This window comes from Hibiscus syriacus, unplaced genomic scaffold (genome assembly GCF_006381635.1).
Source record: "Hibiscus syriacus cultivar Baekdansim isolate YM2019G1 unplaced genomic scaffold, ASM638163v2 tig00020138_pilon, whole genome shotgun sequence".
Lineage (NCBI taxonomy): Eukaryota > Viridiplantae > Streptophyta > Magnoliopsida > Malvales > Malvaceae > Hibiscus > Hibiscus syriacus.
This window is the reverse complement of record NW_024062483.1, coordinates 758,205-830,293: the sequence shown is the minus strand read 5'-3', so window position 1 is coordinate 830,293 and position 72,089 is coordinate 758,205. Positions and strand designations below refer to the sequence as shown.

The following is a 72,089-nucleotide window of genomic DNA, read 5'->3' as shown; positions in this document are numbered from 1 at the left end:
TTTACGGCCTCGCGATGACCCATCCTAAGGTGTGAAATGCGTTATTATGGTCTAGGTAAAATTATTAAAATTAACCCTCTAAGTATTTAACTTTAATTTCTATTATTTACATTTCTACCCTTAAATTTTCTATTTTTTTAATTTATGCTATTTAATTTCTAGCATTTTTAATTTTAATCAATTAAATTTACAATATTTAATTTTTACTTGTTTTTATTTTATAACTCATGCTCTATTTTCTTTCATTTTAGTTCATTTACTTGATGTGTTTAATTTCAGTTATATGTTTTAATTTATTTCAATTCAGTCATTTTTAAGTTTTAAGTCATTTCAATAATCTGTATTTTGGTAATTTTAGATCTAGTCATAGTTTAATTGCTTAGATTTTAGATTTGACCCTTAAATTTAGTTTCCTAAAAAAATTCATCCTTAAACCTTTTAATTTAGTTGAATTTTTTATTTGGTCCTCGCATTATGCCCTAGGTTCTATATTAATTATTCGATCCAATAATTTGTTAAAATCGGTTAGGATTAATAATTACACCCTTCTTTTTATTTTAATTTCACTTTATTCCTTTTATTTAGGAGAATTTTTAATTTGATCGTTGTTTTTATTCTTGAGGTTCCGTTTTAATTATTCATTTCAGTAAATTGCTAAAATTGTTTAGGATTAATATTAAGGCCTTTACCTTAGTTTTAATTTCATCTTAATCCTTTAATTTAGGATAATTTTTATTTGGTCCTTGTTTTTTGTTGTCTGAGGTTCTATTTCGATTATTTGATTTTATAAATTGTAAAATCGATTAGGTTAATATTAGAGCCTTCATTTTAGGGTTAATCCTTTAGGTTCTTTAAAATTCGTAATTTGACACTTTAGTTAGAGGGAACCCTTAATTAACTCACCTAGATAATTAGGTTCGATAATTGGTTAATTAATTGCATAATTCATTTTCAAACAAGGCAATGTTGATTTATTAAGGTTAATAGTGTATTTTTTGTATTATTCCTGGGGTTGACCACTATTGATTCCCGAAGTAAATCAACGTCCTTTCCAAAATATCACATCATGATTTTATAATTATTAAATGTTTATTTATTCAAATTAATATTGAAGCTTCCATTTGTGCTTGGGGTATTTGTTATTAGTCCTAATAAATTATAACTCTTTGTAACACTCTAAACCCGATTGGGCCTAAAGTGCCACACTGAGCTATCGAGGCAACCCCTGATTTTTAAAACCTGTTCATTTTCTTTTTAAACATGTTTAATGGTATCATAAATAAAACATAAATAATTGTTATAAAAACATGTTATAAAACAGAGCTCTGTGACACATAATTTAAAGAAAAATAATAAATCTTGAGGTTTACAACTCAAATACATAAGTAAGGTTCTATGAATACACATACCCACTAAAGCTATAATACATCACTATGAAGGAGATGATGGAAGTCTTACTGCGATGGTACTCCACGAACTGCTCAAGCTATTAACCTGCCAATGAAAAACATCTGAAGGCTGAGCTTACAAAGCCTAACAGTATAATCGTTGTTCTAGAGCAACATAAAAATTTCATAAACACAAGCATGTTTAAGACATGGTACTAAGTAGTAGGTACATGCATGATCCTAATTAGTGATATGATCACGTGTAAATGTATTGTCCTGTGGGATATAATTCTGTGCAAGTATACACAATCGATGTAAGTAATACATTAGTGAGCGAGTATCGTCTCCACATGGATTGGAGTTATTTTGCAAGCAAGCTATAGCAAACAAAAGTTGTAAAAAATTAATTCTAAGTATATATTTACAATGGTATAAACATATGAAAGTATAGCTGTGGTAAATGGTATATATAAATGGTGATGGATTGTTGTGGCAAGAATGGAGTGAAGTAAAGTGAAAATTGATGTGGTGAAAGTTTGTTGAAAATGTAAAAGTATGATGAGGTAAGAATTTAAGTAATATGAAAAAGTATGCTAAAGCAATCAAATAAATTGAACCTTGGAAAATGATATAAGACTGACAACCTCACACAATCAAGATTTTCTATAGCTAAATGGAATGAATTTTCTATGGCAACAGTATTCTGTGCTACTAATGATCTCTCATTCTATGAGTATGCTACCCGAAAAAATTTGCTAAAAATGCTCCTAAACTCTCTCAAGCAAGGAACATGATAAAACTAATGCTATGACAATACCTCTCAGTGTGAACTACAATACTAGCCTATCGACTAAGTTCTATCCCTTTTAGTTAAATGAAACCCTCTCCTTATCTCTAAGGTGGGTTAGAACCTCCCCTTCCCAATTTGGCTCCCTTGCTCACGTAGATATAACCTAGCTCTCTCGATAATAGGTGTATATACTTATAAAACAGTAATCTCTCAAAAGCTCTTACAAGACTAAGAATATTACACTACAACAAACGAAAATCTCTCAAAAACTCTTATAATGTTACAACACATAAAGAATTAAAAAATGAGCAAAACAACATTTGAACATAGAAACATTAAACCATCAATTAACATAAAATAAAATCATTCAGCACAATTCTAACACCAAATAAGGTAATACATGGTGTGGCTAAGTTCATCCATGATCATTCAAGTTTAGTATAAGCCCAATAGATACAAAATAAAGCCAAGGAGAAGAATACTCCTAATGAGCTGCTGTTATGACTCTTAGCTCCACTTTCATGCATCTCCTTAGCAAGCTAGCCTCTCTCTAGGTCTAGCTACTACCTCCTTGAAGCTCGGTTATGGAGAAAACCATGAAAAATAAATGGAAAAAGAAAAATGAAATGGAAAATATACAATTGTCTTTCTCTTAGGTCATCTCCAAAAAGCTCTTTATAGGGCACCTTGGTATTTATAGAGGGAATATTTCTAGGGTTTTGGGCCTAAAATTCCCTTTGTACCTTAGGTGGCATCACCCTCACATGAATGGGTGGTTATCATGGTAGGTGGTCCCAAAATTTGTAGCGAGGGTAGTGAATCACGTGTGGCTGGACAACTTGGCAAATATATTTTTTCTATTATCTTTTTCTGCTCCAAATTCTTTTTGTACCCTATGCGGTATCATCCTCATTGGATTGTTTTTCAATAGCTGGTGGAGCAGTCATCCGTCTGTTCTGGTGGTCGATGGCTCGTGGGTCTTGGTCAATAAATACTACAACAATATTTTTCTCCTCCAGAATATCTTCTGGGAAAGGAGGGAAGTTGTAAGTTTTTAGAGGCATCACCTCATTGAAAAGGAGGACATAATCGCATCCATTTACCTCACATAGTTGAAAAATGTATGCATCTTGGTCTCCAGTTTCTCGATACGCTCCTTAGTTTCTCGATAAGAGGCCACTATAGCTGCCATTCTTGTCGTGACAACAATTTTTACACACCTTTCAAGGGTTTCCTTGGGTCCATCATCATTGAAACCCATCAGCTCGTGAATCAGCTTCATAGTTATGCTAACCTTGTTTGGAATGTTTTCTTCGTATATCTCCTCAACCAGCTTATTCTTTTTGCATATGGCGATGATCAAGTTTGGAAAGATCAATGTCCCCTTTTTCCGCTTGAGGCAGTCATAAACTTGTTGGACAATGACCTCACCGATATTGATCGGATACCAAAAAATAATGGAATGCAAAAGAAGTATATGCTGCAACGAGACAAATGTATGGTACGAGGTAGGCATTAATCGAGTTTTAATGAAGTGATTCCATACCTTTTCATTAGGCTTCAGAAAATGTCTTTCCACACTCTATTTACTAGGGTTTTCACCATTCCATTGTGTCTCTTGAAAGCACAGATCTTCCAAGACTCCCATGTAGGTTTTAGCATCCGCCTCAGCAACAAATTGTGCATGTTGGTTGGGCACGCTCTCCAGTTCAAAGAAACAGTTAATGGCAGTCTACGTGAAGTAAACTTTCTTCCTCAGTTCCCAGATTCCATGCTTTGTAGGTCTGGTGAGGTGAGTGTAAAAGTCCCTTACTATGGCCAGGGCGACATCTCTCGGATGCTGGGTAACATCCTCCTAGTGATGTTTTGATATGACATATATTACTTTGGGGGGAGTGGCTCTTCACCTTCATTCGACAAAACAAAGCCTTGCTTTAAGTACACCGACATACCTTTGATGTGCTGGAATATCTCCTTTTCCGTGTCATCTTTAAATTTCTCGATGAGGGTTTACAGCGATGATTGAGAGGAAGATCCCTCACCGAAAACATTCTTACAATGAGCCATCTCTGCTGTGACAAAAGAAAATAGAAAATAAAACTTTATTGTGGAGGCAATGAAGGTTTCACGAGGGAAAGAAGAAAAAATGAAAAGCTTGGGCAGTGGCTATGGAAGAAATTCGGTGAAAAAGAAGAAGTTGAGAAAAAAAGCTAAATAAAATAAAAATATAAAGTGAAGAAAGTAAGGGTTTTGGATGATTAAATACAAAAGGGGTTGGTGTGATATGGAAGTTTTGGGAAAGTAAAAAGTAATGGGGAGTTAATGAAAAATGTAACGTCCTCAATATCGGGTTAGTGACCAAATTGTAAAGTTTTAAAACTTGGTGACTAAAGTAGAGGAATCGAATAGTTTAATGATTTACCTAGAAATATTTCCTGAAATTTTCTAGTAATTATTAAGGGAATTAAAGGGAAAAATGGTCATTTGACAAGGAAGATTTTTATTTCTCTTTATAAGATAAGGGAACCACGTGGGTAGGAAAGATTTCTCCAGAACTTCTTCTTCTTCCTTCTTCTTCCTCTCCTCCCGTATCTCCAAGCTCAAAGTTAAGTTTTCTATTTAGATAATTTCTGGTTAAATTTAAGGTTGGGTTATGATCATTAGATGATAACTAAGCTTAAGGAAAGCTTAAGTTATCTTAAAATCAAAAGATAAAGGAGTTAGGAAGGATTAAAGAAAGGAAATGAAAAAAATGAGATCTTAGTAGAAAGACATTTATGGGATTTCCAGACCAAATTTGACTTGTCAAGGGTCCAATTAAGAAGTTAGAATCAATAGAATTGAATTTGGAACATGTTGAAAATTTAGTGTAATTCTTGAATTACATATGGAGAATAGGATTTTGATGTTAAAGAGGTGATTAATGAATAGAAAAGAGTTTGAATATGAGCATGTAAGTTAAGAATAAGAAAGGGGATGATAAATGAAGTAATTAAGCTGATAAGAGTGGATTTTCAGGTATAAATTGGAATTCTGGGCTATGTGCATCGATGCACGTTCAATGTGTGCCGATGCATCAAGGGTAAATTTTCAGGAATTGTTCAGTGTGTATCGATGCACAGGAAGTGCATCGATGAACCCCTTAAAAATGGAAACATTGAATGCAATTAGTGTATCGATGCATAAGGAGTGCATCGATGAACATGTTAAGGGATGCATCGATACACAGTAGAATGCATCGATGCACTTCAAGGGGAAATTGAAATAGACATTTCTTTTGGTCTAAGAAATGATAGATTAGAGTATATCAACTAGATACTTATATGTATTAATGTATAAATATGTAGATATCGAGTACGAACAAGTCTCGGGATGACCATCAAGTTAAGATTCGATGGGAAGAAAGGAAATCATAAAAGAGGATTGGAACTTAGTGAGGCCAAGGTGAGTGCATCTTATTACATCAAATTTTATGTAAATTGACTTGTGATAAGTCTATTTCTGATAGTGTAGTACATGAAGTATGTGATTAATATGAAATGTGTGTATGATTATATATGTTAACATGTTTTTGTATGCAATATAAGAAGTATGTGCTATGTGATTTATATATATATGAACATATGTGAAACTGAACTATGTGATTACATGTATATGTGAAAGAAGCTATGAGCTTATATGACATGTGATATGAAAGTGTATATATGAAATGATATAAAGATAAATGCCCATGGTATATGATACGAGAGCGATAAGTATAGTTGGTATGCCAAGAGTCGAGGGTTTACCTATGTTCTACAGAACATATGGACATAATTACCTATGTCTTTCGAGACATATGGACAGTATACCTATGTTCTAAGGAATATATGGACAGTTTACTTAGGTTCTTCAGGACCTATGGACAGTTGTCGAGGTTCTTTATGACCTCTGGATAGGTCCTTCGGGACAAATTTCATAGCCCCTAGTGGGACCCCATACGATTTGTGGTGACAGTATAGTGCAACCCTCAATAGACTCACATATCTATAGTTTTCACAGATGTACATGGGCTAACAAAGAGATAACAATAAATATATATATTACATGTAAAGTATATGCTTTTACATGATTATATGATGATGTGTGTATTGCTTGGTTAAATTAATCATATGTGGCTTAAAAGAATAGACATACGAGTATATGATTATAAGACATAAATGATAAGAATATGGATAGTGGAATAAGGTTAGTAATGGAAATAGTGTGAGATATGTATATGTGTATATTACATTGTATGTAATGTTAAATTGTGTTGGTATGACATCATGAGATGATGTGTTCCTACATGTTTAAATAATTAGAGTTCTTTTATAAATGTAATGTCTCACTAAGTCATAGACTTAGCGTGTGATTGATTCACACGTAGGTTATAGAAGCGAGAAGAGAAGCAAAGAAGAGCAAGATAGGTCAGCATCTCCCTTACAAAATTTCAGATCAGAAAATAGATGATTTAAATGTGTTTGGATATTTCGAATATAGTTGGCATGTACTAAGTGATTGAGTTGAATATGCTCTGATCGATTTTGATTATTTTGATCAATATATGTATATAAACCGCTTTTATTTTAATGAAAGTTTTAAATTTTCTTTGAATTTTATCAAGAGTCAAAGTCTAAAAGTTAATGTGACACCTCAAACTTGTATTTGGGTCAGGTACGGGTTGGGGGTGTTACAAAAAGTGGGAGAGATAAAAGGAAAAAAATAAATAAAAAGATTTAATTGGTGGGTTTGAAAATTAAAAAATAAAAACTTTTGCTCTTTCATTCCTATTACCGCCTAAACAAAAATTTTGTTAGTGTTTATTTTTGTCATCTTTCAAGCTTTACCCCTAAGCTGCCACCTGTCCTTGGATGAACTAGAAATCAAACTAGAGTTAAAATAAAATTTTAAAAAGAAAGAAAATGGTTAAGTGTAAACAGTTATTTATATACAAACTACGAAATAAAATGATGTAGAAAAAAAGTTTAAGGATTATGTGGTGCAAACTCTGAAACGTCATAAATGAGAAGTGCCGACTTATCTCGAAGTATTGGGGCTCCAGTATAAACCTTGAGGAGTTGGCTATTCACATTAAAATTTGATCAATCGTCTATGGTTTTAATGTCCACTGCTCCAAATAGGTGCATATAACGCACTTGGAAATGCCCAAACCATTGGGACTTAAGTTTGCTCGAAAAAAGCTTCAGCCTAGAGTTGTATAGGAGGACTTGTTGGCCTTCATGAAATAGGCTCAGCAAAATATTTTTGTCATACCATCGTTTTGTCTCCTTTTTGTACAAGCGTGCATTTTCATAAGCCTGGACACGAAATCCTCAATTTCATTTAGATCTGACAACCTTTTCTAACCAACTAGCTAGAAGTCCATGTTGAGCTTCTTAATCCACCAATAGGCCTTATGCTCTAGCTCGACATGTAGATGGCATGCCTTTCTATAGACCAACTTGAATGGGGACATGACCAACATAGTCTTAAAGGTTGTTCGATAAGCCCAGAGTGCCTTATAGAGGTTTGGGGACCAGTCTTTCCTCTTGTGGTTCACTATATTTTCAAGAATATTCTTGATATCTCGATTGGACACCTTAGCTTACCATTGGTTTGTGGTTCACTACATTTATTACTTATAATGGCTCTATGTGCTCTAAATCGTGTGAATATGATCTTATGAAGGAATTTGAGCATAATCTTCGAGTCATTTCTTGGTGTTGCTATGGCTTCGACCCATTTGGACACATAGTCCACTGTTAAGAGTATGTAAAGATCACCAAAGGATGATGGGAAGGTCCCATGAAATTTATTCCTCACATGTCAAAGAACTCTATCTCTAGAATGTTTTGCAATGACATTTCATGTCTCTTTGAAATGTTCCTAGTGTACTGGCATTGATCACACGACTGGTAGAACTCGTGTGCATCTCTAACAAGTGTGATCTAGTAAAAGCCTTGTAGGACCTTTGTAGCAGTCCTAACACCTCCAAAGTGGTCTCCACACAGTACGTTGTGGTAATGGAATATAATATCCTTTTTCTCTTCTTCAGGGATACATCTTCGGATCACTTGGGTCATCACATTAGTAAAATAAATAGGGCTCATCCCACTAGTAGTATCACACATTATGTATGAACTTCCTTATGTCCTGGCTATTTAAATGAGGAGACAAAACACCACTAACAAGAAAGTAAGCTATGTCAACATACCATAAGCATGTTGCGGCATATTAAATTTTCTCATCAGGGAATTCCTCCTTTATTTCTAAATTATTATGGGATTCATTTACATTGTTTAGCCTAGATAAATGATCAGCAACCTGATTTTCAGTTCATTTTCTAACCTTAACCTCTAAATCGAATTCTTGTAAAAAAATATCCACCTAATAAGTCTAGGTTTTACATCCTTTTATTCTTTAAGTATTTAATGGCTGAGTGATCGGTGTACACAATGACCTTAGTTCCTATTGAGTATGCCCTAAACTTAGCAAAACAAAATACCACGACAAGTATTTATTTTTCAGTGGTTGTATAGTTTATCGGTGCTTCATTCAATGTGAGACTAGAATAATAAATAACATGAAAGATTTTACCTCGCCTTTAACCTAGCAATGCTCCCATGACGCAGTCATTTGCGTCGCATATCAGTTCAAAGGAAGCCATCCAATCAGGTGGGATAACTATCGGTGCTGTAACATCTTTCCTTCAGCTCCGTAAATGAACTATAACACTCTTTGTCAAACACAAAGGGTTGATTCTGTTGTAGCAGAAGACAAAGAGGCTTTGAAATTTTCGAGAAATCTTTGATGAAGCATCTGTAGAATCTTGCATGCCCCAAGAAACTCATTATACCCTTCACGGTGGTAGATGGAGGCAATTTATCAATCACCTCCACCTTGGATTTATCGACCTCAATTTCCTTTTGTGAAATCTTATGCCCCAACATGATTCTTTCTGTCACCATGAAGTGACATTTTTCCCAGTTGAGTGCCAGATTACCTTTTTCATATCTCTTCAGTACCTTAGGTAAGTTGCCAAGGTATTTGTCAAAGTTATCACTAAAGACGGAGAAGTCTCCCATAAAGATTTCCAAGAACTCTTCCACCATATATGAGAAGATGACTAACATACTTTAAATGAGATGGAAAAAGTTTGTGTTTCAAGGTAAATGTACTTTAAATGTGTTGGCAAAGGTTTGAGTTCTAAGGTAGGTGCATGCTGTAGTGAAGGTTTTGGAGGAAAAATTCATCAAAATCTAAAGGTTTGAATCGCGTACCTAGTCTAGCTAGGAGCAAACTAGACTGCTGCACCTCTAAAGAAAAATCCTCAGGCTCCTCAATGTCGTAATCTTCAGTAAATCTCTTATATTGCTCCAACTATAAAAAGTTATTGGAGTAGAACTTTGCAGCCTCATCATCCACCATCGAGTCCACATATAAAACACATCGGCATTGTTCCAAGTCATGCACATATTTAATTGTGTTAAAAACATTGATAGTCACACTTTGTTCAGCCACTCACATGGTAAACTCTCCTTTCTCACAATCAATGAGAATGCGACTGGTAGCTAGGAAAGAACACCCTATCATGATAGGCGCATTATCGCCATGCTCACAGTCGAGAATAAGAAAATCAGCAAAAATACAAACTTATCCACTTTTACTATGACATCTTCAATTCTGCCCTCGGGATGTATATGAGATCGGTCAGCTAGTTGTAGGATAGGTTAAGCATTACTCATTTCAAGCTTAAAGAACACAAACTTGGCTATCAAATATACACTTGACCTAAGATCACATAGGGCTCTCCCCATATATTTAGCACCGATAGAACAAGGAATAACAAAGCTTCTAGGATATTTTCGCTTCGGCATAAGTTTACTGAGTGCAGAAAAATATTCTTTCACTATGGTGACAGTTTCAAAATTTTCCGCCTTTTTTTTTGACAATCTCCTTAATAAACTTGGCACAAGTAGGCATCTGATCAATGGCCTCCAAGAGTGGAACATTGATATATAGTTGGTTAAGGATGTCAACGAAATTCTTGAATTGGATGCCATCATTTTTCTTCTCCAACCTTTGAGGGAAAGGTGGTGGGGGTATGACTTCTTCTATTGCAATTGGGGGAACAACTTTTACTGTGACATTTGTTAGTTCGCCATTTAGCAGGTTTACTCATGGAACACTCATCATTATCCTTCTCTACAAATGATTCTTCTTGCACTTCAGGTTCTTGTTACGCAATACTAAGGTAAGAATCATGTACCTTCTTTCCCTAAACTTATTTTTTTGATTAAGTTGGGTACCACTCCTCAGTGTGAGCGCACTACATTACACCTTTTCATGACTTAGTAACCTCAGTGTCACTTGGGAGACTTCTTTGTGGCTGAGCATATAATGTTGTAGTAATTTGACCCACTTGGTTCTCCAAAGCTCTCAAAGATGAGATATGACTTTGCAACAATGATGCTTGATTTTGAACTGTGTACCTTGGCTTTTAATAGTTGTTGAGTGCTCATGCAGTAAAGCCTTCGTTGAAGCCATTAAATTATAAAGAGTGGCTTCAAGAGAACTAACATTTAAAGTATCTGTTGAACCTTTGTTAGCATTTTGCCACGATAGATGTTGTTGCTAAAATCTTGAAGGTTCAGAAATATTCTACTCTGACATATTTGTGTTGCTTTCATGGTTTTTGTTTGCCCCTTGATTATCCTACGAGAAGTTAGAATACTGACGCCATCATGGGTTGTAGATGTTAGAATAAGGATTATTATTGCTTCGATTAAAATTCCCCACGTAGTTGATGGACTCTTGATTATCAGGGCATTCACTCTTACGATGATTACCTCGGCATGAAACATGCAGAGCTGGCCATCTTTACTTCCTTCACCTCTCCAGAACGCTGCAAATGTTTTAACATATTTGTTGTATCATAAAGTTAGGCGAACAGTAAATCATTATCATCTAACTTGAATACCCCAGGTGCATTCTTTCTAGTTCTAAGCCTTGAATAGGGAAATTGATAGTCATTTTTGGTTGTCCTGTCAAGTATATCAAAGGTCTCTTCGGGTGATTTGTCGAGCAAAATACCATTTGTTGAAGCATCCAACATCATGCCTGTGGGTGCATTCATTCTGTTGTAGAACATCACGACTTGTGTCCAGTTGTGGAATCCATGATTAGTGCACTTGTGAAGTAAACTTTTGTATTGGTCCCAACACTCGTACATTGATTTGTCATCAGCTTGACAAAAACTTGCTATTTCATTTCAAAGTTGTGTGTTCATGTTGGGTGAATTATACTGTAGCAAAAAGCTTTTACAAAGATCATCCCAAGTTTCCATCGAGACGGATGGAAATCCACTAAGCCAAGCTCTTTCTCGGTCAGAAAATGAGTAGGGAAACAACTTTATCTTTAGCACATCTTCATGCACTCCTTGTTTCCTAAATGAGGTAAACTTCTAAGAAAGCACATATGTGTTTCCTTCCATCTTCGTTATGCATGCCACCAAATTGTCTGATTGAATTTAACATGTTGTACATGACTGATTTGAGCTCGAAGTGGGTAGGTACTACGATCTAAGGGTTGAGATCATCCAAAATAGGAGCTATGTTATCTCGAATAGCTCTCAGTCTAGGTACAAGCCCTTCATTCCTAAATATTAGCATTTGGATTTGTAGGATCTTTAACTTATTGAACACCTTGGTTTTGATCGTTGTTCATGACTATATTAGCACGCTGAGCACGTCATCTCTAACAGAATAAATGCTTGATCTCCAGAACTAGAGGATAAAAAGGTTCCTCAACAGTCAATAAGGTTGTGCAACAACAAAAACCTGGAAACGAAATAAACAAAAATAACAAGTAAAACTTAAAACAAAAACGAACTAAAACTCTTGATATAGTGAAACTTTAAAAATAACAGTTGCCAATCCCCCGCAATGGCGCAGAAAACTTGATCACGTGTAAATGTATTGTGCTGCGACACACAATTCTATGCAAGTATACACAATCAATGCAAGTAAGACAATAATGAGTGAGTATCGTCTCCATAGGAATTGGAGGTATTTTGCAAGCAAGCTATAGCAAACAAAAGTTGTCACGAATTAATTCTAGGTATATATTTATGATGATATAAAAAATATGAAAGTATATATGTGGCAGATAGTATATATAAATGGTGATGGAATGTTGCGGCAAGAATAGAGTGAAGTGGAGTGAAAATTGTTGTGGTGAAAGTTTCTTGAAAATGTAAAAGTATGATGAGGCAAGAATTTAAGTAAGATTCAAAAGTATGCTAAAGAGATAATAAATTGAACCTTGGAAAATGAGTTAAGACTAACAACCTCACATAATCAAGCTTTTCCAGAGGTAAATGGCATGGATTTGTTATAGCAACAATATTCAATGCTACGGATGATCTATGCTTCTATGAGTATGCTGCCCAATAGTATTTTCTAAAAATACTCCTAAACTCTCTGAAACAATGAACTTGATAAAACTAATGCTACGACAATACCTCTCAGTGTGAACTACAACACTAGCCTATCAACTACGTCATATCCCTTTTAATCGAATTAAACCCTTTCCTTATCTCTAAGGTGGGTTAGAACCTCCCCATCCAAGTTTGGCTCCTTTGGTCACGTAGATCTAACCTAACTCTCTTGATACTATGTATCTATACTTAGAAAACGACAATCTCTCAAAAGCTCTTATAAGAATAAGCATATTACGCTACAACAAACGATAATCTCTTAAAAGCTTTTACAATGCTACATTGTATAAAGAATAAAATCATGAGCAAAATAATATTTGAACATAGAAACATCAAACCATCCATTATAAGGTAATACATGGTGTGGCTAAGTTCATCCAAGATCATTCAAGTTTAGTACAAACCCAAATAGATAGAAAAATAAAGTACAAAGAGAAGAATACTCCCAATGAGCTGCTACTGTGATCCTTAGCTCCACCGCTATGTACCGCATTAGTAAGCTAGCCTCTCTCAAGGTCTAGCTGCTACCTCCTTGAAGCTTGTCTATCGAGGACATCGGGAAAAAAGATGAAAAAGAAAGAAGGAAATGGAAAATGTGCATCCGTCTTTCTCTTAGGTCAAATCTCAAAAGCTCTTTTTAAAATGTAGGGCACCTTTGTCTTTATATAGACAATATTTCTAGGGTTTTGGGCCCAAAATTTCCTTTGTACCCTAGGTGGCATCATCCTCATGTGAATGGGCAGTTATCATGGGAGGTGGTCCCAAAATTTACAGCAAGGGAATGATTCATGTGTGGCTAGACAGCTTGGCACATATATTTTTGCTATTTTTTCCTTTTTTGCTGTCCATCTTTCACTGCGGCAAGTCTTTTATTTTCCATCTATAGAATGCTACAGCAGCCACATCTTCTCCTTAAGCTTTCATCGCCTGCACAACACCACAAAATCAAGATATTTCCCTTAGTAAATTCATGTCACATAAAGAATTGACCCCCAAATACAACTACATTACCTAAATGCACTCTAAATGCTATGACAAGGGATTTAAGAAACAATAACCTTAGTAAAAAGGCATGAAATATAGCCTTTCACGGGGTTATCATACTACCTACTTAAGGTTCTCCAGTTCTACCACTTGAGTGTAAGTCTCACGCTTCCCTTAGTCTCTGCTAAGGGTCTCGTCATGAGTAAACATATACTACGTCTCTAACCTTAGTATCATCCTATAATGCATTACCATGCAACACACAATGATAATACTTAATATCACAAAGACGCTTGGTACCATCACACAAACAACAAGTAAGCATTATGGTGTAACTAGAGGGTCACATAACATCACAAGACTTACACCCTTATTTGCTTACTAAAGGTACCTTTGGTAAGATCTAGGTCACATAACATCAGCATCTCACGAGTAGCTTAGGTAAGGCCTGGATCATAAAGTATCGGTGCCTCAATGTTATCTTAGGATAGGCCCAGGTCACATAGCGTCGGTACCATACCAAGATAGTCTACTCCTCTAGAGTACTCGAAATGTGTCTGGGTCACTTAACATCAGTCTAATGTTCAACTAGCTACTATAGAGCTCTCGCACTGACTTGGATATATCCAGATATTCTATACACACAAGACGATCATCATACTGCTAAAATAACTTATGTGTTATTACTGTTTCCCGGGTGACAAACAAAGGTATAAGTCTTATGGAATCATACCTCATAAGGCTCTTATGGTTATTACACAATTAATATTATTATTATCTCATTATTAATATAAGTCTTTTCTCTAGAGTGAATGGCTTAACACACGTTAATTGATTCCATACTAAGGTGAGGTCATTCCCCCTTCACTTGACACTATCCCTCTCGTCCTTTCACCTAGGACGTTATAGAAAGGTTTATTAGTCAGACATTGCTGATAGCAATACTCCTAATGCTCTTATTGTACTTCTCCTAATACCCCTTGAAGTAGTGGAACAACTTATACATTCTCGGTTCACTAAGGTTCTCAAACAACCACCATTTCCATCATTATTGAATTTGACTTACTCATCGTTCCCCTTTTAGATATATCCCATGTAATCATCCTCGTACTTAGCCATTCAGATACATGCTCTATTGAAGATACTTTGACGTATTATGCTAAGTATGGTTACATAGGTTGTAACCCACTCCTACGAGTGTTTGTAGGTATGTTTGGTCATTTATCTCCCCCACAGACTAAGTCTTATTATTATGAATCTTCCTTAGCTCTTACGAGCGTTAAACGGGTTAAATCTAATCATCTGGAGTGAAAAGTATCATAATCTTCTTATAGTATCAATACCCTAGGGTCAAGTATCGATACCCCTATGAGTATCAGTACCAAAAATATATTATGTTGTTAAAAAGGGACTTTTCCTGGTAGTATCGATACTCCCATCCTAAAACCCTAATTTTTGCCCCAATTCAACCAGTATCGATACTTTTCATCCTATATCGGTAATCTAACTTTAAAATAGTTTATTTAGGCTTGCGAAACACCAAAACATAATCCTAAATGACTTGGTTTGGTTTCTAATCTTGTTCTGAAGCTTTAGAGAGTTAATTAGGTTCTTAAAGTGTTGTAAAACATTTTCTTAACACCTAAAACATGATTTGATCATGAATTCAAAGATAAACCCAAAAATGATTAGATAATCAAATCTTAGCAATTTATTTAAATTTATGAAAGATTAACACTCTAAAGGATTAGAAATACAATACCTTGATGTTTGAATCCCAAAATGAAGCTCGTTGCTTAGCCACAGTCCTCTCCTTGGCGATTTGGATGAAAACCCTCACTTTTCTCTTTAACTTTGGTTTTGGTCTTTTGATAGAAAAAGGAAGAAGAATGAAAATGAAGAAAATAGGGAGGAGAATAAGATGAATGAAATAAAAAATGGGCTTTGTCTTTATAAAATAGGAAAAGTGCTCAATGGTCCTTCATTATTTCTTTACAATTTAAAATCCCCTTTTTATGGCTAATTGGGCCTAAACCGACCCAATTAAGCCTAACTCAACCCAACGAATTTACTTATGAAATTCACGGGGCCCACTTACCTATTGGGTAAACTTAAAACTACTAGCCGAGAATTTAGGTTTTACAACTCTCCCTCTCCTTAAAAGAAATTTAGCCCTCGAAATTTACTCGATCTAAACATAGGTCAAACACTTAGAAACCTCGAAGCACCTAATTCATTGGATCTTGCTCCTCAATAAAGAAGACCCTGAAACATGACTTGCAATTAGGGATGTTCATATCTGAGTACCTATATTTTAAGGTACCCGAAATGTCAGGTACCTAAAACTCAGCCCATAATCTGACCCATAATAGTCTGATACTCGTACATCGGGTACCGGGAAAACTTGGGCACCCGAATATAAGGAATAAAGTTCTTGATATCAGGGAAGAAAGAGGCTCGAACTCTAAAGAAAATTTTATGAGCTTTTGGAATAAACTCCTATTACAACATATTAAGATATTGTCTCATTTTTAATGTTGGTAATCAAGCAATGAATAAAGTGTTTCATTATTAGATCCCATATATAGTTAAACATTGAATAGCTTTATACGAATCTACAATTTAAATGTAAAAGAGAAACTTGAAAAATACCTATAAATCCAAAATGTTATAAGCATTCTTGACTCATCAAATTCACACGGTGAGTTTGGAGCATATCTACTTAGACAAAAGAGTGGGAGATTAAGAGAGGTTACTTGTGAGGGAAATTAAATTTTGGGGATATCTAATTAGGAATCGTAATTATGATTTGTTTGTTTCGGTGAAATACAAATAAAGAAAAAAATGAGTAGTCGAGTAGCAGGTACCCGATTAAATAGAATTTATGTCACATACATGACCCTTAAACTCATAAAAAATAACGGGTACTCAACTCGAGAATTCAAGTATTCTTCTTTAAAACACTCGATAATTTTTAATAGAGTCAGCGAGTCGGGTATTTTTTAACACCCCTACTTGTAATTCAGAAACTCACAACTAATCTATGATTCATTTTTCTTATAGGGTGCTATCTGCATCGAACCTTAGGCAAAAACTTTCAAGAAGCGCAAAACCTTCAAGTCTTACTCTCGCTGACCTAAATCTGAATAGTTAAAATGTTTCACAAGGAGAACGTTACTCCACTACACAACTGCTATCACTAACTCATTCTCTGGTTAACCTTACTCAATCGAGATAACTCATTGCATAACCCACATACCCCTTTTACTTATTGAACATAGGTAACTTAACATACTACACCCTGAGATCTTATAAAACTTGCCAACCCTGTCTCAATACCAACTACTAAAATATGATGATAATTCTTGACTAACGTTGATATCCATGCTTCTGCTGCGCAACTCTGATTCAATATTCAACCACAGTACCTGACTGTTTCTTATTTATCTTGCGACATACAAATGCTCTATTCACCTAATCGAGCATCTAAGGTGCTCATAATTGGAAATTGACCACTCACCGAGAGGAACTAATAATATTTGACTATCTTGTGAGCACACATCACAAAGTAGAGATCTTACACGATTGAACTCTGAATTAGGGGTTCTGAGACAACATCTTACACTCGCTAACGCTTACGCTTACTATCATTGAGCTATTGATAATGACTAATGATAGTCATATGACACTTAATGAACTTGATTTCCTTTAATCTGAAGCACCCAAAATCTGTGATATTATGCAACACTACATACTAGGTGTGATATATAACTCATGCTCATATACCACACAAAGACACTACTGAAGAAACTTGGCTCACTTAGCTGATTCACTCACTGTTCGTACACGAATGCATACTGACGTAATCATAGGGATCTCTACACCTCAAGACTCGTAACTCACTACCTGACCTATAGAACCCTTAAAACTTAGGGTAGAATTCCGGAACTACTGTATTGAAACATACACCTTACTAATTTACTCCTCGAGAGTACATGGGGCATCTATGCCCAGTTAGTAACTGAAGTTCCTTGCCACTGACTGAGATATATCCTAATGTTTCTGGAACTCAGGGTGATCGACATACCAGCTAGGGTGACTTGGGTATTCTATACATTCTCATGGAAATCTTATCTCAAATACTGAACAAAGAGATACTAAATCTCTACGGGTAGGTCATATAAATCTTCTTCTGACAATGCAAAATATCCTTAACGTCCCATCTATAATTCTTGACAACTCGAACGAATGTCTCCCCGAGAGAAGACACACAAGGGTGAAAGACTCTATGGCTCAACATTTTCTTAGAGTTGTCCCTCGACTCAACAAGGGACAACCATCCATTCAAAAACCTTGGGACCCTCGACTCTCAAAGAATCTTTAAGGTAAACTTTTCCTATTCTACTAAGGTCCACCAACTCGATATTTGGATTCTCACACTATGATCCTCTACACAGATACTTTTCTTACCTAGATCACTTGACACCTCAAAAGATTACATGCACTCATGTTTACTGAATCAACATAAAAACTTAAGACATTTGAAAACATACATGGTATCTTATTTGCATCATCAACATACTGACATTGTCTCTCTATGATTTGACAAGCGGGATCGTGCATCGTTGAACCGGGGATAGGTTGATCTGCTCCTCTACTATCCTACCCTAGCATAGACTAACACCTCTTTGAGTAGGCTCTCTACCATGCTGAGCTACTGAGATTGTCTCCCTTGATAAAGCTGAAACATCATCATCTAAACTAGGGTAATCACTCACCATATGAGCCAAGGATCCGCATCTATAGCACTTCGTAGAAAGCTTGAAGTATATTCCTCAATTATTTTCCCACAATGCTCACACTCTGGATACTTCAAAACTCTATCAGAGCATCCAAAGCTTGCCACAGACGAGGAAACTGATGGTCTCCTATGAGACCCTATGCCTGAACTCTGACTCAACTAGAGTTATAAAGCTGATGTCACTCTTCTCTACTCTCGCGGACCTCTGGTCCTCCTCTTTGTCACTAACTGAGATAGATTTACTGGCCTACAAATATTCACACTTAGGCTACCTGATTCGCCCAACAAACTCTTCCTCATAATTTGTACCGTTCATGGGCTTATGCACCCTCATACTTGGGATGAGGACCATAAAGTCTTTCAAGAACCTCTTGTACCTCAAGGACCTAATCACAACTAACTCTGGAGCGTAACGACTCAACCAAAGAAAATCTCTCTAGTATTCAAGCACTAAGCAGTCTCCCTGAACTAGCTGAGAGAACTGCATCCTCAAACCATCCATGTATGCCTCGTCGATATAGTTGCCTCTAAACTAATTTAGGAACTGATCCCATACATGCACCTTTGGCTGTAGAGTCATCTCTATAGTCTCTTACCCATCAATAACATTACCCTTGAGTAAAACAGTGATGCATTCTAGCTTACCCTCTAGGGTGAGGTGAAGCTGTCTCAAGGTACTCATGGTCTCTCTCAAACATTGATCGGTTGAAATCGGATTATCATTGCCTGAACCATAGAAGTCGACTATTTTATACCTCCTCAGTTTCTCTACTAGGGCTATATTTTAACTAACATACTTTGGTTGGTTGGCTGCACCATCTGTGCTCTAAAAAAGTCATCCACTATTTCCCTAAGAGTGGAAGTCATATCTCTGAAGAAGGTCACCTCTTTGACTCATGTGCCTAACGAGACCCTATAGTTCTCAGCCTTGGGGAAAAACTCTTTGCTGCCACTATTGGTATGAGAGGCTCGACTCTCTATCCTATCATCGAGACTACACTCGAAACTATCAACTATCGCAAAACTCTACAAAACAAATTATAAAAGGGAGCGCCCTCAGGATTTCAGACTTATACAAGTACATTAAGCACCTAAGGACATGCATTCACTAAAACCTTACTAAAACTAACCATTGAGTCCTAGGACCAACTCAACCTAACACTTTGATACCACTAAATATAACACCCTAAACCCAATTGGGTCTAAAGTACCATACTAGGCTACCAAGGTAAACCTTGATTTTCAAAACCTACTCATTTTCTTTTCAAACATGTTGAATGATATCATAAATAAAACATAATAACTGTTATAAAAACATATTATAAAATAGAGCTCCATGAAACATAATTTAAAACAAAATAATACATCCTAAGATTTACAACTCAAATACATAAGTAAGGTTCTATGAATACACATGCCCACTAAAGATACAATACAATACTCTGAAGGAGATACTGGAAGTCCTATTGCGATGATGCTCCACAAACTGCTCAAACAACTAATATGCCAATGAAAAACATCCAAACGATAAGCTTTCATATCCCAATAGTATAATCGCTAATCTAGAGCAGTATAATAATTTCATAAACACAAGCATGTTGAACACATGGTACTAAGTAGTAGGTACATGCATGATCTTAATCAGTGCTACCTATTTAAGGTTCTCTAGTTCTACCACTTGAGTGTAAGTCACACGTTTCCCTTAGTCCCTGCTAAGGGTCTTGCAACCAGGTCTCTAACCTCAGTATCATCCTAAAATGCATCAATATGCAACACATAATGATAGTACTCAGTAACACAAAGACGCCTGGTACTATCACACAGATAACAAGTAAGCTTTATGGTGTAACTAGAGGGTCATATAGCATCACGAGACTCAAACCCCTATTTACTTACTAATGGTACCTTAGGTAAGATCTGGGTCACATAACATCATCATCATCTCATGAGTACCTTAGGTAAGGTCCAGATCACAAAGTATAGGTGCCTCACTGGTATCTTAGGCTAGGTCTGGGACATATATAGCGTCGGTACTATGGTAAGCTAGTCTACTCCTCTGGAGTACTTGGAGCATGTCTGGGTCACATAGCATCAGTACAACGTTCAACTAGTGACTATAGTGCTCTCATATTGATTTGGATATATCTGGATATTTTATGCACACAAGACGATCGTCCTACTGCTAAAAGTAACTCAGGTGTCCTCACCATTTCCCGGGTGACAAACAAAGGCATACATTTTCTGAAATCTTACCTTATAAGGCTCTTATGGTTATTACACAATTATTATTATTATTATTATCTCGTTGTTATTATATGTATTTTCTCTAGAGTGAATGTCTTAACACACATTAACTGATATCATACTAAGGCAATCGAGGAAGCTCGGTTACTCGCTATCGAACTTGTTGAAGTCAGGCGAGGTTATTCTCCCTTCACCTGACACTATCCCTCTCGTCCTCTCACCTAGGCCGTTATGAAAAGTTTATTAGTTTGACATTTTTTATAACAACACTCCTAACACTCTTATCGTACTTCTCCTAATACCCCTTAAAGTAGTGGAACAACTTATACATTATAGGTTCACTAATGTTCTTGAAGCACCACACTTTCCGTCATTACTGAATCTGACTTACTCATCGTGCCATTTTTGGTACATCCTATACAATGATCCTTATACTTAGCCATTCAGATACGTGCTCTACTAAAGATACTACGACATATTACGCTTAGTATGGTTACATCGGTTATAACCCACTCTTACGAGTGTTTCTAGGTATGTTTGGTCATTTATGTCCCCCATGGACTAAGCCTTATAATTACAAATCATCTTTAGTTCTTACTGGCCTTAAATAAGTTAAATCTAACCATTAAAAGTGAGTAGTATCAATAATCTACTTGCAGTATCAATTCCCTAAGGCCAAGTATTGATACCACTATAAGTATCGATACCGAAAATGTATTCTATTGTTAAAAGGGGGCCTCAGTATCGATAATATCACCCTGAGTATCGATACTTCAGGGGGTAGTATCGATACTCTCCCTGACAACATCGAGACTCCCAGCCTGAAACCTTAATTTCCCCCAATTCAACCAGTATCAATAATGTTCATCCCAATATCAATACTCAAACTCTAAAATAGGGTTTTTAGGCTCAAAAAACACCCAAAAACCATCCTAAATGACTTGGTTTGGTTCCTAATCTTGTTTTTAAAGCTTTAGAGGGTTAATTAGGGTCTTAAGTTATCGTAAAAACACTTCCTTAACACCTAAAACATGATTTGGTCATGAATTCAAAGATAAACCCAAAAATGATTAAATAACTAAATCTTAGCAATTTCTTTAAATTTATGAAAGCATAACACTCCAAAGGATTAGAAATACACTACCTTGATGTTTGAATCCCCAAATAAAGCTCATTGCTTAGCCAAAATCCTTTCCTTGGTGATTTGGATGAAAACCCCCATTCATCTCTTTAACATTGGTTTTGGTCTTTTGAGAGAAAAATGAATAAGAAGGAAAATTAAGAAAATGGGGAGGAGAAGAAGATGAATGAAATAAAAAAGGCCTTATCTTTGTAAAATGGGAAAATTGCATAATTGATCCTTTCTTATTTTCTATAATTTAAAGCCCCTTTTATATGACTAATTGGGCCAAAACCAGCCTAATTATGCCCAGCTCAGACTAACAACTTTACTTATGAATTTTTGGAGGTCCACTTACCTCTCAGGTAAACTTGAAACTACTAGCTCAAAATTTGAGGTGTTACATCTTTTTTAAATTTTCACACATAATGAATTTTAAATTAAATAAAACTTTTAGCTCAAAATTTCTGATTTTAAAACATAGGGTGATCGACTGGGTACCAATTTTTGGACGTTGTCGTGGTTCTATTCCATTACCACGCGTAACTAACTTCCGAATCTGATTTCTGATTTCGCATACCAAAACATTTTTTGTTGGAAAAATGGTGAATTTCATTGATGGGTTTAATATTTATATTAAATTCATATTCATTGACTATTAAAAATTAAAATATATTTTTAATTTGAATATTAGTATGATAATTACTCTTTGAATATGTCAAATTAAAAGATATATATTATATATTTAACTTTGAGTATTAAAGATAATTATATACTTTTGAGTATTTCAAATTAAAACAATATCTTTTAAGTTTGAATAGTAAAATGTGTCAATATCTTTTGAATATTTCAAATTAAAAGATATTATTATATGCTTAAATTTGAATATTAAAAAATATCTTATTTGAGTAAACCTTTATTGGAAATTCCCTATAAATATTAAGTTAACCTGTTAGGTTAAACACAAGTTTTCAGATTTCAGAATTTATAATATTGAAAAAGTTCTCTTCCACGAGTTTTTCAGTGATAGACAAGGGTAATGATAGTTTTGATCTATGCAGTTGTGTTACTGTAGCAGATCATCTAGTTGTTGTATCATGAGAGATAAATGACCAATGAATTTGAGCACCAAAGGAGTGACCGAATATCTATCTTAGTGAAACTATGTAGCGACATACATCAACTATTTCCGAATGATAGATTAATGAAAAAGAGTATTTTTATTTCAATTTATTTTTTATTTGGTTTTAAGAAGTTTAACTTCTTTGTTTTGTTTTCTCAGGTTCGATTTCATCCCAGATTGTTATTTTGTGTAACAATCTCAAGACAAAGTAAACTCTTTCATTCTTTTTAATTTTAAAATGATATTATTATCATTATTAATTTTTCTATATTATTATCAGATTAACGTGTTTTCTAACAATCTTAAGACATAATTTTTCTTACTTTTCGAAATGATATATAATTTGTTTGAGTTTAATCCTTGTTGTGTATAAGAAAAGCTTAAAAATTGGAAAAATAAATATTTTGCAAAAATCGAGAAGAATTTACGCTAACTATAAGTTTTATTCAATTTTGAATTTATGAATTTCAATTTTTTTGTGGAATAATTTTGAGTTTAATTTTTAATGTGAGTCACGATTCCACTGATTTATATGTAGGGATTCAAATAATTAGATTCTAAAATCTTTGCAAGATCTTTGTGGTTGCATTTTGTAAGGGAACACCTTAAATCTTGATGGTTTAAGTTTTTGATTAACAAAGGCGAAGTTAATAATGATGATCAAGAATTCAAGTTTTGATTGACAACAATTAAGTCAATCATGTAGGTGAAATTTGAATATTTCTCTTTCATTTGAAATGATTCAAAACTCTTTCTTCTATTTATCTTTAATCTGAAACAATTCAAATATTGTGGAAAAAACGATATAACAAATATTTTTTTTCCAAGATTTATCCTACTGTTTTAACGAGTTTGCTAAAATCTTAGAGTGGACAAATTTGTTTAACAGAAATTCCCGTGAAAGTAACTTTGGTTACTGATTTTGTTACAAAACATTAATTTTGTCCGATAACAAAATCGAGAATAAACGAGAATTAATTTTCTATTTATTGAAAATTTTGATTCTTTATTTGAAATCAATTGGGATTTTAATTATGTCGCTTAACAAAATTATTTGATTACTAAATATAATAGAAATCGGTTGAAAGTAACGACTTTGTTACTGATTTAGTTTATAAATAAATTTTTAGTAAAATAAACTAGGATTTACTTTTGGTTTATTGTTGGAATTATTATAAATTCTAATTTCACGTATTAAAGGAAATCATGACTGTTGGTGGTCATGAGTCACAATAAGAAGCTTGTAAAATTCTATTAATAGAATTCAAGATATGACAAAAAAAGATGTTGTTCTATTTGGTTATTTTGAATTTGACCAAATATCGGATGATCCTCTTATTATTAGAGAGGATGAGGTAAACATTGTTACCACATTCACAACTGCTAAAAATTTTGGAAGTATTATGACTTTCTATATTGGAAATACATTCTTAATGTATTATTGGATACACTATATAAGGTTTATAGTATCCGTAACATGGATAAAAGAATTATGAATAGCATTGGACCATAAATACAAAACGAAAGATACTAGTACTAATGAATTGTTAGCGACCAAGTTCTTAAAATTCATAATAATGGAACATACGAGGGGAATACTATTTTATTACCTCCATTGATAATATCAAAAGTATTGCAATGTGGTATAGAGAAATTTATTCTCTATAAACAAGAAGTTGAATACCAACTTATAAAAAAAGATTAAGATAATAAGAACTAATTGTGCTTGTGAATATGTTGTACCATTTGATGAATACTATTCACAACATGATATTACTCACAAAGTAACACCATCGTACTCTCCTCAATCAAATAGAGTAGCCGAAAGGAAAATCAGACTCTAAAAAATGTTGAACGCAACACTATGAAGTTTTGAGTTGTTACAGAACATGTGGGTGGAGGAAAGTTATTTTGTCAACTAATTATCTTTTAAACCTATAAAAAAGGATAAGACATCATATGGGTTATGAAAAAGTCAAAAACCTATTTCATACAAACACTAGAAAATGTGGGGGTGTCTTGAGAAGGTAATGGTCATATTACCAAAGCAAATTAAAATAGGTCATAAACGACGGATTGTATTTTCCTTTGACTATCCTACTACCGTAGGATGATAGACCAATGCTAGTTTGAATTTGATATTTAAGATATCAATGACACAAGTAAATATGTTTCACATTAGGAGGAGAAGTCGTGTCTAGAAAATCCTTAAGAAAACGATTATATCCAGATTCATAATGGAATATGAGTTATATCTTCAAATAATGTCTTTGGAATTTCTTGAAGGATATTCTAGAATGGATGAAACATGTTCCCACATTATGTATATACCGTGACTAGCATAGAATTTCAAGTATAATGGTAAGTTGAGACATATACATCATCGACATTATACCATAAACAACTGATCTCAAATCGAGTTATCTCTATTGATTTTGTAAAATCAAAGGATACTATTATGGATTCGCTACCCAAAAGGTTAAACCGAGATCAAGTTAAGAAAACTTCTATAAGAATGAGACTAAAACCTATGAAATTTAAAGGCTTTATGTGAAGGAGAACCCTACTTTGTTGATTAGAGATCCCAAAATCTAGGTTCAAAGGGAAAGGGACAACCTAATTGCATAAACCATGTACAGTCACTTTGGAGGTTTCTTATCCCAAGTTGGTTCCTATGATGTAAACAATGATCAAAGTGGTATAGGCTAAGCAAAGCTTTTAATGAGCATTGTGTGATGTGGTGAGCCAAGCAACATAAGTCACCTATGTGAAAGTGAAATGAGGCTGCTTCAAAGAGACTATTAGGCATAGTTCTTTCAAACTCTTGCAAAACTAGGCGATATATATGGCTTTAAGGACATACCCATGAGAACTAAATTATTGTCATAGGGGTAGTTGTGAGAAGTATGTCATCGTTTACACAAACAACATAATAGTTCAAGGACATCATATAAATTTATTTAGCTAGTAAAGTAAATGTACTATCACAAGGGAAGGTTCAAAGGAGCACACCTGCCTATCCTATGCAACTATCGATCGTATAGACTATTACCACACCATGTCAAAATGTTTTGATAAAATCATCAATTTCATTCATGTAGGGGATTGTTGGGAAAAATGATGAATTTAATTGATGGATTTAATGTTTATATTAAATTCATGTTCATTTTAACTATTGCAAATTAAAAGATATTTTTAATTTGAATATTAGTAGGACAATTACTCTTTGAATATGTCAAATTAAAAGGTATATATTATTTATTTAACTTTGAATATTAAAGATAATTATATACTTTTGAATCTTTCAAATTAAAATAATATATTTTTATGTTTGAATAGTAAAAGGTTTATATATCTGTTGAATATTTCAAATTAAAAGATATTATTATCTGTTTAGATTTGAATATTAAAAGATTGAGTAAATCTCTCTTGGAAATTCCCAATAAATACTGAGTTAATATGCTAGGTTAAACACAAAATTTTAGATTTCAGAATTCAAAATCTTGAAAATGTTTTCTTTTCCATTAATTTTCTGGTGATAGACGAATGCAAGGATAGTTCATGACCTCTGCAGCTGTGCTACTGTAGCTGATGATCTAGTTGATGTATCCTAGAAGAAAGACGACCAACAAACTCAAGCACCAAAAGAGTGACCAAAAATATGTCTTAAGGAAACTGTGTAGCGACAGACCTCAGCCGTTTCTGATCAATGGATCAATAAAAATGAGTATTTTATTTCCATATATTTTTTATTTGGTTTTAAGAAGTTTAATTTCTTTGTTTTATTTTCTTAGGCTCGATTTCATTTCAGGTTGTTACTTTGTGTAAAAATCTCAAGATAGAGTAAACTCGTTCATTCTCTTTAATTTTATAATGATATTATCATCATTATTAATTTTCTATACTATTCTCGAATTAATGCGTTTTCTAACAGTATTTTAGTAAAATATTTTTTTTATTAAAATTACTTGAGTTTAGGTATTCCAATATTACCTTAAAAATGATTGGTGGCGACTCTCATTTTTTCACCAAATCATTTAAAAAAAACATCGTCAAGCACTGGCACACAAAAGTCGTCTCGACAACTTGACGACTCTACTGGAAACTTTTGTTTTGTTTAAACAAAAAGACAGTCAAGCCACAAGTCGATAATCTATGTTTTAAATTTAGAAATTTTGAGTTCAGATTTATTTATTTTACTTTTCATTATGTTCTTTTTAAAACCGATTTTTTTTCTCTCTCTTGTTACAAGTTTTTCTTATTTGAATATAAATAGAATTGTTGCATATCATAAGTTAAACACAAGCTTTGTCCTATATCGAAGAATACTATTTTTTTGTGTAGGTCTGGTAGAGTACTTCCGGAAAACATTCTTCATGTCTTCAAGGATACTATTTTCCTTTGATAAATTTTTAGTGATGTGATCCTCTTAACTGAATTCGATCCGCAAAGTCTGTAGTGGGTCAGGATCGAAGTTCTTATTTAGCTTAGTAGGTTATAGGGACAGTTTAGGTGCATTTTTTTGGAACCTTACCGTCTTATAGAGAATTTAGTAGTCCACCCCACTAGAGGCATGTGAAAACCTTAAGAGAACTAGAATGCATGAAGTTAAGACTTTAAATTTCTATTTATATATGTTTCCTTCACATTGTTTATTTATTTACGAATTGTATATGGTTATTTTAATTTTATTAATTTACGTTTCTTGTGCTTATTATTTTAATCTTATTACCTCATTTTCCTCTCTTTTGTTTACTTGTGTTTCTTTTATTCATGCATAAACATAACATTAATTATCAACATTAGAAGGTTTTCAATACGACAACGTCACAAAAAAGATAAATAGAGTTAATTTCTATCTGCCTTGATGTATTGAGACATTATTTGTTTTTTGAAAGTTGTTTTATGATAATTACCTTGGAATTAATGCATTTCGCATATACATGACTTATCAGGGAAGCTATTGATTCTCAAATTAATAGGTTGCATTATAAAGCTTGCAATACGACAATTTCGCTTGATGAGGTAGATAAAAATGCGAAAGCGCAATAACGGTCCAAAAAGGTGCCCTCAGAAGCAACTAATGAAATCACATGAAGTTAGAATACGATCAGGGATAAACTCAGATTGAAGTAATGAAACTTAAAAGATACAGTAGAACAAGTTTTTCAATGACGCTACAACAATACTGATGATAATTCTAGAAGAAATGCTGGAAGAGAATGTCTAAGAAGGTGAAGCATTAAATCCGTACATCAAGCTAGAGAAAAAAAGGACATTGTAACTTAACGCAGGTGGGATCAGAAATCTCAATCAAGCCTAAAAACGTAACAAAACAGGACCATTATGATCCCAAAGTATTCCTCCAATTCCAGCTTCATTGTAACTACCTTGAACAACATCATCTACATTGAATTTTAACCATCCTAATCGTGGGAGCTGATCGGGAATCGGGCAGTGGCATACGGACGACCTTTGAGGGAATGACTACCATAGAGGGTATCTCAAAAAATCGTTAATTCAGACAAAAGATTCAGGCCATTTGCTCTTACACCTTTATCTAAAATTATATTTATTTGTGGATTATTTGTTTACTATTTTGGAATGATAATATAAATATCGATATCTATGTTTAATTATTTCATATCTAAAATTATATTTATTTATAGTTTGTTAGTTTATTACTTTATATTTTAATATTAATTGAATTATAAATGTATTTAAATTTAACATTAAAAGAATAAATCATATTATTTATGAAATAACAAAGGGTAAAGTATACAAATGGTCTCCGACTATAGGACGTTGTTTTGTTGAGTTCATCGACTATTAAATGTTATAAAACAATTTCTGATTATAATACATTATTTTGTTGAGTCATCCGACTATTAAAAGCTATAAATGGTTAACAAACTCTTAATATGTTTCAAATTTTCTCTTTTCTATTAAAAAATTGACTCTCCGTTTATATTATTTTGTCGAGTCCCAAAATTGTTTGAATCATATTTTTTGAACCGACTCTCCGTTTACATTATGATGTCGAATCAGTGCTTGAAACATTATGCCGTTAAGTCAGTGCTTGAAAGCAACACCAATACCAATATATATCAATAAAATATGATTTTATTGTATCATAATCAACATATTAACTTCTAACTAAGAAAAACGTAATTTTTTTAACAGAAAAGGACAAACTTGGAACATATGAATAGTTATATGACTATTTGATAACTTTTAATAGTCGAAAGACTCAACAAAACTTTGTCGTATATTTGAAGGACTATTTTATAATTTTTATAGTCGAAGGACTCAACAAAATAACATCTTATAGTTTGGGGACTATTTTTATACTTTACACAATAATAAAAGGCATAATAACAAAATTAACCCTCAATATTTACACAAATGATCACTTTATTCTCTATTTTTGTTAGAGCATTTTACGCCCAAATATTTTATTTAGAGCAAAATATCATCTGGTTGGATTAAAATCGTTAGTTGACTAACGATCGATGCTTCTTACTGACGTGACATGTTTACATTTAATGCCACATCATTAAAAATAATTATTTTAAACTATTTTAAATATATTTTTATAAATGTATAGGTAATTAATTATAATTTATTTTAAAAATATTTTTTATGACATCACATGGACCTACCACTATTTATTAATTAATTAACTATTTTTATCTTATCAAATGATCGTTTTTGCAAACGTAATAAATAGTTTTATTATTATGCCATAATAAAAAAGACTATTTAGATCGGAATCATGCCCGAATGGACTTAGAAATTTTGAGATCTTCCGAAAAGCGGGACCTTGCCTTGAGCGCCTTGCTTTATGCAGTATTCATTGACAACAAAATAGTAAGTCGAGTGAAATCCAAAATCAAGAGGAGAAATGCGAATCGTCCCAGGTTCTGCGGATAATCGAGATGCCGAATCACTGTTCCGCGCCAACCCCATCTCCGAAATCCGCAATGTCGAAGCCTCCACCAACAAGCAGATCGAAGACAAGAAGGAGGACCTCCGGCAGCTTGTTGGCACCCGCTACCGTGACCTCATCGATTCCGCCGACTCCATCCTTCATATGAAATCAGCTTCCGAATCCATTTCCTCCAACATCTCTTCCATCCATCTCTCTATTCGCTCCCTCTCCGTCTCCGCCTTGGATCACCGTCACCAAAACTCCAAACCCCGCCTAACACCACTGCTACTCGCATTCGCATCTATGGGATCGCCTGCCGGGTCAAGTACCTGGTGGACACGCCGGAGAACATCTGGGGCTGTCTCGACGAGTTCATGTTCTTGGAAGCGGCGGCCAGGTATATCCGTGCCAAGCACGTCCATTCCAACTTGATGCTACCGGATAGTGATTTGGACCACAACATCTTGTCCAATTTCCCCCTGCTTCAGCACCAGTGGCAGATTGTTGAGAGCTTCAAGGCTCAGAACTCCCAGAGGAGTCGTGAGAGGTTGTTGGATCGTGGCCTGCCCGTCGTTTCGTATGCGGATGCCTTGGCTGCTGTTGCCTTCATCGATGATCTGGATCCGCCTCAGGTTTTGGGCTTGTTCCTTGAAGCCAGAAAAACTTGGATATTGCACACATTGAGTGCTTCTGTTGGTAATGCTGATGCTACCTCTTCTGTTTCCATTTCTGCTTTTTGTGATGTTTTAAGCATAATTCAGATGACCGTAGCTCAGGTAGGGGAGTTGTTTTTGAACGTTATGAATGAATTGCCTCTATTTTATAAGATTCTTTTGGGTTCTCCCCCTGCTTCTCAGTTGTTCGGTGGGATTCCAAATCCTGATGAGGAGATCAGGCTGTGGAAATCTTTCAGGGATAAATTAGAGTCTGTAATGGTTGTGCTCCATAAAACTTTCATTTCTAGCACTTGTTGGAGTTGGTTGAGGGATTGTGGAGCACAGATCACCAGTAAGATTAATGGGAGGTACCTCATTGATGCCATACCTAGTGCCCAAGAGCTTAGAACTGCTGAAAAATTGATTAGGCTGACAATGGAAAGCAAGGAGGTTTTGCAGGGGAGTTTGGAATGGCTTAAAACTGTATTTGGGTCTGACGTCGAGTTGCCTTGGTATAACATCCGGGAACTTGTTCTGGAAGGTGATTCGGATCTTTGGGATGAGATATTTGAAGATTTTTTTGTCAGGAGGATGAAAATGATAATTGACTCAGGGTTTGAGGATCTGACCAGAGATGTCAATGTGTCAGATTCAATCCACACTATTGCGGCAACTCCTGGTGAGAAGATTGATTCTGAGACATATTTGTCCAGGCCTTCTGCAGGTGGTGGGGTTTGGTTTACAGAATCTAATAGCTGTAAGAAACTTGGTCCACTATTGGGAAGTAGAGCACTGCCTGAGGAAGATAATCTCCAAAGTTGTCTCAATGCGTATTTTGGTCCTGAAGTTAGCCAAATTAGAGATCAAGTGGACAACCGCTGCAAAAGCGTTCTTGAGGATTTATTGAGTTTCCTAGAATCTTCCAAGGTATCTGTGAGGTTGAAGGATCTAGTTCCCTATCTGCAGAACAAATGTTACGAAAGTGTGTCATCTATATTGAAAGAACTCAAAACTGAGCTTGATATTTTGTACACTGCCATTGGAAGTGAAAACAAGGAAGGTGATTCAATGCCTCCTCCTATAATTGTTGAGAGATCTCTTTTTATTGGGAGACTCTTGTTTTCATTTGAGAACCACACCAAACACATTCCTGTGATTCTTGGCTCTCCACGGTTCTGGGTGGAATACATATCTCCCGCAACTTTTGAGAAGAAACCTTCCTTATTCTGGCAATCTAAATCTGTCAACAGTTCTCCTTTCTTTGACAGCCTTGGAAGGCAGATGCTTTCTAGTTCTCAGAGGCAAAGTTCGTATGTTACTGCTGCATTGCTCGGAGCAAATGATAGTTCAAGCCCAAAACTGGAGGATCTTTGTAAGATTATGGGAGAGCTGCGTATTAGAGCTTATAGCTTATGGATATCATGGCTATCTGATGAGCTTTCAGTTATTCTCTCCCGAGAGCTTGGAATAGATGACGGGTTATCTGCAACAATTCCCTTAAGGGTAACTATTTGCTGGACCATTTCTTTAGTATGCTTGAGAAATGGGGCTATACAGGAAGGATTTAGGAACATGATTAATCAAAGTTGGAACTCGATAATCAGGGTCTATGAATATGGAACAACTTCATATAATGGTCCAATTTAATAATGGTCCAATTTATACCAGGGTTGCTGTACTATTAGTTCAAGCTTTTGTACAGTTAAACCCCATCTAGTCCTAGCTATTCAAACTTAATAATAGATCACATCACATGCTAGTTACATAATCACTTAATAAATTCAAATCTAATTGCTAACTATTAAGTAAACACGAAACATGCAAAAATTGTACAAAGATAACCAATTCAAATAACTTCTTGAATAATTCTACATCATAGAAGTGTTTCTGACATGAGGAGGTTATCGATAAATATACATTCATCGTTTATTTTCAATACTTTGAGGTGTTTCTCAAGCTTCTTGAGATTGGCCTTCATACTTACTTTTAACATGCAAGATTTATATTTCTTCTGCATGTATGCAATCCACTCACAGACACACCATTCGATATTTTTTTTCATGTTTTACTTTCTTCTTTGGCATATAAAATCACAGAAACGACATATGAATGCAACAAAACAGTTCATTGGTCATTGGATGAATGAAATTTTAGAATCTTGCCAAGAATGGTTTTGCACTTTTCCTCATCTCTGGAATCTTTAAAACTTTTGAACACTATTGCTGAGGTTTGATTGGTATTAATATCTTTTAGACAATCATCTATTCAAATTAAAATTGTTTATTTGATTAATTTAAGTATATGCTTTTAGGCTTGTTAGGCCCCAAAATAGAAGTATGTTTATTGTAAGTATATTCATTTATCTAGTATTCCTTTTAAGCGTATTCATTTATCTTTTATTTATTGTTCAGGGTTGGGAAGAGATAGTTGTCAAGCAAGAACAGTCTGATGAGGGGGCATCAGAGATGAAAATATCACTCCCCTCTATGCCTTCTCTCTATGTGATCTCCTTCTTATGTCATGCATGTGAAGAAATTCATAGTATTGGAGGCCATGTTCTCGACAAATCAATTGTGCAAAGGTTTGCGTTAAGCCTTATAGAAAAGGTAAGTTTGTCTTGCATCATGCGCTTTGATTATTCTAGTAACTCTGCAATAGTCTTTTTGCTGTAGCCTGTATAATTACTTTCTTGATGGTGTTATTTCTGAAATTCCTTTTCTTGTAAACATATACATTAAATCCTTAATTTACAGTTTATTTGTTGTAACTGTAATTGTTATACTGCATATAGTTAGATCATTGTTTCTTAACTTGCAGTTGTCATCCGTTGAGGATCCTTTTTATATGCAGGTCCGTGCCATATGGTTTTTGACGTATATAGTTTGTTTTATTTTTGGGGTTTTATTACTATAAGAGCAGATGACCATTTGACTTGCTGTTTATTTTTTGAATACTAGAATTTGGTACAACCTTGATGATGTCAGTTGTTTCTCTTTTTAAAGAAATCTTAATAATCAAGTTATTTATTTATTTTCCCTTGGGTTTTGTAAAATTTTAAAGAGGAATAAGGGAATCTAGTAAATCAGTATCTTGTTTTTAATACATATCTTTTTCATTTTTCTTGCGAAAGTTCGTTTGGTTTTTTTGCTTGTTTCTGTCAGACTTATGTGTTAGTGTGGACTTAGATTGATTTAGAAGTTTAATGCTGTCTTGTTGCTCATGTTTAATGTGAAAGAAATTATCTTTTATTTGAAAGTGATTTTCAATTTCCAATTTCCAATCATAAGATTAGATGTCCGTCAATCGTAATAAATGCCAAAGTGAAGAAACTGATGCTGACAGTGGTAAGTAGAATATTAAGGTTATAGTGGATATAGTAAATCACAGCGGGCTCAATGTTTTTATGTGGCCATTGGCGAATTCCAGTTGGTTGGGGTTGAAGCAATTGATTCGAAATGAGTGTATTCGGAATATATAGGCACAACAGCTCAATGATAACATTCTTGAAGAGTTATAGTGTTACTTCTATGCATTTACTTTGTTCCACTTGTTTTGAGCCACTGCTGAGAGGCCACTTATACTTTGCCTATGTTGGTTTGCATTTCTCTCTCTCTGGGGTGGAGATGCAGTGTTGTTCTAGCCGGTGCATTGTTTCAATGTTTATCTCGGATTACAATTTGTTAAATTACTGCAACTGGCTCATTGTAAAAGATGTGTATTAAAAACAAGATACTGATTTCCCGTCTGGAAGCTTGTCCCCCTTTCCCTGGTTCGAATCACCTTGGGCACAAGTTTGTCCATATATATTTATTGGAGCAACTTTTTGACTTTGTCATGTGAGAGAAGCTGCTTCTCTCTAGAGCCCCGAGCCCAAGCGTTTTTAAAAATTATTTTCTCCATCCACATCCACTGTCCTGTCCACTGTCCGTCGCCGCCGTCAGTCGTCCGCCGCTACACTCCGACCTCCGTTTGACGCCTTTTTTTCCTGGAAATATCATCTACTCACGGTGATTCCAAATCTGGGCTTAGATTTGCGATAAAGTCTTTCAATCGACGTAGATCTACTTGCCAAAATTACAAGACAGCACAAATTTGGGCTTAGATTTGTGATTCCAAATTGTTGCTGTTCTGCCCCAAGACAACACGTGAATCATCAAGATTGGCGACAGAGTTCCAACACAGATAACAACCAGGCAGCTGGATCCAACAGCTGCGATTTGCGGTTTCATAGGCCACTGTTTTGGTAACGAGGGACATAAAAACCTCTTCTGTTGCTTGATATGCTTTCCGTATCAAATCAACCGACATCCATTGTTGCTCTGAAGTGATTCCGAAAATTACAAATATCACCGGTACCAAACTTTCTGTTCTTCTCCTCCGCCATCACAGTCTCTAGACACCGTGCCCGCTGCCACCTCCGGTAGCCGTTGACATCGGATCAGGAGCTCTTCTTTCACCTTCATCACAGTTAATCAACACCAAGTTTCGTATAAAAAACTTTGTTTGATTCGTTCCGGTTCCAGTTATCTTGATTTGAGTTTTGGGTCCCTTCTCCACATAATCGATTGAGATCAGTTCGGCGTAGAATGTATCGATCTCCTATGGCAGCCGTTAGATCGTTTCGGATCCGAGGTAGGTTGCTCCCGGGGTTATACAATGCCTTCTCACCTTTGGGATTAGCCAAAGGAAAGGTCAGACTTCGGTTAATGGCTTTGCCCGAGAGATCCGAATCAAAGATGGCGACTAGGAGGAGACAACAGGTTTTCCAATCACAACCGGATAACAAAACTCGAGTCGATTTTTACCAAACGAATCATCATAGGCCTTCGGTTTCCTACGGTGTTGCAAAGGAAAATGTTAATGATGGGTCTGGTGGGAATCGGAAGCAGCCAGTGACAGGTGGTGGTAATCGAGGACAGGTGAAGTTGAGATCGTCTGAGGAAATGCTTTTGAGATCCCGATTGGAGGCTAAGTTGGCGACTGAGGATACATTTTTTGTAAGGAAAATGACTGATGTTGACCAAGATGAAACCAAAGAGTTCACCAAAAAGGGGTGTTCCGATGACAATTGTACTGCAGTAGTAAGAGGAAAGAGAATCGGGTTTCATAATTGGTGGAAGGAAGGCCACCCAAAAATCCGTAATGGGTACAGAAGTGGTTGCTTCACGCTATTTATTGAAAATTTACCAGAGATGATCCATTGGAAGAGGTTTGGATCTTTATTTTGCACTCATGGTCGGGTTATTGATGCTTTCATTCCAAACAAAAGAAATTCGAAAGGGCTTCGCTTTGGTTTCATTCGTTTTGCAACAATCGAAGAAGCAAGGAAAGCGATCTCAGAAATGAATGGATCTCATATCGACGGGAGCAAAATTAGTGTATCTTTGACTAAATTCAAACCTCGACAGTCTTTTGGAGAAAGACCTCTACATCTCTTCAACGTAAATCTGGGATGAAAGGTGTTTCGACGAATAAGCATTGTGAAGTTGAAGGTGTTATTGACGAAGATAAACTTCACGTGTTGAGTAAATGTCTAGTGGGATGGTGCAAGGAATTTATCAAAATCGGTAATCTCGCTAGTCAAATGCAAGCCAAGGGCCTCACTGGTTTCTCGTTAATGAGAGCTACTGGAAATGCAATATTAATGATTTTCGAAGACTCTGCTTCATTAAGAAGTGTGAAGAACGATAAATCAGAGACTCTCGCAAAGTGATTCTCCAGAGTCGAAACTTGGTCAGAGAGTTTGGTAGTGGAGTGTCGTCGAGTGTGGTTAGTTTGCGAGGGTGTTCCTTTTCACTCTTGGAATTGGGATACTTTCAAAAACATTGCAGATAGGTGGGGTTTTTTTATTAGCAATCGACGAAAGCTGTCAGTCACCATCATCTTTTGATCGGACAAAAATTCAAGTCCTAACAAAGGCTCAGGTGAGAATTGATGAGACGTGAGAATTGAAGGTCGGTGACAACTCCTTCAAAATCAAGGTGCATGAGATTGATCCTTCATTCAAACCAAACTCTTGGGTCTCTGAAGAAGTCGATTCTCATTAGATCTCGTCTCTTCAATTGTGGCTTTGATTTTGTTTAAATGGTTGCAAGTGTTGGTTTTCTTTTATGTTATGTTCTTTTGCGTTGTTTTTATCATATTGTTGGAGGTGTAACTTACAAATAGGGTGATTGTCGATTGTGGTTTTGGTTGAGGATGTGAGAGTTTAAGGTGTTTGTTGTAATGGTGTATATCACCATAGGTGGATATTTAGTGTTTTCTTATGTATTGGGTATTATTATTAATAAACTATGAGGTACTCTTTTCTTCCTTCCAATGTTCGTTAACATACTTCTTAGTATGTGGACGAATACGAAAGTAGTTTTTAATGAGACCTCCAACTTCTATCAAAAAAAAAAAAAAAACAGCATCGGCAACCATGATTTGTGACTTGAAAACTAGATACGATTTCTATGTTTACATTAACTTGAAAGAAAATTACTCAGTGCTTCTGTATGGAGTATTAAATGATTTCTTTAAATGAAATTATGCTTCTCTCTTGGGAAGTTTCATATGATGGTAGGAAAGTTTCTTTTAAAAAAATATTGACTAGCTCCAAATTATGTTTTGCTTAATTTCTCATTTGTTTCTATTCTTGTTGGGTAAATTTGTTTCTATTCATCATGTAGGTCATTTCAATTTATGAGAACTTTCTCTCTACTAGAGAAGCCGATGGAGCTCGACTGTCGGAGAAAGGAATTTTGCAGGTCTTGTTGGACATAAGGTTTGCTGCTGATGTTCTTTCTGGGGGTGATTTCAATGTAAATAAAGAGTTATCTAGAAAATCGAAGTCTAAATCATCATTCAGAAGGAAGCAGGATCAAATTCAGGTTAAGTCTGTTGTTAGAGACAGTGTTGATGGGCTGATCTATTCTCTTTCGCAAAAGTTGGATCCTATTGATTGGCTGACGTAAGTGTCTCCATAACTTTTTACATGAACATAAATTCCCAATGTGCCATCTGCTCTCTGGATAATTCCTTTTGAACGCCTTTTCGCCTATCAATTTATGTTTCAGAGCCATTATTTTAACTTGTAAACGTTTATGTGTTTCATTTATGTTGTTAGGATTAAGGCATAACCGCATGTGTCTTTTCTGATTAATGGTTGTTTTCTAAATAATTTAAGGTATGAGCCATACTTATGGGAGAATGAGAGGCAGTCGTACCTCCGGCATGCTGTGCTCTTTGGATTCTTTGTTCAACTTAATCGGATGTATACAGATACAGTACAGAAACTCCCAACTAATTCTGAATCGAATATCATGAGATGTTCTGTGGTTCCTCGTTTCAAATACCTTCCAATCAGGTCCATATTTTTGTTTATTTATTTATTTTGCCAGTCTTCTTTTCACTTTGTCTATGTATAATACTATCTTGTGTTATTTATTGCCGTATATGAATTTCCTGTAATTTATTGTTGGTCATGTAGTGCTCCAGCACTGTCTTCTAGAGGGAATAATGGGAAACCTAATACGGCTGCCACCAATGATATTACTTCAAGTTCCTGGAAAGCTTACACGAATGGAGAGCTTTCCCATAAAGGTGATTTGGATGATCATCAGAGTTTTGGTGTTGCAACGCCATTCTTAAAATCTTTCATGCAGGTGATGCTATTCATCATTTTTCCCCCGTTTAATATGGTTCTTTCTAATTCCCACTGCCATTCGAATGAGAACTTTTCATAAGGAAGTAGTGTATACTTCAAGAGCATGCTTGCCTATGCCCATAGATTGGTTTGGTTTTATTTTAACCTGTCTACTTTCACCCTTTGTGGTTTTACCATTCCGCAAATCGCACCGCGTAATTTTTTGTTTTGTTTCTAATTTGCACTTAGCACTCTGGGGTTTCATCATGTTGTTATGTTAAAGTTGCTTGTTACGAAACTGTATGGTATTTAGGCATATTTGATGCTTTGGCATATTAAATCTTGATGATGATACTGAATTCCCTTGGATTGGCCTTGGCAGGTTGGCAGCAGATTCGGAGAGAGCACATTAAAACTGGGATCCATGTTAACGGACGGACAAGTGGGCATATTCAAGGATCGATCTGCAGCTGCAACGTCAACCTTCGGTGACATTTTGCCCGTGCAAGCTGCCGGACTTCTTTCTTCCTTTACAACCCCCAGATCAGATTATTGATCTCTGCTGGAAATTTCCGACCTCGACGGTACCGAGTGATATAGTTTGAATTTGAATTTGCAAGTTGAATCCCAAAGAGTGTAAATGCTCGGTTTTCATATTACCGAAATCGGCACAGTTGTTTTATTAACCATCTTAATGCAAAGAATAGTAGCTTTCTATGTCAAAGAAGAGTTTAATCAAGGTGAGTAGATCTAGATCTCTAAATTTCATTATCCCAACTTGAATCTATATGATATAATATAATGCTCGTTCCTACATACATACATACATAAATACATGCATACATGTAAATATTGACTAGCATGGTGCTAACAATGATGAGTACGTGTATGCTATACTATAATGCTCCTACGTACATGCATACAGATATATATTGATGATATATATAAATTCTTACACCACTTCAAATCATTTAGAATTTTTCACTTTAGGTAGGGGTACAAATGAACCAATCTAGAAAAAATAAAGTTACGTTCGTTTAAATTTTTACTATTGTGTTCGTGTTTGTTTATTTCTTTATTTTTTTGAAAGTATTTATAATTGTTCGTTCAATGTTCATGAATATGCATGTGAACATGTTCGTATAACTTTCATGAACAAGTTCATTTTACCTTCGCTAAAATGTTCGTTAAAATTTGTTTAAAGTTTGACAATCATCACTCACTTTTATTTTTGAGTAAATTATACTATTGATCACTTAACTATTTAAACTCTTTACTTTTGTTATTGATATTTTAATTTTGTCAATAAGACCATCTAACTATTTAATTGTTTCAATCAAGCCACTAGCCTTTAACCGTTGACGGAAATGATGACATAATTATATATTTAATCCTTATTATTTAAATATGCTATCAATTTGGTCATAAATTATATAAAATTTAATAAATTAATCGTTCAATTAGTAATGACACGTGTCACCATAAAATTTGAGGAAATTAAGTTAGAAGATGTAAAATTTGGATATTGGGCAGACTCGAGCATTTGTCACGCGAATGAAGGATACACAATGGAGCCACTGAACTAAGACCATCATTTTTTATTATATATATATATATATATATATGTTACCCTAAAAAATTTAAAAATTAATATTTGTATATTTTTAAACTAAATTAATATTTTTTTCTTTTTACATTTACAATTTAATGATTATATATATAATTTAAATTGAGTATTTTTAAATTAATTAAAAAAATATTTTTTATTAAATATAGAATGTATAGAAAATATAAATGATTCAATTTATATTTAAATGTATGATTCATTTATATTTTCTATATATTTTATTTTTCTTGTATAAACTAGTATTTAAAATATGTTTATATTTTAATAAAAATATTGCAATATAAGAATAAAAATATATTTATATAAATTTATATTTATATTTAAATGTAAAAATAAAAATATATTCATATATTTAAATGTATGAATCTTTTATATTTTATGAAATTTTAATAAGAAATTAAAATTATTAATTATATTAGAAATACTCAATTTAAGATTATATATATAATCTTGAATTATAAATATGAAAAAAATAGAAATATTAAATTTAGTTTCAAAAATATAAAAACATTATTTAAAAAAAATGTTGTATCAACTAATATTAAAAAAATATATGAAATCATCATACTATTTTTCAAATATAAGATTTTTTTATTGTAAAAAATTATAATATTTTTCCCGTCATTTATTGCTTTCAAATTTTTTATTTGGCCCAAGTTCAAATCTCATTATTTCCATTTTTTCTTATTTTTTTCTGGCATTTGTTATACTATCAATATACATATTATAGTGTATTCCTTAATACAAATGATGATGACCTCCTTCTGCGTGAGCCATTCAGCCTGACACCCAAATTTTTACACCTTCTTTGTAATTTAATTTTCCTCCAATAGGATGGTTACACATGTCACTATTTGATTGAAGAAAAATTATTTAATTAAATAAATTGAAAATAATAAAAAATCTTCCAATCAAGTAGTAACACGTGTCATGATCATGTGTTGACACATGTCAGATCTTAATTGAAGGGTTAATTTATTAAAGTTTATTTAATTTAGTACCAAATTGATAGAATATATAAATATTAAGGACTAAATACATAATTATGTCAATTTCTTTTAATTGCCACATCATCATTTCGGTAAACTACTAACAGCTAGTGGTTTAATTGAAACAATTAAATAATTAGGTGATCTGATTGATAAAATTGAAAGATCAATGAAAAAAGTAAAAGGGATAAATAGTGATCAATATAGTTTACCCTTTATTTTTTATTTGAAGTCAAAGCAAACTGGTGAAATTATGCCACTAGTTCTTAATTCCCATAGGTTTCACAGTTTGAACTCTAAAGTTCACACTATGTTCAATTTAATTCATATCTTCAACAATATTTAAAATGCAAGAAAATAAAAGGAAAAATGAGAACTGAGCAAATAATCCAATAAACGAGCCAATAATTTAGTTTGTTCGAGAATATAAACGAATCAAACAAAAATTTATTCGTGTTCTTTCGTTTATTAAATGAAATAAAAAAATTGTTCATACTCACTTATTTAGCTTAATAAACAAACATAAACAAACTTTATACGAATGATTATCTAACAGTTTGTTGAATGTTATGTTGATTTACACCAATAATTTTAGGATCTATCTTAATGTATCAAACAAGGGGAATTTGATATATCCCAAGTCAGTAAATTTCTTACAAACTTGCTTTCATTTTCTAAAAGACGATGTAGTTTTGGATATTAATTCCAGATGCGGGGCATTCCAACTTGAGGTAAATAGCTTTGGTTCTGATCTTGCTTCTCCAAAGCTTTCACTTTAAGTATACAGCTTGTTCAGATGATTCAGCACAGGTTTAATCACAAGGTGAGGATTCCAAGCAATCATCAACAATGGGTGTTTGTGTTTCGGCCGGCATGTTCGGTTTGGTGCCGGTGAACAATCCTATTTTGATGTAATAATAATGCAGTAATTTAAATCCAAACCAAAAGATTTGAATAACAAAATGTGATATTAATATTTTGAAAATTTTAGTATTAAATACAAAGTTTTTCTTCATTACCCCGTGTAATTATACTATTTTAAGGGTAAATTACACGTTTGATAATTGAACTTTACTCTCTTTCCCATTTCACTCATTGTACTTTCGATTTTTCAATTTACTCATTGAACTTTATAGATTGAATTTTTATTGTCACTCATCCGTAAAATAATTAAACGACATTAAGACATGACGACTTACATCAAAACGAAGTCGTTTTAAATTCATAAAAAATTAAATTTTAGACTAAAATGATGTCGTTTTTATTAAAATGTGGTCATCATAAGCCGTTAATTATTTAACGGAGGAGTGACCAAAAAAACTCATTCTATAAAGTTTAGTGAGTAAATTGAAAAAATTGAAACTACGATGAGTGAAATATGAGAGAAAGTAAAGTTCAATTACCAAGCATACCATTTATAATTTTTTAACAGTCGCACCACCTACTCGATCAAAATTTTAACAACAAATGATTTGATTGGCACACTTAATGATATGCATCCGGTTGTGTTGTTCCAAATCATATGTGTTGTTAATCGATCGTGATTCTAGTAAGCGAATGAACTTATAACTTGAAATGCTGAAAATGACACTAGAAAGAAAATATAAGTAGATATAAAGTGAATGTTGATGCTTATTATGAATAAGAAAAGCAATGGAAATAATAAGGATGGATGATTGGATGGTAAGGGGGTAAAGGTTGTAGTATGGTAAGTGATGGTTTTGTAGTTTATGTGTAATGGAAAAATGAAGCGGGAAATAGTGATAATTGACGTGGATTGTGTAAGGATGAAAGCAAAGTGGATTGTGACCCACTAGCTATATGGAGTTAGGAACCAACAATATAAAATGATGGATTGAAATGGTATTGGATAGCACATGACCCTCTAGTTATATAGATCTAGGAACCAGATTTATAAACAAATGAAATGGATGAAGACCACAAGAGCAAACTTGAAGCCGATAAAGTTCTTCAAAAGAACTAGAAAGATCTCAAAGAGGATTTTTTATATATCAAAGTCGTCTGTTTACAATGAAAGGAAGGTACCTATTTATAGTGTTAATAGGCTGAATATTAAGAGTCTTTCTTACAAAGGAAGATGGGTGTTTCATCTTAATGGTGATGAATGCACTTAAATTGCTTGTCTCTTCTCTTCTACCTTAATGGCAAATAATTCTAGAGTAATTAGGATGAATTTGGACTTATTTTAGGCTGAATGTAGACACAATTTCTTCCGAAGGGAAGGAAGACTCTTAAACTTCCTTGGCTTGTTCACTTATGAAGGAATGAAGGATGAATGTGGACACTTGATATATGTAGACACTTAGACATCCAAAAGGGGAGTGTCTCTTGCTATTCCATACTCATCTTCAAGCCATTTAATCTTCTTGAATGTCATAAAGATATGAATTAAGAAGATCTTTATTGAATGTCTCCATGTAGAATGCAAAAAACCTCCAAAAGATGATAAAGAAGGACTTGAATGAAAGGCTTGAATGCTTGTCTCCCTTGTGGAAATAGTAAAGGCTCTCCTTTGGTTCAATGCTCATCCAAAATGTCCATGCACCTAGACACAAATGGGGTACACGTTCAAGCTAGAAAACAAACAAAAATAAACATGCCATGCAAAACATTAAAGGAGCTAGTTTGATTAATGAACTAGTTTAATGAAAGAACTTGTTTATTTATGGAACTAGCTTTATTGAATGAAAGCTTACTTTAATAAAGTTGCTTACTTAAAGAAACTACATGCTTTAAATGAACCTAATACTAATGAAGTATATGATTTGAATGAAATACCATGTTATTTATTCATGTGAATTTATGTCATGTAAACTTAAATACTCATGCAAATTCATGCACAAGTTAAAGATAGTAGTCCTCCTTCAAATTTGGTGTTTCCTTCCTCACGTTCAAAGCTTGACAAAATAAGTTCTCTATGGTTGTTTGGAACTTCTTAGCCTTGCACGTGTAATAGGTCCACTAGGGAACTCATCCGTGTCCTTGCCATTGGTGATCATATCAGTCCCTCCCTCTTTAAAACGATTTGTCCCCAAATTTTCATCTACATCATAGGGAGATAAGTCATATACTTTAAATGTTGCACTATCATTATACTCACTTGGGTGTTCCACTTGATACGCATTATCATTTATCCTCTTTAATACTTAAAAAGGTCCATCTCCTTGAGGCATCAATTTTGACTTGCGTTGAGCTAGGAACCTTTCTTTCCTTATATGCAGTCAAAACCAATCTTCTGGTTCAAAAGTGACTCGTTTGCGTCCCTTGTTAGCTTGCTGCTCGTACTACCTTATTTTTTTCTCAATGTTTTCCTACACTTGTTGATGGAGCTTCTTAACAAATTTAACTTTGTTAAGTCCATCCTTGTTCAAAATTTGATCAGCGGGCAAGGGTAACAAATCCAATGGTGTCAAAGGATTTAATCCATTTACTACTTCAAAGGGTGAGCATTGTGGTAGTATGTGTGGATAATTTGTATGTAAATTCAACATGGGGGAAGACTCTCCTCCAACGCCCTTAAGTTCTTCTGAATGATTGTCTGTAGCAGCATGGATAATACTCTTTTTACCACTTCAGTTTAACCATTCGTTTGTGGATGACAAGTTATGAAAAATAGTAACTTGGTTATTATCTTACTTTATAAGCCTCTCCAAAAGTGGATTAAGAACTTCATATCCCAATCGGACACCATAGTCCTTGGTACGCCATGGAATCTCATGATCTCCCTAAAATATAAGTTAGCAATATGTAAGGCATCATTAGTCTTGTTACAAGGACTAAAATGAGCCATCTTTGAAAACCTACCCACTACTAAAAAAATGAAGTCCTTATTATTCTTTGTATGAGGAATTTCTAATACAAAGTCCATAGATATATCCATCCAAGGTGCTTCCGGAATAAGTAACAGACTGTAAAGTCCATGGGGCTTGACTTTCGACTTGGTCTTCCTACAAGTGATGCAACGTTCACATATTCTTTCCACATCTCGCTTCATCTTGGGCTAATATAAGTGTTCTTGAAGTATGCCCAATGTTTTAGTGATTCCAAAGTGTCCCATTAATCCACCTACATGGGCTTCTTTAATGAGCAACCACGTATGAAACCTTGTGGAATACACATATTCCATTCCTTGTATAGATATCCATCATCCCTACAAAACTTGTCATTTTCACCATTATCACATGTTTTATAAATCACCCCAAAATCAAGATCAGATTCATAAAGTTCTTTGATGAAAGCAAAACATAACAATTTAGAATTTAAGGTATTAAGAAGAATGTACCTCTATGACAATACATCAACAACGACATTCTCCTTACATTTTTTTTATAATTAATCACATATGTGAAAGCTTCAAGGAACTCTACCCATTTGATATGTCTCTTGTTGAGCTTATGTTTCCCTTTGATGTGCTTTAACACCTCATGATCCGTGTGAATGATAAACTCCTTGGGCCAAAGGTAATGCTTCCATGTTTCCAAAACCCTAATAGGTGAATACAACTTATTATCTTAGGTTGCATAGTTTAGTGTAGCAAAACTTAACTTCTTGCTAAAGTAGGTTATGGGGCATTTTTCTTGTGATAGAACTGCTCTAATCCCTAAACTTAATGTATCACATTCAACTTCACAGATTTTAGTAAAATCAGGTAAGGTAAGTAATGGGGCATGAGTTAAACAACCTTTAATGGCATTAAAGGACTTCTCTTGATCTTCCCCCCAAAAGAAGTTGGAATTCTTCTTGATAACTCCAAATAAAGGGGAAGCTAAGGTGCTGAAATTGAGAACAAATCCTCGGTAGAAACTAGCTAATATGTGGAAACTCCTCACTTGGATAATGCTAGTAGGTTCTGGCCATTGCTCAATTGCATTAACCTTTTCTTGATCCATTTATAATCCTTCAGAACTCACGACAAAACCTACGAAAAATGTACATTGTTAGTACAAAATGTACATTGTTGAGTCAATCGATCGGATGAATTAGTCAAGAGGGGTGAATTGACAATTAAAATTTTGGTGGAAGCTTTGACAGAAAATAGAAATAATTTGCAGAACGATTTAGAGTGGTTCGACTTTCTCAACCAAAGTCTACGTCCACTAGCTCAAGAATTATACCCCAAATTCTTGAGACACTATATTCTCAAAGAGAAACTTACAAACTTAGAAAAACACCTCACAAGGTAAGATGTTTGCACAATTCTAGAACAAAGAAAGAACACTAAAAATGAATACAATTGAACACAAATTGTGTTCTTCAAAGCAAAAATAATATTAAATGGATGTTGGCTTTGAATTGCTCAAACTTGTTGTTTAAGGCTTTCTCTTTTGTTTTTCTTGGTTCTCTTATTGACCAAGGGCTTTAAGACTTGTTTAAATACTCATCAGATCAATTATAATTGTTGGGGATGATCATGAAGTCAATAGAGACGTTGTAGTGTGAAATCCACTTGAAAAGTCTGTTGGGAGCGTATGGGTATCGGTACTCCTTCATAGGGGTATCGATACTACCTGTATAAAATTCAAATATTTCGATCATTGCAAAACCAACGGTATTGATACCTCTAAAAGTGTATTGATACTACTATGTAAAGTAGTATCGATACCAGTCATGGTATCAGTACCCTGTTTGCGTTATGTTATTTCTCAGAGTTAAAAACAAAGGAGTAGTATCGGTACCATTAGCTATGGTATCGGTACTACTATATATAAGGGTATCTATACCGTGTAGGGTATCAGTACCTCTTTTGCATTCGATGTTTGGGGGCTATCGATACTGTTAAGGCAGAATCAGTACTACCCTATTTAAAACTCAATTTTGACTTGATTATGGTTCGAAATACTTTGTAAAAATTGTATCAAAAATATTTTAACTATAAATCTCAAATTTTCATTTAGTAAGGAGTAAAAATTGACATTTTAAAACTTGAAGTAATATTTGTAATATTCAAATAATTTAATCTAATATAATATTTGAATCAAATATAAAATCTTAAAATTAATTAGCACTTTATTTGCTATATCGAAATATCAAAATGTTTTCAACAATCTCCCCCTTTTCGATATAACAAAACATTTTAGAAATTTTAAGATTTTGTTTTTGAAAAATAATTTTGAAAAATTTACTACTCCCCCTTACTATAAGCTTTCTCCCCCCTTTTTGTTAAATCAAAAAGACTCTATAAATGATTAAACAAGATAGCCAAATGATTATATGTATATAGCTGCTAAGATCAAGCCAAGAGAAATATTAGCCATTAGTCCACATAATCAATATTCATAAACAATATGTAATTGAGATTGGTCATAATTAAACTAAGATGTAAAAGATGCATGAACTAATGAAAAAATTATGCAATTAAGTTCAAAATAATGAACATTTAAAAATCAAACATTCAAAACACACAATATCCAAACAACCAAAATATCCACACAAAAAAAAAGCAAAATGTTAAGACGATGTTAGGTTCAAAAGATAGTTCATCCTAAAGAAAACACTAGCAAGAAAGGTCATTCATCCGTAGGAGGATCAGGATCGGATAGACGTGCTCTAAGGAAGCAACATCGCGAGTAAGTTTGTCGAGTCTCTCATCTACTGCATTAAATCTATGATCCATTACTTCGCGTTGAGCTCGATTTTCCCTTTGATTCTCCAACTGTTGAGTTCCCATAGCAGTTAAATGGGACTCCAAGGATGAGAATCTCAAGTCCAATGTCTCCATAAAAGACTGAAAGTATGGATGCATTGTACTGTCTTGCCGGGCTGGTTCGTCTTCTGGTTGATTTACGAGATCGTCGACATCCCGTAAAAGATCTTCAAGCTCTTGAGCCAGAGCCGGAGCAACTTGTGAAGAGCTAGCACCCGGAGTTTCTTCGTTGAGCGAACCCATTGGCCTTTTTCTCCATTCCATCCCAATTTTTGAAGAGATTTTAGGTTTATTTCAGTTCCTAAAGGGATGACAACATCAAGGTCTACCTTAAGACCGAATCTCATGAACATATTACTAAGTAGGAAACCATAAACTAAAGTTTCAACTCATTTTGAAGGAATGTCGTTTACGGTGTCTACTAGTTTCCCAAAGATAATTTGAGGGAGATTTATTTTCTTATTATGTTGGATACAATGGACCCACCATAAGTCAAGAGCTCTAAAAGTAGAGTATTTTCCTCCAGTTGGTCTAAACCACTAAGAGATCATAAGATGAAGGAAACGTTCTTGGTACTCTAAAACACTCACACTCGACTTAACTTCATAAAGAGAAGGCACTAAATCTCTCTCATTATCTGCCCCTTGATTATCTAATCCAAAGGTTGCAACTATGCAATCTGAGTCTATGGTAATGTATTGGCCCAAGAGATAGGACCGAATACTTTTGGCGGTTGGGACTCCTTTTGTAGGCAAACGAAATTTGAATAGAAAATGCGTACGAGTTGTTGATAGACAATTGGTTTAAGTTTAAATAAGTTATCAAACTTCCATGCTTTAAGGGTAGGGAGGTATTTGAATTTCATTTCTTCCATGGCTGGTAAAGATAGGATAAGCTATTCCCTAATGTTGTATAACTTAAAATGTGTAACATACATAGTGTAGAGACCCCTACGGTTAGGTTCGTTAAAGCAAGAATTGAGAATATTCATTTCGGGTTCATTAGGAATTGGATTTGGATTAGGACGTGGAATAGGAGGTGGGTTTTGTGGTTGGTTGGATCGACTAGACCTAGGACGTTTATGAGATTGAGACATGGTTTAAATCGAAATATGATGTGATACCTGTAATTAAACAACATATGTATGCAACACAATTAATCCCAAAACTCAATACGAGTCCTCAATATTCAAGGTTATCTAACATTAGTGTCTAATGGGCAAATTTGAAAACTATTTTGAAAACTAAGTTTGAAAAATTATAATATGTATAGTTCTCATTAAAACAATATAATTAAATCAAAAACAACAATTAAAATTAAAAACATTTTTTTAATAATTTCAAAATTTAAAAAAATTAAAAAAATGTGTTTTTGATAAAATTAGTTGTAGATTCTAGTGTAAAACTATAATCTACGAAATGGCCGATCACTAATTTGAACTAGAACTATCTAAAACTAGTCTTATGTTCAAAAATCAATAAAATAGTATTTTAGAAAAATTTACCTTGAAAAATAGGATTGAGATGAATGTGTTGTTGTTTGCACGAGATTAATGATACTAGCAGGATTTGAAGTTGAAGAATGAAGGACTTTCGATTAGAAATTGTTGATTTAGAGCAATGTGGAGATTTGAGTAGAGAGAGTAGAGGAATGTTGGGAGTGTTTGAAAAGAGGGTTTTTGGAAAAATGTGGTATTTTTAGGGATTTATAGCCTAAACCCGACAGGTGATATCGGTACTCTTCAAGGAGTATCGATACTTCAAGGCTTTTTCACGTATCGATACCCATTGAAGAAGTATCAGTACTGTTTAGAACAATATCGATACCTATTGAAGAAGTATCAGTACTGTTTAGAACAATATCGATACCTATTGAAGAAGTATCGATACTATGCTAGTAGTATCGATACCTAGCAAGAGAAGTATCGATACTGGGTGACCATTATCGATACCAAATGGACAAAATGGTTAAAAATATGAATTTAAACACTTTGCATGCAAAATTAGTCAGCTCTAGTGGTATTGGCAACTCATATTATGAAAATTAATTATGTTCAATCAATCAAATCACACTTAAGCCTAATTTGAACATATTTTTAATTTTCACTAAAAATCATAAACTCCCCCTAACTATTAGCATAGAAGGTATTTAAAAATGTCATTTTTTTACATGCATTTTTCTTTTATTCATAAAAGTGCTAAAATGATTTTAAACACAAAATCAAGGTAGGTTTGTTAGACCTAATTCTCTCCTAAGTGTCCAAAATCGTTCTTTATCCGAAGGTTTTGTAAAAATATCCGCTAATTGGTGAAAAAAATCTACATATTCTATAACTACATCTTCTTTTGTGACATGATCTCTAATGAAATGATGTCTAATTTCAATGTGCAAAATATCTTTTGTGTTGGATGGGATTTTTAGTGAGACAAATAGCACTTGTATTGCCACACTTGATAGAATGGTACCTACTTCGATTCCATAGTCTAAAAGTTGTTGTTTCATCCATAAAATTTGTGCACAACAACTAACGGCTGAAATGTATTATGCTTCAGTGGTAAATAATGCAACACTATTTCGTTTCTTTGAAAACAAAGAAATTAGTACGTTTCCTAGGAATTGACAAGTATCGGAGGTGTTTTTCCTATATATTTTGTATCCTCCATAATCCGCATCCGAGAAGGCATGCAAGCTAAAGCTAGAGTCTCTAGGATACCAAAGTCCTATACTGGGAGTGTCCTTAAGGTATCTAAAGATTCTCTTAATGGCTTATAGATGTTATTCCTTAGGACATGATTGAAATCTAGCACATAAGCAAACATTAAACATAATGTCCAGCCTACTTGCGGTTAGATAAAGCAAAGAACCAATCATAGACATATAGAGGTTAACATCAACACATTTACCTCCTTGATCTTTGTCAAACTTTGTAGATAAACTCATAGGAGTGGCTTGGGGTTTCACATTCTCCAATCCAAACTTTTTGAGCATATCTTGAACTTACTTTGCTTGATTGATGAAGATGCCATCTTTCATTTGCTTGATTTGGAGCCCCAAGAAAAATGAAAGATCTCCCATCATGCTCATCTCAAATTCACCTTGCATTAGCTTAGAAAATTCTTGGCAAAGAGCATCATTAGTAGAACCAAATATTATATCATCAACATAAATTTGAACTACTAATAAATCTTTACCTTTTCATTTCAAAAACAATGTAATGTCAACCTTCCCTTTGAAAAAACATTTTTCAATTAAAAAATTTGATAATCTTTCATACCAAGCTCTAGGAGCTTGTTTTAAACCATATTGTGTTTATGTCAATTTAAAAACATGATTTGGAAATTTAGAATCTTCAAAACTAGGAGGTAGTTCCACATGGACTTCTTGTTTTATAAAACCATTCAAAAATGCACTTTTAACATCAATTTGATATAATTTAAATTCATTGAAACATGCAAATGCCAACAACATTCTAATTGCTTTCATCCTACCTACGGGTGCATATGTTTCATCAAAATCTATTCCTTCTTCTTGAGTATACCCTTGAGAAACAAGTCTAGCCTTATTCCTCACTATGTTACCACTTTCATCTAGCTTATTCCTAAACACCCATTTAGTACCTATAGTAGATTTATTACTTGGCCTTTCAACTAATGTCCATACTTTACTTATCTCAAATTGAGTTAACTCTTCTTGCATAGCCATAATCCAATTTTCATTAGTTAATGCTTCTTTAACATTTTTAGGCTCTATGCATTAGATAAATTCAACATAATTACAAATATTCCTAAGAGAAGATCAAGTAGTTGCCCCTTTGGATGGATCACCTAAAATTTCACCATCCTTGACATAGTTGTACTCTATTGGGTATGTGACTTCCCTTTCTTCAATGGTTAGATTCTTGAAGGCATCTTGTGTGTCCTTATCCTTCACTTCTTCCTTTGATGATGATTCTACCATGTCATTTGTATTCAATATACCTATTTCAACATCAACACAAGATTCTTTCCTCGGAAGGGGATTATCATTGAAAACAACATGGATAGACTCTTCTACCACTAAAGTTGTTTTATTAAATACACGATAAGCTTTAGAATTCAAGGAATAACCCAGAAAAAATCCTTTATCACTTTTAGCATCAAATTTTCCAAGGTTGTCTTTAACGTTGTTTAAAACAAAACATTTGCATCAAAAAGAATGAAAATAACTAATGTTAAGTTTTTATTTTGAAAATTTCATATGGAGTTTTCTTTAAAATAGGCCTAATCATTACTAGGCTAATTACATTACAAACAGTATTTGTGGCTTCCGGCCAAAAATATTTTGGCAAATTATTTTCACAAAGCATGGTTCTAGCCATTTCTTCTAAAGTTCGATTTTTCCTCTCAACAACTCCATTTTGTTGAGGGGTTTCTAGGTGCTGAAAAATTATGGCTAATCCCATTTGAATTACAAAACTCAGTAAATCCAAGATTTTCAAATTCAGTACCATGATCACTCCTAACACTTGAAATGAAATAACCTTTTTCATTTTGGATTATTTTTGAAAAAGTGATAAAATTCTCTAAAGATTCATCTTTATTACTTAAGAATAGAACCCAAGTAAATCTAGAATAGTCAACAACCAATATAAAAGCATATTGTTTTCCACCCAAGCTAGTTGTTCTAATTGGCCCAAAAAGATCTATGTGGATCAATTGTAATACTCTACTAGTTGATACATCATTAATGGATTTAAAGGAAGCTCTCTTATGTTTTCCTTTTTTACATGCATCACAGATTTTATCATAATCAAATTTTAGTTTTGGAAAACCTCTTACTAAATTGCCTTGAGTCTTTGTAAAACACTCATGCTTATATATCCTAGTCTCTTATGCCAACTATCATGCTCATAATTGGAAACTAGACATAAATCATGTTGATTGAATCTAAATGCACCATGTATATGTTTCCTATTCTATGACCAATAAGCATAATCCTATTAGATGCAATGTCAACAACTTTACAACCGTTTGATTCAAACAAGACATTGTATCTTTATCACACAACTGACTAATACTTAATAGATTATGCTTTAACCCATTTACATATAAAACATTTTCTACTTGTATGGAAGAGCTATTACCTATAGTACCTATACCTTCTATGTAACCTTTTGAGTTGTCACCAAAGGTTACCATTCCTCCATTTTTGTCGTTAAGCTTTGTAAATCGACTCTTGTCTCCGATCATATGTCTTGAGCATCCATTATCAAGGTACCATGAATTTGAGCTTGTATTTCGTGCCTTGAAGCAATGCTCCTTTTCCTACAAATATAGATTAATTTTATTTTTGGTACTCAAATTCTTTTGGGTCCATATTCATTAGTTCCTAAAAGCCTTGTCCCCTTAGGTATCCGTTTATTTAGGATATCCTTATCTTTAGTAGCATTGAGTTCTTTGGGAACCCATATACTCCTAATGATATTACCATTCGAGGTTCTTTGGGGGCCTCTATGATTGTAAGATTTAAAGTTCTTTCTAATATAGTTGGATTTTGAATTTTCTCATTTTTCAAAACGTTTTGATCCAACTTTATCAAAAAAAGCTTTAAGATCATCAACTTTCTTTTGATGATCTTTATTAACTCTTGAAAGTAAGTTTTGTAAATAAGAATTTTGTTTCTCAAAATGTTTTATTTTGACTTGCAAATCTTTAATCTTACTTTCGAGTTCACTGTTGGTATTGGATATGAGATATTTTTCATTTTTCAATTTTGAAGTGTCTTTCTTGTATTTTGAAAATAACTTCTCATAATCCGAAGACAAACCATTATATTCCTCTAATAACTCATCAAATGAATAATCTTCTAAATTAGATGAGTTAGAGGTTACATGAGAATCCTCCTAAGTGGCCATTAAGCATAAGTTTACTACTTCTTGTTCCTCTTCATCGGATGATTCATCATCGCTCCAAGTAGCCACGTGTGCTTTATGTTTCTTCTTTGAAATACCATTCTTCTTCAATTGTGGGCAATCATATTTAACATGCCCAGTCTTTTTGCACTTATAGCAAATGATTGGGTCATTCTCCTTGGACTCATTTTTGAAACCTTCATTTCGTTGGAATTTTGTTCCTCTATTTGGCTTCATTAATTTTCTGAGTCTTCTTAAAAGCAATGTCATTTCTTCATCCTCGTTATCATCAGAGTCATTCTCATTTTTGGTGGATTTGAGAGCAACTCCAACGTTTTTCTTTTTCTCTATCTCATTCTTTGTATCATCCTTTTTCTCATGATCTACCTCATCTTGAATCATCATTTCATGAGGGAGGAGAGAAACAATGAGCTTATTGAGAGTTAAAGACTTTAGGTTTTTAGCTTCGATAATTGTAGTCTTCTTTGATTACCAATCTTTTGGAAGAAAATAAATTATCTTCCTCACAAGTTTCTCATTAGGGATTATTTCTTCGAATCCCTTGAGACCGTTGAAAATTACGGAAAATCTATCCGTCATAGCTTTGATATCTTCATCCGGTTTCATCTTAAAATTTTCATAACTATGGTTAAGAATACTAATTTTGGTTTCTTTTACCTCGTCAGTTCCTTCATGTGTGACTTGAAGTTTTTCCCATATTTCCTTGGAGGTTGAACAAGATGATATTCTCCCGTATTCATCTGGTCCAAGTACACAGAAAAGAATATGAATTGCTTTCGAGTTGAGATGTAATAATCTCGTCTCTTCTTCACTCCACATTTCTGGTTCTGTGGATGGTTCAAAGTATCTCTCATCATTATTTTCTATGTACCCATGTCACTAGCTTGAATGAAGAACTTCATCTATTCTTACAATAGGCATAGTTAGCTCCATTGAAGAAGGAGGCTTATTGACAGGCTGAGAATCAAGAACGAAGTCGAAGTTTGATGTAGAGTCCATTGATGACTTGAATATTGATTGAACTCTTCCCGAATCTTCTCAAGAGGTGGCAAAACCTTCAAATGAGACAAAATCTGATACCAATTGTTGAGTCAATCGATCGGATGAATTAGCCAAGAGGGGGTGAATTGACAATTAAAATTTTGGTGTAAGATTTGACAGAAAATATAAATAATTTGCACAACGATTTAGAGTGGTTCGACTTTCTCAACCAAAGTCTACGTCCACTACCTTATCTATCCATACTAAGGATTTTCCACAAATTCACTAATTTGTCTTTTTTAGGACAAAAAGTAACCTTACAATTCCCTCAAGAATTATACCCCAAATTCTTGAGACACTCTTCTCAAAGAGAAAATTACAACTTGCAAACTTAGAAGAAAAAACTCACAAGGTAAGATGTTTGCACAATTCTAGAACAAAGAAAGAACACTAACAAATGAATACAATTGAGCACAAATTGTGTTCTTGAAAGCAAAATGAATATTGAATGAGCGTTGGCTTTTAATTGCTCAAACTTGTTGTTTAAGGCTTTCTCTTTTGTTTTTCTAGCTTCTTTTATTCACCAAGGGCTTCAAGACTTGTTTAAATACTCCTCAGATCAATTATAATCGTTGGGGATGATCATGGAGTCAATAGAGCCGTTGTAGTGTGAAATCCACTTGAAAAGTTTGTTGGGAGCGTATGGGTATCGATACTCTTTCATAGGGGTAACGATACTACCTGTATAAAATTCAAATATTTCGATCATTGTAAAATCAACGGTATCGATATCTCTAAAGGAGTATCGATACTACTATGTAAAGTAGTATTGATACCGGTCATGGTATCGATACCCTATTTTCATTTTATTATTTCTCAGAGTCAAAAACAAAGGAGTAGCATCGGTACCATTGGATATGGTATCGATACTACTATATATAAGAGTATCTACACCGTGTAGGGTATCAGTACCTTTTTTGCATTTGATGTTTGGGGGTATCGAACTGTTAAGGCAGTATCGGTACTACCCTATTTAAAACTCAATTTTGACTCGATTATGGTTAGAAATACTTTGTAAAAATTGCATCAAAAATATTTTAAGTATAGATCTCAAATTTTCATTTAGTAAGGAGTATAAATTGATATTTTAAAACTTGGAGTAATATTTGTAATATTCGAATAATTTAATCGAATATAATAATTGAATCGAATATAAAATCTTAAAATTAATTAACATTTTATTGGTTATATCGAAACATCAAAATGTTTTCAACACATTTTTAATCCTTCAGAACTCACGACAAAACCTACGAAAATAACATTGTTAGTGCAAAATGTACATTTTTGCAAGCTGGCATAAAGCTTTTCTTTCCTCAAAACATCCAAAACTGACATGAGATGTTAAGCATGTTCATCCAAAGATTTTCTATATATGAGGATATTGTCGTCACCATTTTTCACCCGGTACATCGAAAAATAGATGTACTGCATAACTTTCAAGGAATGACATTTTTTTTAAATTCAATTAATTCAGATTAGATTGGAGTCACCATCAACCTTTTGGTTAGGTATGCTGAATATCGAGAAAACATCTTTTAAACAAATTTTAGAAAAATCATTTAAAGAAGAAAATTGGTTTGCGTTTAACAAAAAATTCATTTTTAATGATTCGAGAGTGGGTTACGCGTGGGGAAGGTAGGCACCCCCAAAGCGCCCAAGATTGGTACCTCTTGATTATACATTGTTGAAAACGATGAAATTTTACAATTTTGAACTCAAAATTTTTTAAATTACGATCCTTTTTATTTTAATTTCTTTTTTGGAATGAGTGAATTCATTTTTTAAAATATTTGATTCGATGAAAGATTCAATTCAATTGATTTTATTTAAACATGATGTTCTTTTGCTACATGAATTAACAAAATTTGCAATCCATTTACGTTGGACGTAATTTCGTTAGCTCATGACGCAAGACAACATTGCCTTGGAATCTTGTGGAAAATGAGTAATCAAATGCACGATTTATGAGTGCAATAGTAATAAATGTAATGTACAAAATAGATGAAATATCCACGTAACATGACAAATAAAATAATAAATGATAAAATATAATTTTTATTCGAATAACCCTTGGAAAGGGCACTCCAGGTCTTTGGAGGTCTTTCATAAGTTAATCGAACAACCAAATATTTTAAAGCTTTTCAAAATATCGAAAAGATCGCCTTGTTAAAAATACATTATGTAGATATTTAAATATATATAAAAAAAATTATCTTTAATAAAAAATATATTGATATTTATAAAAACAAATACAACATATAAATAGATTATTAAGATAAATAAATATAAGCTTGAAACATAAATAAAAAATGTGTTCTTTATATATATATATATATACACACACGTAAACACATACGTAATTTAGGATTAACAATACATAAAATTAATTTAACAAAACAATTTAAGTTAGATACGTACTCCTTTAAAGAATAAGAAATGAACATAAGGCTTAATCAAAGTAAATAAATAAAATATATATAATCATTATGGGATTAATCCCATTTTATTTCCTAATGATTTTACAAAATTAGTGACTAAAATGAATCCACAACAAAACACCAACACTCAAAGGTATAAACATACATATAAAATAACACAATGACTAAATTTAAAATACTAAAAATACAAGAAAAATATCGAATTATGCATTCATATTATTCTATACTAAAACAGTGGTTAAAACAATCACAAATAAATCTATAAGGTCTTAATATATAAATACAACAATTTTGAGCAATATTACAATTAAGGACTAAAATATAACAATGTTAAATTAATGAATTAAACTAGCCATTTAACCAAATGATATTAGTAAAGCATATGGTGACAAAAATGTAAAAATGATAAAACTCGAAGTTAAAACTCAAAAATAACCCACGTTTCATTTAAGGATTGAAATGGAAACTTACAAAACTCGGATGACCTGGACCACGATTTACCCCACGCACTGAAACATGTTACCCTACCTTACTTTAAATAGTATCATTTTACAACAGCAGGGAGGGCACCAAAACAATGCCGTTTTGATGGGCCTATAAATAGGCTCCTTTAGTTTTTTTTTTCATTTTTTACATCTTCTCTTCTATGTATACCCTAATTTCTCTGTCCATTCTCTCTAAACTGGGAGTGCCCGGTGGTAGCGCCGTTCGTCGTCAGCCACCATGCTGACCACCTTTACTAGTGGCCGTTGGGCACCAAACTTCACCGGGTGGCTCATCTCTGCATGGTGAGTGTGGATCAGGGCTTCAATTCGTGAGATTCAACCTCCTTCCCCGTGAAACGGGCTGAGAACTCCTCGGCTTCCAGGGGTTTCTCTGGACCTTCTTATCGTTCAGATTAACTAACATAGATTCCCATCACCGACAAGAGGCTTTGACCAAACATTAAGCTTATTCTCTTTTGATTATTTTTTTTTTTGGTTTTCTGTGTTTTTTTCAAATATGCTCTCCTTTTTTATCCTTTTCTCCTTTTTTTGTGTAGTTGCTACATGCTATAAAATGGCCAACGTTGCTCGTGTGTTTGGTGGTGATTAGATAGAGGAGTATGTCTATGGCAGGGGTGTTTGGTTGGTTTAGAAACATAGATTAGGTGTGATTTGTTTTTTATTAGATTTGATTTCTTATTTATTATTTGATTTGGTTTGATCTGCTGAGATTTGGAACAAGTAATTTTGTTGAGGCGACCGATGACAGTAACAACGGTGGCAGTAGTGGAGGTAGAGGAGAGGCGGCGTTGGAAACTAGGGTAGTTAAGGTTTTTAGGGTTGGGTCAGTTTAGGGTTGATTTGGGTTAAAGTGTAAATAGGCTGGCTGGGTTTGTAATTTGGCTTGGGCCTAGGTTGTTGGCTTTGTAATTGGGCCCGAGTTATGTAATAATAATAATAATAATAATAATAATAAGATATAACACAAACAAATGGTGATTACAACTGCCCTTCTTTATTCGTTGCTGTAGAACGGGAATAGAGCAAAGATATAAAGCACCATTTTTCGGGTGTGATCACTGTTCTTAGAGCTACAAGTTCTTCTCATTAGGAACTCGTCGCTGGGGATGACAATCCACTTCCTTCTGTGATGGATGAGACATGGTTGAACAAGTTCTTCTCATCATGAATTTCTTCAGGTGGGAAAGGTTGATCCACCTCCTTTTGTGATGGAATCGAGCAAAGGTTGAACAAGTTCTTTTCATTATGAACTTATTCTATCAAAAACATTGACCCAACTCCTTATATGATGGAATCAAACGTAGTGTTGGTTCTTATCCAACTCCTTATGTGATGGTATCGAGTGCGTTGAACAAGTTCTTCTAAATTATGAACTTCTTCTCTTAGAAATGTTGACCCGACTCCTTATGTGAAGGAATAAAATGTAGTGATGGTCCTGATGCAACTCCTTATGTGATGGAATCGAGTGCGTTAAACAAGTTCTTCTTATTATGAACTTCTTAACTAGCAATGTTGACTCACCTCCTTATGTAATAGATTCAAACAAAGTGATGTTGCTGATCCAACTCCTTATGTGATAGAATCAAATGTAGTGCTAGTGCTGATCCAACTCCTTATGTGATGGAATTGAGCGCGTTGAACAAGTTCTTCTCATTCTGAGCTTCGGCATTGGAAATGTTGATCCATCTCCTTTTGTAATGGATTCGAACAAAGTTATGATACTGATCCAACTCCTTATGTGATGGAATCAAACAAAGTTTGAACAAGTTCTTCTCATTATGAACTTATTCTCCCTCATCGGATGAGTTCTTCTCATTATGAACCCTTCCCTGAATGTAGTGACCCGAAAGTCCTCAAGTCTTTGCTGAGATCCACTTCTTTCAATGGTGAAAAGTTGGATTAAATCTTTACTGAAATTTCGTTCTCGTGCATGAAATCATGAAGTAAAATCTTTGTAGACTTTTTGAATTCCTGTAAAATATTCAAAACTTAACGAGAAATGAATGTATGTTTCTCTTTTACAAATGCCTAAATATGCATACATGATGTCCTTTGCGTTCCAAATTCTATTGTCTAGTGAATCTTTACTTCTTTATCTTCGCTAAGTTTTCGTCTTTGTTGGGGAAATTTTGGAAATGATATTTTTCATTCGCATTGAACCGATATGGCTATTTTCAAGTAGATGCTTGACTTATCTACACGAAAAAGTCAAGTTGAAGAAATATATTACTGAGAAGGTTTATAGGGAAATAATCCTAAGAAGGACTCAAACGACATTATAGAGAAATGGTCCTAAGAAGGTCAAAATAGTTTATCAAAATAGATTTTACATGCCTCCTATTGAGATGGAAATAAAAAATTTATCATGTTTGTATGAAATGATGAATGTATGATGCAAATATGCAACTGTTGGGAATGGTTGCAAGAGCAATCTTCATACTCTTCCTAGTTCAACTATCTTCATTCTCTATCATACCTAAGTACATTCTTGCAAATCTTGACTTGTGAATGGGCGCATCTTGCCCTAGTAAATTTTGGACCTTGCTAAATTTGGCTTATTCTACATTAACTTGTGTAGAAATCAAATAGAGCTTTCATCCTTAGCAAAAGGTTTGAAAAGATAATCTGTCATTTTAAGTTTTGGAGATTGTGTACGCGTTGCTACTTTATTACAAATAATTAATAGCTATTATATAGAATTAACCACCGCAAAAACTGACAGAGTGTTCACGTTCCCTGACAAGTTCTACGATACAACCATGCCAAGGATGGTAGTTGAAACCTTTGAAACAACCAGAATTGAAGGTGTTTGCTCAATTGATAACATCGAATTCAATCTTCTAAGCTTTGTATTGATTTTTCAAAGTTCTATCACCCATTTAGCAGAAAGAGAACTTCCCCGTTATCCATTTTAATCTTGCAGCAGACGGAACACAACATTTCAATTGAGTGAATTAGAATTTATATAAACCATACATGATTGATTCAACATCTTAATTACTGGTATGGGAAGCATTTATCATTTCCTGTGGCTTCAACATTAATGCACGACAAACCACTAGAATAATGCAATTGTATGTTACGATACCCGAAGGACTTATCATCGAGTAACTTTCGAAAATCAAACTTGTCTTCTTAAAAAAATTTATTTACAGTTATCATCAAGAAACCCCTAAAAATTAGGCTTAGCTTCTTTAAAAATTCATTTAAAGACATCAAGAAACCCCTAAATATCAAGCTTAGCTTCTTTCAAAATCTATTTGTAAACATCAAGAAACCCCTAAAAATTAGGCTTAGCTCCTTTAAAAATTCATCTGAAAACATCAAGAAACCCCTAAAAATCAGGCTCAACTTCTTTCAAAATTCATTTGAAGATATCAAGAAACCCCTGAAAACCAGGCTTAGCTTCTTTCAAAATTCATTTGAACACATCATATTGTTTGGGTAACATGCCCCCACATCAAAGTAATGATTCTTCTTGATTGGGTTCCTCATCCTTGAGGCTTAGCCACTTTGAACTAAATTCCGTCCATTCGAGGCTTGAATTATGATTTTTCTTCGCTCTTTTATTTTTTTTGAACAATATGTAAAAATAGACCTTGATGCATGAAATGTGAATGCAATACATATGTATCTATTTGCAATGCATAATGTTCCTATATACAGAAATGTTGATAATCAGTTCTTCTTCTAGCTTCAAAGTGGATAATTTAATCTTCCTTCACATGATCACTATTGAATGAATCCTGCCTCAATAACGACATGTCAACTTGTCAGCCTAAACTTGCATTTTCTAAGAAGTAATATGATTATCTTGTGCAATCATATATTTTTTTGTCATCTATCTTTGGTTTCTTCATTACAGTCTTAGAAGAAGTGCTCACTTATAATTCTACTTTAAGTCAGGCATATGGTCTTGATGCCTTTTTCTGGCTTTAATTAAATGGTATTAGAAACGCTTCAAGGTAAACTTTTCTTGTCCTCATTATGCTCTTTGCACTCCAAAAGTGAGGCTCATTCACCATATCTTCTTGATTTAAATCTTGTTATCTCAGTGAGATCTGGTTTTGGTAATACCTCAATGTGGGTATTCATGGCTCTCTTCATGCCAAAATATCTTAATCTCGAATGGCTCTGATAACTCCGTAAAAAGACATAATTCCTAGTCTTTTCACTTAAGTTATTGCTCATCTAAACAAAATATGCACTGCATTTTTAGTTGCATATAGGTTATATTAGCCTGTGGTGGATAAAGTTTTGCTTAGGCAAGATTTATTTGGTTTGACTAATGTTGCTGAAGAGAAAAGGTTGTTTGTGTTGTGTTTGTGCAGGAATCCTACAGAGGAAGAACATTTCAGTCGTGAAAATGAAAAATTGCAAAGGCCAGCAGAACTGATGAGAATGTGAAGAGCAGATTTATCTCGTCAAGTAAAGGTTTATTTGAGGAAGTCTGAAGCAGGTGTGGAGAAACTGTTTTTGTCACTCGCCAGCTGGATGACTTACTTTACGTGCTAGCAAGCCTTAATTATTCTGACAGCTGCCAGCCACCTTTCCTTTTTAAGTCTGGGCAATTAATAACGGCTAGTTAAGAAAACTCCAAAAGTAGACAAAGACCTAGGAGTTCTTTCCTTATAAATAACCAACCATAGCCGCCAAAAAGAGGAGGCAAGGAAGAAGAGAGAAGAGCTTTACCTAAGGCATGAGCAAGCAATTGCAGTGTTTTCCCACCGTCTACCCACTAACCTTCCTTGGTGTCCTCCATAGCCAGATGATAGCAGAGCGGTGATCAGGCCTCGAGAGAGGGTGATCACCAAGGTAGGCGCGGTGCTGATCAGGATTGTCGTGACAGAGCCCCCGGTTTTGGGAGTCGTTCTTCCTTTGTTTTTAACTCTTATTTTATTTGGGGTTGTATAAAATGTTGAATCTTGGATGATCTTTGATAGCACCATGAATGTTTTACTTGGTGTTAAACTTTGTTTTGCCTGAACAATATTTTTATCTTTATGAATGACGAATTATGTTTCGCTTATGACTGTTTTGCTCATAGTTTAAATATTTTACCTTAGCACTGTAAGAGCATCGAGAGATAGCCTTTTGTCTAGATAAGTGATTCTTAAATTCGAGTGAATTAAGATAGATCAACGTGAGCAATGGAATGAATCCGGGATGGTGAAGTTCTAACTTGTCTACCTTAGAGATAAGGAGTGAGTTTCAAACTACTAAAAGGGATAGATGCTAGAGTAAGAGAGACTACGTCTATAGTCAACACCGAGAGGTATTACCGTAGCAACCGTCTAAGAATACCTAGCAATCCTGTCGGGCAACTTTAGTGAGTCATAATAATTCATTCTAAACTGAGAATAATTGTTGTCAAGACAATAGTTTAGCATAAGTGCTCTGTAACACGTCTGAATATGTGAGGTTGTTTGCATTTTATTTAAACCATCACTTGTTTTGTTTTATCAGTTTGCATATTAATTTTGCCTCGACCAAACTTTTCTGAAATCATAGAATCATTTTTCTTAGTTCATTAATATTAGTTATTGGGATAATACTTAGTAAGACTTAGTTTGTGACATTAGTTCTAGTTGTGGTGAAAATATATTTCTAATCCAATCCCTATGGAGACGATACTCACTCACTACTATATTACTTGCATCGATTGTGTATACTTTAATAGATTTTCTTGTCTTAGCATATACATTTACAAGCGATAAAGTTTTTGGCGCCGTTGCCGGGGATTGGCAACTGATGAAATTTTTAGCCATAACAAGTTCTTTTTGGTCAATTTATATTTACTTAGTCTAACGTACGTTTTATTTTCTTTTGTAGGTTTTTATTATTGAATGACCCTGAGATCTTCTGGTAAGCCTTTGGAACCATTCGATCCTGAAATTGAGCAATCACTCAGACAAAGGTTACGTACCCAAAGAACCAGAGAACAATCAAACCAACTCCAAATACAGCACAACATCTAGGAGATCCAGATGCATCAATTAATCTTCAAGTTGCAAGACCAAGAGCGATACGAGATCATTTGAACCCTATTCTTGATGACCTCAATCCAAGCATAGTGGCATTAGAGATACAAGCCACTCATTTTGAACTTAAATCGGTGATGTTTAATATGGTGAACTCTATTGGCCAATTTTTTGGTACACCCAAGGAAGATGCTAGGCAGCATGTGCGTGCTTTCCTTGAAGTATGTGATTCATTTCGACAACAAGGAGTACATGAAGATGTGATCAAACTGAAGCTTTTTCCTTACTCCTTATGTGATAGAGCAAGGGCTTGGCTCAGTGGAGTTCCTTCCGGCTCAATGGAGTCATGGGTAGATTTATGCAAGAGTTTCCTACTCCGATATAATCCACCCAATATGAATACATAACTTCGGAACGACATCGTGAGTTTCCTCCAAGGAGATGATGAATCAAAGTATGAATGCTAGGATAGGTACAAAAGTCTACTTCGTAAATGTGTTAACCATGGATTTCACGATTGGACTAAAGTGGTGATATTTTACAATAGAGCCAACGCACCAACTCGAATGATGCTAGATGCCTCAGCGAATGGCACCTTACTAGAGAAATCACCCGAGGAAGCTTTTGACATCCTCGAAAGGATAACAAATAATGATTATCAATTTTCAAGTGCAAGATTGGGAACTGGCAGAAAAACATCAGAAGCATATGAATTAGAAGGTAAGGATTCGGTAGCAGCTCAACTTTCGGCCATAACCAATATGTTGAAAAATTTTCAACGTCCTAATGAGGTAAGAGAAGTCAAGGTGACCAATAATGTATGCCTATTTTTCACGAACATCATCATGAGAGTGAATGTCCTGAAAATCATGAGTCAACCAATTTTATGGGCAACTACAATCGGAACAATAATAACCCCTATTCGAACACGTACAATCCTGGTTAGAGACATCACCCAAATTTTTCATGGAGTAATCAAGGGAATAGTAATAATCAAGCCGTAAATTACTGGCCACGGCAAACTAATTCTGACCATCAACATTTTCAGAATCAACATCATCATCAGCCCTGGCAGAACAATAAAGGTATAGCTTCTTCCTCTAACACTAATTCTAATACTAATTCCTTGGAGTTATCATAGTAGGAATTCATGGCCTCGACAAAATATTTCATGGCTTCCACAAAAACCTTGATGCACGAATATTCTGCAATAATTAAAAATCAAGGAAATTTGCTACAAAGCCAATTAATGCTTTTGCAAAGCCATAGTTCATCTCTCAGAGCGTTGGAGAATCAAGTGGGACAAATTGCTACGGCATTACATGCTCGCCCACATGGAAATCTCCCTAGTGATACTGAAGTCACTAAGCATCATGGGAAAGAGCAATGCAATGTACTTATGCTAAGGAGAGGAAAACAAGTCGACCAAGATGACAAGTTTGGGGAGAACACCTGAATAATCCTCGCCAAGGTGTAACACAACTGGATGATCAAGCCGAGAATGTTGATCGAGAGGAAGTGCCTGAAGAGAAGGAAAGAAGTGAAGGCTCAGAAGAGCATCGACCGGATAACAAAAAATTCATGGTTAAGGCCAGCGATTACTCAGCACCATCAGCAGTCGATGTGAGACCTCCACCACTGTTCCCTCAACGGTTGAAGAAGCATGATGATAAAATCCAGTTCAAGAAATTTGTTGATGTTCTGGATCAGTAGTATATTAATGTGCCTTACTTGAAGCCATCGAGCAAATGCCTTCCTACGTCAAGTATCTTAAGGAAATTGTTACAAAGAAAAGGAAGGTAGAACGTGACGCCACAACAATAGAAATCTGTTCAGCAGCAAACTCCCACTAAAACAAAAAGACCCTGGCAGTTTTATAATACCATGTTCCATTGGTAATGACTTCATAGGACGAGCTCTTATTGATTTGGGATCAAGTGTAAAATTGATACCAAAATCCATATTTATGAAGCTGGATGGGTATCACGCCTATCCCACCTCGGTCATCATAGAGTTGGCTGATCGGTCTTATGTGCGACCCGACGACAGAATAGAAGACATCATAGTAAAGGTGGATAAATTCGTATTTCTAGTTGATTTTCTCATTTTGGATTGCGAAGCCGATGAAAATGCACCAATCATTCTGGGACGCCCTTTCTTAGCTACCAGGAGAATCCTTATAGATTATGAAAAGGGAGAATTCACCATGAGAGTAGGCTAGCAAAGCCTCACTATCAATGTATTCAACTCTATGAAATACGTGGACGATTCATAGGAATGCCAATGCATTAACAATATTGAAGAAAAGGCAATCCTTGGACGAGGTGAATCCCTAAGGCTGGATGAATACAATACTTTGTACCATGAACCCACAACCGAGATACATGAAGCAGAAAACTTTAGCCCAGACAAACTATTTTCAGAAGACGATCCTGAAAATCATGGCCTCAACTACAGAAATCTGAGCAATGAACACCAGAAAATGATACCAATATAAGATACGAAGGAAAGACAGGGACCAATCGAGACTTCTTCATAACATATCAGGTATGAAATTTGAAACCTTAGAATATGAGGAAGTTAAATATCATGAGTCATCTTTATAACATGCACCGAAATTGTAACTTAAAACTTTGCCATCACATTTGAAATATGCTTATCTAGGAGTTGATAAAACCCTACCAGTGATAATTTCTGCCAACCTAACCTTCGAACAGGAGAGTAGTTTGTTGAATGTTTTGTCACATCACAGGAAAGCTATAGGATGGACGATGGTAGAATTAAAAAGAATCAGTCTGACCATATGCATGCACAAAATCAATCTTGAAGATAACCACAACACCTCGGTAAAACCCCGAAGATGGCTCAACCCGATCATGAAGAAGGTAGTCATGAAGGAAATTATAAAATGGCTGGATGCATGAGTAATTTATCCTATATCCGATAGTTCATGGGTTAGCCCGGTGCAATGCGTACAAAAAAAAAAGTGGTGGGATCGTGGTTAAAAGCGAGCATGACGAACTCCTCACCACAAGAACAGTCACGGGATGGCGCATATACATGGATTATAGGAAACTCAACAAAGCGACAAAGAATGATCATTTTCCCCTCCCTTTTATCGACCAAATGTTGGATAGATTAGCGGGAAAAGCATTTTACTGATTCCTCGATGGATACTCAGGGTATAACCAAATTGCCATAGCACTCGAGAACCAAGAAAAAACGACTTTCACGTGCCCGTATGGTACCTATGCATTTATAAGAATATTGTTTGGACTGTGTAACGCTCCAGCTACATTCCAAAAATGCATGATGGCAATCTTTTCGGATATGGTTGAAGAGTGCATGGAAATATTTATGGAAGACTTATCCGTATTGGGTGATGATTTTGACCGATGTCTCGGTAATTTATCCACGGTGTTGAAACGATGTGAAGAAGCCAACCTAGTACTGAACTGGGAAAAATGTCATTTTATGGTAACAGAAGGAATAATGTTGGGTCACAAAATTTTATGCCATGGCATCGAAGTCGACAAAGCCAAGTTGGATGCAATTACAAATCTTCCCCCACCTACTAATGTGCGAGGTGTACTCAGTTTACTTGGACTTGTAGGCTTCTACAGGCGGTTCATAAAAGACTTTTCACAAATTTCTAAACCCTTATGTCTTTTGCTTCAACAAAATCATCCATTTGAATTTGCTAATGATTGTTTGCATGCCTTCACAGATTTGAAGAAGAAGCTTTCGGTAACACCAATTGTTATCCCACCTGACTGGAAGGAACCATTTGAGCTCATGTGTGACGCTAGTGACTATGCAGTCAGAATGGTGCTATGGCAACGAAAAAGTAAAATCTTTCATGTTATCTACTATGCAAGCCGTACTCTTAATTATGCATAAGTTAACTATACCACCGCTGAAAAAGATCTCTTAGCAGTAATATTTACATTCAATAAGTTTATGCCATATCTAATAGGCACTAAGGTAATTGTGCACACAGATTACTCTGCCATTAATTATCTGATTAATAAAAAAGATGCAAGGCCTAGACTAATTCGGTGGATATTACTGCTGCAAGAATTTTATTTAGAGATCAATGATAGAAAAGGTATAGAGAATCAAGTGGCAGACCATTTGTCTAGGCTAGATAACAAACCTGATTATCCTGACATCACATAAATTAAAGAAGATTTACCTGAGGAGAAAATATTATTTGTCACAGCTGCGCCGTGGTATGCTGACATTGTTAACTTTCTTGTTAGTGGTATTGTTCCTTCTGATTTATCTAGCCAGGGAAGAAAGAGGTTTCGACATGATGTGCGACATTACTAGCGGGATGAACCATTTCTATTCAAGAAATGCGGAGACCAAATAATCTGAAAATGCATTACAGAAGAAGAGCAGCAAGATATCCTACACCAATGCCAATCGTCTCCATATGGAGGGCATTTTCGTGGAATGAGAACAACAACAAAAGTCCTTCAGTCCGACCTGTTCAAAGATGCACATGAATTCTACAAGTCATGTGATAGATGTCAACGAACAGGAAACATCTCGAAACGACATGAGATGCCATGGAAAAATATTATGGTATTCAAACTATTCGACGTATGGGGAATAGACTTCATGGGACCCTTTCTCATATCTTTTGGGGATTTGTACATTCTCTTGGCAGTAGAATATGTATCAAAGTGGGTTGAAGCCATTTCTACACCTAAAAATGATTCCAAGACGGTGTTAAAATTTATGCACAAAAATATATTCACCCGATTTGGAACACCACAAGCTATCATCATCAATAAAGGCACTCATTTCGATAATAAATTGATTGCCAAGGCACTAAACCGATATGGAGTATGACATAGGATTTCTATGGCGTATCACCCTCAAATGAATGGACAAGCTGAAGTCTCTAACCGGGAAATTAAATAGATCCTTGAGAAAGTGGTCAACCCAAGTCGAAAAGACTGGTCGCCAAAGCTAGATGAAGCACTATGAGCTTATCGCATAATATTCAAGACACAGTTGGGAATGTCACCATTCAAACTGGTCTATGGAAAGGAATGTCATTTGCTGGTTGAACTCAAACATAAAGCCTACTGGGCCATCAAGAAGCTAAACATGGATGCTCAGCTTGCTAGAGAAAAAAGACTTTTAGAGCTTAACGAGATAGATGAATTCAGAGCACATGCATACGAGAATGCCCACCTATACAAGGAGAAAACAAAGTGATGACATGACAAAAATATTTCCGAGGCAATTTTATTCTGGACAACAAGTACTGCTCTACAATTCATACCTTAAGTTATTCCCAGGCAAGCTAAAATCAAGATGGTTAGGACTGTTTATCGTTCGCCAAGTCTATGACAATGGAGCGATTGAAATTCAAAACCAAAATGATGGTTCCATCTTTAAGGTGAACATGCAGAGACTCAAGGAGTACAAAGGAGCCCCAGTCATGCGCGACAAACAGGCATCATTGGCACATGATGCCCAAGAGTTTTCTCTACTTCCTTGAACAAAATTTCGTTGCCTAGGCAACAAAAATTTGAATTATATACATAATAAGTTAAACTATTTTCCGCTTTAATCCATTTTATTTTATTATTTTCTTCTTTCTTATTGTAGGCAAGCAAGGAACATGTGGCAGCATGGGGAGTTGATGCATGCATAAAAGAAAAAGCCATAGGGTACATGGTTTTGGCGGTAGAATAAAGGGGGAAAGAAATTTTTTCTAGCCCTTTATGTCTAATCATATATTTCCCATTTAATGAGAAATCTTTTCCCTACCATGAAAGGACTAAATTACCCCGAAACCACCTATTACTTTCCAAAGAAACAAACTGTTCAATAACTTCTTATTCTTCATCGTGCCTCAATCTCTCATCACTAAGACCGAATTTTTTTTATTCTCTCCCCATTGTCACCATTGATATCACCAAGAAAAATGGTAAGAATAAGGAAAGCCCCATCCCTAACATAGAGTTTCGAACATTTCCAAACAGCCGAAGCACGCTTCAAAATTTTTTAGAAACGTCAAGTCTATTTAGAAGAGGAGTCGTTTGGACCGGAGGTGATGGACGTGATAAAGAAATAGAACTGAGAGAAGTTTGCTCGTAATTATAAAGTCGTAGCACCGGCGATGGTACGGGAATTCTATGCCCATCTCAAGGATTCGTCTAACGACACAGTTTATGTTCAAGGAAAGCTCATTCGATTTTCCCCCTCTATACTCAACCGATACTTTAAGTTGGGAAAAGTGGAGGAGCAGCACAATAAATTTGTGTCAGAGGCCGATCAAGAAACATACAGCGGCATACTGCAGGATCTATGCTTCGGGTGGGCCAAGTTTAAAGGAAAGACCCCCACGAGGAAGATAGTTGATCGTCGAGCCCTAAAATCAAATGTGAAGTTATGAAACCACTTCCTCAAGGGCAATCTAATGCCCACGTCTGACAACACCACTGTCCTCGTGAAGAGATTGATGCTCCTACACTTGATCATTTACGGGAGGAATATCAACGTGGGTGAAATCAACTTCAAGCAGATCCATGAATGTGCCAAGAGGAGCAAAGGCAATTTATTGTTTCCAAATATGATAATCGCACTATGCAAGAAGAAAAAGGTTCTTGAGGATCACTTCGAGGATTACATTAAACCAAAAGAGGGTATTACCAAGAAAACAATCCCCGAGCTGATGAGTTTCAATGATGACGAACCACAGGAAGGTTTGGAGTGAGGAACAAAATCGGTTGTCGAGCCTAGAATGGTCGTTGTGGTCACGCACACTCGAGAAACGCGTGAAAAGATTGGTCGCCTGGAGGACCACATGGAAATTTACTTCGAGTAAGTCAAGGCTAGGGACATGCAACTCAACGCCTTCTTTAAGGAGTTGCTCCCGAATACAAACATCAGACTACCGACCTTCCCCGATGTTATCCTCAAATACAATATAGGCGGGAGCACATTCTATGCCTTGACATTACATACCTTCAAACCTTCCTCCAGAAGTACCCGTTGAGGTGCCACCACTAGAAACTCAAGTACCACCTGTACCAGAGGAAGGCCAAGGCGACAAAGAAGAATTCCTCAGCTCCTCATCCTTCTCGACCACCGAAAATAGAGATAATACTAAACCCCACTTCTTCACTGATAAAGATTTCACACCAGAACCGAAGCTGTAATATCCTAAAATTAGGGTGAGTGACTAAAATAGAATTTTTGAAACTTTGAAGTATGATTTCAAAAGATTGTAAATGCAGGGACTTATTTGTAAATATTTTTGAGGGATTATTGGTAATTATTAAATGAAGTAAAGGGTAAAATGGTTATTTGACAAGGAAGATTTTTATTTTCCCTTATAAGATAAGGAAACCACGTGGGAAGAGAGAAAAGGTTCCAGAGTTCTCTTCTCTTCTCTTCTTCCTTCTTCATACGTGAAGGCTTGAACCAAAGGTGAGTCTTCTATTTAGATAATTTATGGTTAAATTTAAGGTTGGGTTATGATCATTAGATGATGACTAAGCTTAAGGAAAACTTAAGTTATCTTAAAATCAAAAGATAAAGGAGTTAGGGAGGATTAAAGATTTGGAGTTCTTGAGTGAAATATTAAAATAGAGTTTATAATAAGAATTAAAAGTTGAATTTTACTTGACACAAATAAGAATAAGAGATTTATGAAGTTAGAAAGGATTAATAAAAAAGTTGAAAGTTTAGTAAGATTCTTAAATTTTAAGAATCATGATGAGATATGGAAGATAAAGATGGTTTATATGGATATATAAGTTGGTTTAAGTAATGGTACTGGAGTTTAATGACTTGATAGGGGCTTAAAATAGAAGAATTGAGTGAAAAGTTGATGGTTTTTGGGTTTAAATGCAAATTCTGGGCAAGGTGTATCGATGCACATTCATTATGTATCGATGCACTATTTAAAGAAGAAACATCGAATGTAATTAGTGCATCGATGCATAAGGAGTGCATCGATGCACCCCCTTAAAACGAAAACATCGAAGGTGATTAGGGTATCGATGCATGGGTAGTGCATCGATGCACATGTTAAAGAATGCATCGATGCACTGTAGAATGTATCGATGCACTTTAAAGGGTAAATAAAAATATACCTTTCTTTGGGTCTAAGAAATGATAGATTAGAGTATATCAATTTGATATTGATATGTATCAATGTGTGATTGTGTAGATATCAATCGAGAGCAGGTTCCAGAATGATTGAAAGATTAGAATTGATCCAGAAGAGAAAGTAAGCCATAGGAGTAATTGATAGCAAGTGAGGCCAAGGTGAGTGCAGATTAGATCGTATATGATATAAACTTGAAATAAGACTTGCGACAAGTCTATTTCCTATAGTGTTAGGCATAAATTCATGAACATGAACATGTGTTTGAAATGAATTATATGTTGTGTAGGTATGAATATATGTTAGTGTGATAAGATATAGAAACCGATATAAGTGATATATATATATATATATATATATATTCACATAAGCTATATGAATATATGTTTATATAATGAATAATATGCATATGTGATATATGAATATGAGAGATTAAGTTAATGAACATAGATGATATGTAGGATTATATAAGAATAAGATATGATATATATATATATATATATATGTTTATGAGAAACCATGCAAAGACATGAACTAGGTGATATGAATATGTGGATTACACGAGAATATGATATAAGCTATGTGGTAATGATATAAGTGATTATATGAATA

At 34.5% G+C, this 72,089-nt stretch overlaps 1 pseudogene; it reads left to right on the top strand.

The window, feature by feature from the left end:
• The first annotated feature begins 29,785 nt into the window (after positions 1 to 29,785).
• LOC120209780 lies at positions 29,786 to 38,752 on the top strand (annotated as a pseudogene).
• Positions 38,753 to 72,089: the final 33,337 nt, after the last annotated feature.